The sequence below is a fragment of the Myotis myotis genome, unplaced genomic scaffold (assembly GCF_014108235.1).
Source record: "Myotis myotis isolate mMyoMyo1 unplaced genomic scaffold, mMyoMyo1.p scaffold_m19_p_5, whole genome shotgun sequence".
In the NCBI taxonomy this organism is placed as follows: domain Eukaryota; kingdom Metazoa; phylum Chordata; class Mammalia; order Chiroptera; family Vespertilionidae; genus Myotis; species Myotis myotis.
In genome coordinates, this window is record NW_023416357.1 from 9304008 (window position 1) to 9376096 (window position 72089).

The 72089-nt window shown below is 40.4% G+C and overlaps 2 protein-coding genes across 5 annotated transcripts; both read left to right on the top strand.

Annotated features, from left to right (window-relative positions):
• The first annotated feature begins 8374 nt into the window (after nt 1-8374).
• Nucleotides 8375-24708, top strand: CUNH5orf51 (chromosome unknown C5orf51 homolog). Of its 3 annotated transcripts, XM_036308756.1 has the most exons (8): nt 8375-8529; nt 9729-9835; nt 13038-13181; nt 14233-14364; nt 15473-15587; nt 20781-20967; nt 21871-21982; nt 22106-24708. In XM_036308756.1, exons 1-8 carry the CDS (start codon nt 8430-8432, stop codon nt 22136-22138), a joined length of 930 nt encoding a protein of 309 aa, XP_036164649.1. In that variant the 5' UTR covers nt 8375-8429; the 3' UTR covers nt 22139-24708. The 3 variants fall into 3 exon arrangements, with proteins under 3 accessions (XP_036164649.1, XP_036164648.1, XP_036164650.1); XM_036308755.1 differs by having other exon boundaries at nt 8376-8529; nt 21871-24708; XM_036308757.1 differs by lacking the exons at nt 21871-21982; nt 22106-24708 and having other exon boundaries at nt 8377-8529; nt 20781-21328.
• A 1784-nt stretch (nt 24709-26492) lies between these two features.
• On the top strand, nt 26493-40979 carry FBXO4 (F-box protein 4). 2 transcript variants are annotated; one of them, XM_036308754.1, is made up of 7 exons: nt 26493-26709; nt 28097-28332; nt 29960-30180; nt 35376-35451; nt 35552-35727; nt 39196-39391; nt 40660-40979. In XM_036308754.1, the coding sequence occupies exons 1-7, from the start codon at nt 26521-26523 to the stop codon at nt 40685-40687; spliced, it is 1122 nt and encodes a 373-aa protein (XP_036164647.1). In that variant the 5' UTR covers nt 26493-26520; the 3' UTR covers nt 40688-40979. The 2 variants fall into 2 exon arrangements, with proteins under 2 accessions (XP_036164647.1, XP_036164646.1); XM_036308753.1 differs by having other exon boundaries at nt 39196-39371.
• The last annotated feature ends 31110 nt before the right edge of the window (nt 40980-72089 follow it).

Genomic DNA, 72089 nt, shown 5'->3' on the forward strand with positions numbered 1-72089 from the left:
GGCCTATGTCTTTTCCATGTCTTTCTAAACCAGTCTGGTCTCCTATGTAATACTCAGGCTCCCTTGAGAGTCATGCGGTCCAACTTTCAGAGTAAGTCAGTAAAATTACCTTGATAAGAAACGTTTGGAGCCATTTGTGATAAGGCGAGTCTAATAGTCCAGGTAATTTGTATAAATAAATATTGGTTTAACAATAAAAATGAATTACCTCAGAAATCAGCTAATGACTTTACAACAGAGTGTCCTTAAGAACCTCTGGCACACCTAATTGAAACATAGCAGCATATTGCCTGGCCAGAGTGGCTCAGTTGGTTGAGCGTTTCCTGTGCACCAAAAAGCAAAAAGCTCTCACATCAATGTCAATGTCTCTCCCCCTCTTTCCCTCTCTCCCTCTCTCTCTCTCCGTCTCTCCCTCTCTCCCTCTCTCCCTCTCCCTCCCTTCTTCCCTCTAAGCATGTCCTTGTGTGAGGTCAAGACTTGAGAATGGAACCACTCATGGGTGAGTCTGACTTCCTGACATCTTGGCTGTGTGACTGGATGGACCACCTCCAGACTTCTCGAATCAGAGAGAGAAATGAGCATTTACTGTGTTTAAACCTCATGGTGGTGTTTTTTTTCTATAACTCACAGCTTAATCCGAATTCACTGATCAGTGTTTAATTGAAAGAAACCCTTTTTAAGGTGTGTTTGCCTCTCAAAACACACCTTATGGTCACAATTTCAACATGAGAAAATGCTCTTTGTTATAAATATAAGTCATCAATTTGGGGGTGAACAGTCGAGATATTCCTGTGTCTGATATCTCTGTGTATGGCAAAAACCATGACATCATGTGTAGTAAAAAATGAACATATCCTGTGAAAATAGTGTCACTTCAGTGCTAGGAAACTGCTTACTAAAGGTATCCTATAAAGGGAATGTCGGATTTGCACAATATGATTTGTGCTGGGTAGAAGCTGCAAAGAACTCAAGATACAGCATATGTAAGCACATATATATCGTAGCTTACATATAATTTGGTAAGACTGAGAAAAGCAACAGAGACTGTCCACATGGTATCATTAGTGTTAAAAGTATAAAATGTGTCCAGATTAACTAGGCAAGGGTGTGTTGGCCTTTCGGATAATTGTCTCTGAGGGACTAAAAGAATCTGAAGTTCTGATCCGGACTGGATGGAAGGGACCTGGCGGGGGGGGGGGGGGGGGGGGGGAGACACCCACCTGCTCCAAGAGTGTGGGTGACCTCGGCCTGGCCTGGGAGACAGTGGCGGACTCAGGGATAAGCACGTGATGGAATTCAGATGCGTGAGGGTCAGGCTCTTCCGTTTGGTTCTGATTGTTAGGGAAGAAAAGGCTCTTCCTTTCTGACGATTTCTAAGTGTGAGCTTGGGAGCCCAGCCTGTTTGAGAATGAAGCAGCCCGGAGGCAGGGGAAAGGGAGTTCTGAGGGACCTTGTTCTAATGCAGCGGTTCTCAACCTTGGCTGCACATTAGAATCACCTGGGGATCTTTTTAAAATCCTGATTTCTGGGCCTCATCCTCCGGAAATTCTGTTTCTTTGTGATGCGATGGGGCCACCACATTAGTAACAAAGAAACAGAATTTCCGGAGGATGAGGCCCAGAAATCAGGATTTTAAAAAGATCCCCAGGTGATTCTAATGTGCAGCCAAGGTTGAGAACCACTGTTCTAATGACTTTATTTTGGTCTCAGTTTGACAGTTACATCAGCTAACAGATGATTACACATATATTTTTAGCTTAAGCTATTTTAGGTCTAATTTCCTGTCTGTTACAACAAAAGAGCCCCAGGTGATTGTGGCAGAGATGACCAATATCCATTCTTGTTTCCTCCCACAGTAAGAAAACCAACTGCTTAGCACTGAAATGCTATGTGTTATGAAAGCCCTTAGTTCTGGGAAAAGCAGGACAGCTGGTCACCCTGGGAGGCACATGGCTGCCTGGAGGAAAGCCTGTATTTTCCAGCCTGGAATGGCCGTGTGATTAAGCTCTGACCAGGGGAATGTAAGTGGAAATGGTCACCGCAGGTTCCAGGAAACCTCCATGAAAGGAGAGAACAGGGTCTCCCTCTCTTCCTTCCCATTGGCTGGAACATGAATGTGGTGGCTCCACCAGCCACTTGAGGTCAAGGGCAAGCCTTGGGAATGGAACCACTCATGGGTGAGTCTGACACCCCGACACATTGGCGTGCTGTGTGACTGTGGATGGACCACCTCCAGACTTCTTGACTCAGAGAGAGAAATGAGCATTTACTGTGTTTCAGCCTCAGGCTGGTTGTTTTTTCTATAACTCACAGTTTAGTCTAATCTGAATCCACTGATCAGTGTTTAATTGAAAGAAACCCTTTTTAAGGGGTGTTTGCCTCTCAAAACATCACACCTCCTTTACGTTCACTTTCCAAACTCAGCTCTCTAGTCTGGTCACATATGAGAAGATGCTCTTTGTTATTTGGGGGTGAACAGTAGAGATAACAGAGGTAATGGGGCTCTTTACGACATGTTTGTAGTGGAGGTGTTTGCTTGCCTACTTGGCATCTGCTCCTCTACTTGTTAACAGAACCCCAGTTTTGTACAGATTCCATATCCACCCCTCTTCAGCACACTCTGCACAGATCAGACATGGAACTTGAACTTGTTATATAACATTTTTTATTTTTTTTAAATTTTTTAAAAATATATTTTATTGATTTTTTACGGAGAGGGAGAGAGATAGAGAGTTAGAAACATCCATGAGAGAGAAACATCAATCAGCTGCCTCTTGCACACCCCCTACTGGAGATGTGCCCGCAACCAAGGTACATGCCCTTGACCGGAATCGAACCTGGGGCCCTTCAGTCCGCAGGCCGACGCTCTATCCACTGAGCCAAACTGGTTAGGGCTATAGTTAGTTTTATGTGTCAACTGGGGTAGGCTATAGTATTCAGTCATCTAAACAAGCACTAACCGTGTGTGTGTGTGTGTGTGTGTGTGTGTGTAAAATCACCCCATTGGTTCCCTTTCTCTGGAGAATCCTGCCTGGTACAGATTTGATCAGCATAAGGGCAATTTTGACCCAGGATCAGTAATTGGTTTGGGGCCAGGTGTGCTCAACCAGACTAAACCAACGTTTGATCTGAAATTCAGGACAAGGCCTCCTAATGATTCTATGAGAGCTTCTGGCAGTCGCTGCCCCTCTGCTCCTCTGACATCCTGTCCTCAGCCGGGAGGCCTGGAAAGGCTGCAGTCGCTTCACTGTCAGGCCAAGGACAAAGCCCACGCAGAAGGAACGCAGGCCAGAGACCTCCTGGGAAATGCAGCGGGGCCTCTGGTTCACGTCAGCCCTGAAGCCTGTGCTGCCCCTGGGGTTTGTTTTCCAGAACACGCTCTTCCTCACTGTTTCAATGTAGTTTCCTGACTGCAGCCAAAATTCAAGTTGCAGCCAAATGTATTCCCCCGATACAGAGCTTTTCATTAAGACAGCGAGTATAGCTGATCTGTTGGAATCCAGGTTTTGTGTGGATATGGTTTTAAAATGTTTGCTTATGCATATAAGCCTAACCAATGGACACAGACAACAGGGGGGTGAGGGCATGAGTGGGGGGGTGGGGGGGGCAATGGAGGGGGGTAAGGACACATATGTAATACCTTAATAAAGAAGTTAAAATAAGTAAATAAATAAAATGTTTGCTTATCAGGGATTTAAAATGGAGATATAAATCAAAGTGTAGCTTTTAATGGATTCTTTGCAAGTCAAGTAGCAATTACTTGTAATGTTTTCGAGGTGTTCTGTTAATTTGCACTAGGATTATTAGGATTGGTACGGTTGGAACTTCTAATAATGTACTCTATCTTTAAATGTCATGTCCCCAACAAAGCACACAGCTTGGAAGCTAGCTGGTATTGCAATAGTGCATGCTTATTAGAATTGGTTTATTTGGCAAATACATCTTGCAGGTAATATGGATAGTACTTAAAACACTAAAGGAAACCGTATAAAACAAGGCTGCCCATGGGATAGGGAAAAAGATGAATTACCCTGGGGAGTGGAGCAGGAGAAATAGTTTCTTGTAAGATAAAATGAGACCAGGAAAACCTAAATGGCACAGCTGTCTTTCTGTTCTGTTCCTGGATGAATTTATTCTAGAGCTTAAATGATATAGTTCTTATTATTTAAGACCCCTCTAATTATCAGGCTTTTAATTTTTCAAGCTCTTTTTACACAGATCAGCTCTTAATTACCATCCTGCCGATAGGGCAGTGGTTCTCAACCCTGGCTGCACATTAGAATCACCTGGGGATCTTTTTTAAATCCTGATGTCTGGGCCTCATCCTCCAGAAATTCTGTTTCTTTGTTACTAATGTTGTGGCCTCACCCCATAACAAAGAAACAGAATTTCCGGAGGATGAGGCCCAGACATCAGGATTTTAAAAAAGATTCCCAGGTGATTCTAATGTGCAGCCAAGGTTGAGAACCACTGCTATAGAGGCTCAGACTCCTCTCCCTCCCTCCCTCCCTCTCCCCTCCCCTCCCCTCCCTCCCTCCCTCCCTCCCTCCCCTCCCCTCCCCTCCCCTCCCCTCCCTTCTCCCTCTCTCTTTCCAAACTCAAAAACTGAATTGCCGCTCTAGTCGGTTTGGCTCAGTGGATAGAGCATCGGCCTGCTGACTGAGAGGTCCCAGGTTCAATTCCAGCTAAGGGCTCATGCCTGGGTTGTGGGCTTGATCCCCAGTGGGAGGCGTGCAGGAGGCAGCCAATCAATGATTCTCTCTCATCATTGATATTTCTATCTCTCTCTCCCCCTTCCTCTCTGAAATCAATAAAAGAAGTATATTTTTTTAAAAATGAATTGCCAATTGCTTTTTCAGATGAACGTAAAAAGTCACGTTAGATAAAAGTTTTGTTCAGCTTGGGTTTACACCAGTGAGTTCCTCCTCCAGGGTCCTGAGTCAGTAAATGCCCTGCCATTGGCCAAGTAGCTCCTGACAGAAACCTGGGAGTTATCCTCGCTATCTCTTTCTCCTTCACCTCTCACCTCGAATCCTGTCACCAAGTGCTATTGGCTCTACTCATGTAGTGCATCAGACGGATTCACTTCTCTCCGTTTCCACTGTCCCTATGACCACCTAATTGAATAAATGAATTGTCCATGGCCAGAAGACAGGGTCAATTAATATGAACATGGTCAGGGGGGCTCACTCTGCCCCCACGGGTTCATTTCCATGGTTGTGAGTGAGGCATTCCCCTCAGGAGATAACCTGTGCTCTTCAGCCTCACCGTGCTCTAATTCCCCCCACACCAGCAGCAGCCTTGGGCCTTTTTTCATTCCTGCAAACTACCGAGCTCTCCCCAAACTCAGAGTCTTCGCACATGCTGTTCACGGTGCCTGCTATGCTATTCGCCACTGTGCTGGTTATAGACTTATTGACTCTCAGCTCCCAATTTATTTTTATTTTTTGCTTGTTTTATGAAAAACCTATCTGGTCCTTTAAATGTATTTTTCCTTTGTCAGCAGACACCATGTCAAGCTTTGTCAGTAGAGGGAACTAGAGAGACACCGCAGGAGGCAAAAGGTCTTCCTGGGTCTTGTTTCCCTTCTTGGCGGCTCCTGTATGTGGGCAGCTCCTCTGGCATCAGGCTACTGCATTCATGCCGCTTCCCTGGCACCCCTGGGGCAGTTTTGTAGCAGAGTGCCTCGTCACGTCACCGTGAGCAGCTTTCCCAGCACCCTGCGGATGCAGAGTTCTGGCAAGTTCCAGAAGGTGGAGTTCCAGCAAGTTCCACAGGTGTAGAGTGCATGGACTTCCCTGCCATCCAGCCACCAACAGCCATGAGCTCTCCTCCCATGGGGTCTGGATCTCTAGCTCAAGGGTGTTCCTTACCTTGCTATTCCTCTGTGTTACTTCTTACTAGCCAATCCATTTTGACTCCAGTCCCCCCTTATAGTTAATAATTCTTTATATCAAATTTCCTTGTTCCAATTCCGTGTGGTTTCTCTCTTCTGATTGGATCTCCAGACTGATACACACCCTCGCTCTTCACCTGGCTAATTTTATTCATGCTTTCGATTTTAATATCATTTTCTCATCTCTCAAATCAAATCATATCCCTCTCCTTTTTATTCACAACATCTTCCACAATTCTAAAATTACATATTCATTGTGTGACATTAAGCCTTTGCCTCCCCTGACTTGATAATAAGATCTAGGAGGGTAGTGATCACATTCATTTACTGCTATAATCCCAGTGCCTATCATAGTGCCTGACCCAACAATGGTCATTAAATGAAAAGAGAAGTAAATCTTTAATGAGGTCCTATTATATGCAAGTTGCTGGTGGCAAGTTAAAAAAATAGAACTCAATTCCTGTTCCACAGGAGGGTGACAAATTTATATGAGAAAATAAGACCCATACACACAAAAAGCAGTAAAGGGAAGTTTCCAAAAGAATGACATAAGCTGTAAGTACTAGTGATTCAGAGACAACTGAAAACTTTATTTTTTAAAAGATTTTGTGTCTTATAAACATCCCGAGAAGTCAAGTTCTTCTTAGATAATTGGATTTTACCCATTATACTAGTATATAAGTGGGGAGGAAAGTGGAACAAATGAGATCAGTTATTTTAGAAGATATTTTTGGTAGATTCATAGGGAGTTATTAATTTCTTTCAGAAGTTTTAAAATGTAGCATATTTTATTTTTTCTATTCATGTAGGTTTCCAAAAATAAAAATAACTATAAAATTGGAGAAAACTGCTTGTGTTTCTTCTTTCCTAGGAAGTGCTTTCTCTGGCTTTAAGCACTTTCTTTCATGTGCATTGGTAAGGGCTGGCTGTTATCTGTTTATATCCTTGGGGGGGGGCAGTCTTCTAAAGGTAGGTGATTACTTTGGCATGATCTTGGACCAGTCACAGAATCATGTGTTCTAGGATTGGGAGTGGTTAATAGTTGCACTCTGTCCAGTTTCTTCATCTGGAAATGAGGGCTGCACTGTATTCTCACAGGTCCCTTCCAGCTCTCTCCTAGGACATGCACACATGTGAGCCTTCAGTTGAGCAATAATTCCCAGTGCCAAGTATGTTTCTTGCTGAAAGTTCATCATTGTTTAATGAGTCAGTAGAATTGTAAATTTTATTTAAAATATACAGTGAGGTTTGGCATTTTGAGGTGTTGAATGCTCCTTAGTTTTGACTCCTTAGCCCACATTGTCATATAATGCAACTTTCCTGGCCTCCAGCTTCCTGATTTGAGTAATATATTGACAATATAACGTGGAGTTTTTGTTCAATTAGTAAACATTTTCCTGGTACGCATTCTGTACCAGGCACTCAGGACACAGAATTAATACAGGATTCCTGTTCCCTACGTTTAAGGTGAATCGGAGGAGGAAACCGGTGTTAAAAACATCAGTTAGAAAGGCATTGTGGTGATTCGCTTATAAAACACAATACACCATTTCCCTATATTTAGTGTAAATAAAAACACTGCCTTCCATAAGAAATAAGATAGAATGGAGATTTTTCAAGATGTACGGTGTCAAATTGCAAAACGAAAAAACTGAGTTAAAGATTTGTTTGATCATAGGCTTGAAAACAGGGAATGCAAAATGAAAGTTATACTCGCTAAGGGCTTTGAAACTCACAGTGGAGGATGAACTTTGCGCACAGTGGGCGCTTTAGACGTATACCAATAAATCTAAACGTCAAACAGTAAGAATGTTTGCAAATGCAAAATGTGGGTACTACTGAACGCGAGACGGATAAAGGACTTTGAATGTCAGCTTAGCCAATGCAGATCAGAAATGAAACAAACCCCGCTGCTCAAATGAAGATTTGGAAAATCGACACTCAACTTCCACTAGGGCTTGGAGCTCCGCGCCCAATTACCTCTCGGAGACTAGGATGAGCTGCAAGGGGGCCATCGGGCTTTCCATTTCTGACCAGATTATAGTCAGGCATCCTCCTCACTGCAAGACCAAAATTCCCAGACTTCCCCGCGGGCTCTACCGAGTACGGCCGCAGCTCGGGGTAGGGAGGCGCGAGTCAGGGACCGCGCACCACCTGCCCGCCGCCCACCCGCCAACTGCTGCCAACCTCCTCCCGGCTCCCCGCGGAGAGAGCTGGCTTCCCATTGGGTCAGCCTGGGGGCATGGACGTCTCCGATTGGCTTAGAGGAGGGCGGGGCAGAGGCGTGTCCCGACGGCACACCCTCCCCTAAAGCCTGGCCGCTCAGGATTATGGGAGGGAGGATTTTCCGAGAAGGAGGAAATATCCCCGAACGACCTTCGCCCGCTCGGGTCTGCACAACTCGGGGGCTCGGGGGCCCGAGGCCCCGCCCACCCACCCGGCGGGCTCCGCCCCCACGCCGCGCCGGCGCCCGGGGATCAGGTGACCGCTGGCGGCGCGGTCACGTGCTGGGGCGCGCCCGCGGCTGGTGGCCATGGCGGCCGCAGGCTCCTGTGTGGCCAGGCGAGTGGAGGAGCTGGGGGACCTCGCGCAGGCCCACATCCAGCAACTCAGTGAGGCCGCCGGCGAGGACGGTGAGGGGCGGAGGCGGGGAGGCGGGGAGGCGGGCGGGCGGCGCAGAGCTGGCTGCAGCCGGGGGCGCGGGGGCTGCGGCCTGCGGTCGGCGTGCGCCCGGTGCGCGGTCAGTGTCCGTCCCGCAGGACTCACATCGCCTTAAGCGAAGGCGTTGGCGTCGGGGCTGCGATTTTATCACCCGTGACACCCGCGTGCGTCTCGGTCAGATCAGTGCTGCTTGCCGTGCATTGGCTCGGGAGCCCGGGGACCTGGGCAGAACCCGGGAACAGGGCCCACAAAGGTTGGCAGGTTCGCGCTGGTGACAGCACCCAGGCGGTGGCGGTGCGCGCAGGAAAGAGCTAGGCCGGTGCAGCAGTAACACTTCTGTTGCTTCGTTGTCAGTTTCTGTCTTATCTGGGATTCTCAGCTCAACTGTAAACGGTCTTCTACGGAAGGGCTTTGCATTGGTTCTTGCACACACATCACCTCGGTTCTCCCAGGGCCCCCTCGGGATCAGAACACTTTTAAACAGCAGCGGTTTCCTTAAGAAAAAAAAAAAAAAAGTAGAGAATTGCCTCGACTTCTGAATTTAAGTCCAGTTCTCTTTCATGACTTCTCAGCTACCTGTAGAGTTTATGTTTTTTCTTTTTGAATCTTGAGCCTTTATTACAATGCAGATCGGCTTTTCAGTTCTGGGGACTCGCTGTCATCGCACCCAGGGAATGGTAGTGGGACATTGACCCCAGTGATTGAATAAATAGTTGGGAAGTTGGTTGACTAGGGTCTATGATGAGATAGCTCTAGTTCTAGTCAAGATTATTTGCGGAATTATTTTTTTCCTAGCGGTGTGTTCTTCAAAATCCGTAGAATACCCAGAAGCCAACTTCTTTTTCGGTGTGGTAAGTCAATCCCAGGATGCACATCAATAGTTAGTTGATTGATAGTAGAGGCTATTACCTGCAACTGTATCTAACATACTTCTAAATAAGCTACTTAGGAAGTTTTCAGTCTAGCTTTCCAGAATAAATTTCCATGATAAATCAGTTTAATTAGGATTAGGCGTTATGTTATATTTGTTTTGCATAAACTATTATTGCTGTCATGCTCTTCTCCAGTGCCAAACATAATTTTATTTAACCATTTAAGATCCATAACTTTTTTTGTTTAAATAACAGCCTGAAATTATGTGAAGTAATCAACATGTTTTTCTCTCTTACAGATCACTTTTTAATTCGGGCCTCTGCAGCTCTAGAAAAATTGAAACTCTTGTGTGGAGAAGAAAAAAAGTGTTCAAATCCATCGAATCTACTAGAACTTTACACACAGGTACTAAGACAGATGTGGTTTCTGACATGTTATGGGGCAAATTGCTTAATTAGAGGATCGATTCCAATGTTTAGGTCTAATAAAATCATTTTATTCTCTATTTCAAGTGTTTGATTTTGTTCAAAAACTCTATGTACAAATATACAGACTTGAAACTTTGAGGAAATATGCAAAGAAGTAAAGATTTAGTAGATGTGTATTGATAAGAAAAGTAAGGAATAAAATCTTGCAGATAACAGAATTGCTTCCCTTTATAGGTAAGTAAGCAAAACAGGACTATGTCCAATTTTGAAGGTTTTAAAGGTTATTCAGAAGAAATGGAAGATTCTAAAGAGCCCCAGTTATTTTTCCCCCCTGAAATTCTCCTTTCCTTAGGATTCTGAACATGACTCCCTCTGTTATTATCATGCAATTCTGTAAGATTGTTTTGTTGCCCCTTTTCCCTTTTTTCTTTTGCTTTGTTTCAAATTCAGGCCTCTGTATGGACAAGATCTGTTTTCTTGGTTTTCTCAAACACTACTGAGGCAAGTTGACATTAAACATTATTTCATTACTAGAGGCCTGATGCACGAAATTCGTGCAAGAGTAGGCCTTCCTTCCCTGGCTGCTGGCTTCCCTCTAGCAGGCTTCCCTCGAAGCCCCGGCTTTGTCCGGAAGGTCGTCCGGAAGGACATCTGGTCTAATTAGCATATTACACTTTTATTATTATAGATAGTAACTAACATTCCTACAACATCTTATAGTTAATAGAGTGCTTCATATGCCCTTACTTGATCCTCAGGTATAATACAGATGAGTGCTTATAGAAAGTAGAGTAATTGGTGGCTACAAGAGTAGTGACGGGGAAGTAATTATTACATAGGGAACATAGTCAATAATATTGTGATGAGCCCTGACTGGTTTGGCTCAATGGATAGAGTGTTGGTGAAAGGTCCCAGGTTCAATACCGGTCAAGAGCATATACCTTGGTTGCGGGCACATCCCTAGTAGGAGGTATGCAAGAGGCAGCTGATCGATGTTTCTCTCTCATTGATGCTTCTGACTATCCCTCTCCCTTCCTCTCTGTAAAAAATCAATAAAGTATATTTTAAAAAAATATTGTGATGACTATGTATGGTGCCAGTTAGGGTACTGGAAATATGTAAAGTTTATGATTAACAACTAAGCTGTACACCCCAAACCAATACATAACAAAAAGAAAAGAAACAGAAAGCAGCCCTAACCGGTTTGGCTCAGTGGATAGAGTGTCAGCCTGTGGACTCAAAGGTTCCAGGTTCGATTCCGGTCAAGGGCATGTACCTTGGTTGTGGGCACATCCCCAGTAGGAGGTGTGCAGGAGGCAGCTGATCAATGTTTCTCTCTCATCGATGTTTCTAACTCTCTATCCCTCTTCCTTCCTCTCTGTAAAAAATCAATAAAATATATTTTTTAAAAAAAGAAACAGAAAGCAGAGTAAACTTGGTTAACCTTCAAGTGTACATTTACAGCATTTAGATGCCTGGCACTGTATTTCTGGCACTGTGTTTTCTGATTGGAGGAACATAAGATGGCTTCTGCCTTCAAACGTCATGGTCAAATGAGTCTGTGACAGCTACTCACAAACCCCAAAGAACTGTTGTGATTTGGCAGAACTTGCCCTGGCTTTCTTTCCTTTCAGAAGGCTCCCAGCTTGTGTCATTTCTTTCACATGAGAGAGTTTTAAACATCTTAATTTATTTCTAAGAATACGGCAAAAGGCCCTAGATTTACAGTCCCCAGGCTTCCTTGGATCCCACTTATGGCTCTGAATCAACAGGTCATTTTTCTTAGGATGATCTCCTTCCTGGCTTAACCTGCACACAAGAACGTTTATCACTTAAGTAGTGCTGTGTGCCAAGTAATGTTCTAAGTCAGTGGTTCTCAACCTTCCTAATGCCGTGACCCTTTAATACAGTTCCTCATGTTGTGGTGACCCCCAACCATAAAATTATTTTCGTTGCTACTTCATAACTGTAATTTTGCTACTGTTATGAATCGTAATGTAAATATCTGTTATGCAGGATGTATTTTCATTGTTCACGACCCACAGGTTGAGAACCGCTTTACATATGTCAATTCATTTTATCTTCAAAGCAAAGAACTTTGAAAGTCATTTAGTCCAATTCATTTTACAAATGAAGAAACTGAGGCTTAAAAACATAAATTGACTTGTCCTTTGATTAGGTGATTAGGGGTAGAACTGATACTAGAACACAGTTTTGTTCATCTTAGTCCAATAGGTTAAAAAAAGGATCTTGTATTTAAGAATGCTGGGGTCTTAGTGTTTGAATTGCATAATGTTGGCGATATGCTGCCTTTGGTGGGTTGAATCTGCATTTGGGAAAACAAATCCTTTGAAGATTCAGTTTGCAAAACTAGAGGTAGTGATCTTAACTTGATACAGCAGCCATTTAGAAAATGTCCAGAGTATATATGTATAAATAGCAAAGAATATATAATTATACTTTTCATAATATTGTTTATGATTTACTTACCTGAATTAAAATATAAAACTCCCTTTTATTTTTTGAGGGAAGGAAGGTCAGCATTAATTTAATATTTTAGTAAAATAGCTATGAAGTTTTCCATAAAGTTCATCTTGGATTATGTTTTCAGCTAGACATTTTGCCTATTTTTCAAATTTAAACATTTATTGATTGATTTTAGAGCAAGGGAGGGGAGGAGAGAGAGAAGAAATAGAGACATTGATTTGCTGTTCCACTTGTTTATCCATTCATTCATTCATTGGTTGATTCTTGTATGTGCCCTGACCAGGGATGGAACCCACAACCGTGGCTTATAGGGACTATACCAGAGGTCCTCAAACTTTTTAAACAGGGGGGCCAGTTCACTGTCCCTCAGACCGTTGGAGGGCCAGACTATAGTTTAAAAAAAAACTATGAACAAATTCCTATGCACACTGCACATATCTTATTTTGAAGTGAAAAAACAAAACGGGAACAAATGCAATATTTGTATTTGCATGTGGCCCGCGGGCCATAGTTTGAGGACCCCTGGACTATGCTTTAACCAACTGAGCTATCTGGCCAGGGCCTCAAATTTAAACAGTGCACTAGAAAATTTAAATGTCTAATAAAACATCTGTACATATGTAAAGTTAAACCGTAAGAGTTATTCAGGTAGAAATCATTTACAGCTATTGTTTTCTCTTGTACATCATCAGGCTATTTTGGACATGACATATTTTGAGGAGAACAAGCTAGTAGATGAAGATTTCCCTGAAGACTCTTCCCAGAAAGTGAAAGAGTTGATCACTTTTCTTTCAGAACCAGAAATTTTAGTTAAAGAAAATAATATGTACCCAAAAGTAAGTTTTACACTCGTGAATGATGGTGAAGCTGCTAATTCTTGCTGTATGGACTGCTGTTTAGAGTCTGTGTTTTTTCTTCTTGACTATGTCTGTGTCTGTTTTAAATTAAGATTGAAGGAGGGATTACACTTCAGACCAGTGTCACACCTAAAGTATTATATTTTCTAAATATGTTTCAGAATACTTTCCTGATGTAATTGTATTGTAATTACAGTACCTGATCATTTTCTAAGCAAAGATACTTGCTATTTCTGCTCCCTTTACTTTTGCAGACACTGCATTTTCTTGAGGGTCTGCATTTCCCGAGTAATTTAATGACCACATCCCTTGTCCTTTACAGTCTTTCTCCTTCCTCAACAGCTCCCCTTCCTCCCATCCTGGAGACAGGCACCCAAGGATACCGCCTTAATCCCCTGACCGTCTCTATTCTTGCTTTACAACCTGTTGTACTGCTTGTTACGGCATCCTATTTAGATGATTCCAAGATTTTTATCTCCAGCCATGGCTACTTTTTCAAGGAAATAATTTATCTTTAACTGCTTGCTGCTTATCTCCCCTTAGATATCTTTTGTGCTGTATGTGTTCATGAGGGGATGCTAATTGTAGAAACAAATACTCCCAAATTTTAAATGATACAACACAGTAAAAGTTTGATTAAGGTTGTTTTTGTGTATATCTTTTTATTATTTTATTCTAGCAATGGTAGAAATAGGTAAGATCTTGTTTCAAGTAACATGTAGTTCTAAAAAACTATCTTTTAAGTCAGATTATTGAATGTTTATATTTTATATATATTAGAATTTGCTACTAAAATATTTAAACTGTATTTTCTAAAAGTATTTATAAGTGGAGTAGTTATTTTAATTTTCATGTAGTAATAGATATCTATTTCTAATTGATTCACAGTACAGCATTCCTGTGTAAATAGCTAAACGAAGAGCAAATGTTGTGAAGTAAATGTTTTTAATTTCTCAGTTATTTTGAAATTTAACTTTATTTTTACAGACATCAAATTTCTCTTCTTAGCTCTGTCTCTGTTGTGTTTCAGCACTGTGATTTACTTGGGGACGAACTCTTGGAATGTCTCTCTTGGCGACGAGGAGCTCTACTTTATATGTATTGTCATTCTCTGACCAAAAGGAGAGAGTGGCTCACGAGGAAATCTGGTTTGCTTAAAGAGGTAAGAAGGCATTCCTCAGTCTTTTTTGATTGTTAAGTTTATAGGTTCCTAAAAGCTGTCTTTGGTGTGGTGTAAAGACTATTGGAACCCAGGGGTCTTCATTCCACGTCTTTTGCTTACTAGCTGTGTAATCGTAAACAAATTGGACTTACTGTGAAAATTAAGTAAGATAACAGGTGAAAGCTCTTTGCTTACTGGAAAGTTCTATAAGTTCATGATTTTTTTTTTAAAATATAAGGTAGACAACACATATTATTTTTTAAGCATAGTTTTTGGCCTGAAGAAAACAAACGTGTTGTGAGCCTCTCTGTCAGCAGATCACGCCTGAAGAACCCACGTGACTCTGCTGCTAGAAAACTGGCTCTGATTTGGTTTGACTCTGACCAAATCAATAAATCTCAAGACGGTCTTAGTATTGTGTCACTAGGGAGTCTAACTGGGGTTGATTATACCTATGGTTCATGGGGCCCTGTAAATGAGAGGTCACCCTTTTAGGTGTAAAAATTTGAGAATATCATTTCTAAATTAGAGTAAGTACATACGTATTTTTAATAAATTGTTGAATACATCCTTTTTTAAAAATATGTATATATTTTTATTGATTTCAGAGAGGACGGGAGAGAGAGAGAGATAGAAACATCAATGATGAGAGAGAATCCATTGGCTGCCTTCTGCACGCTCCCTACTGGGGATTGAGCCCGCAACCCAGGCATGTGCCCATGACTGGAATCGAACCTTAGACCCTTCAGTCCGCAGGCCGACACTCTATTCACTGAGCCAAACCAGCTAGGTCTGTTGAACACATTTTTATCCTTTTCTTCCTCTGAGAACATTTTTGACAAGTATATTACTGAATCGTGTGTTCTTGGTTAATGATTTTTTTTCTTCCATACTCATAACTGGAGCATTTTGAAGATGACACTTTAGAATATGTATTATAAAAGTTTTGAGGTAATGGATCCTTAGACTATTGAAATGTCATAGCAATAAGACCTAGCTATATATTAGCCCATTTTTCTTGAGTAAAGAATGGGAAAAAGTTAATATTTGAAGTTCCTATAGCTTTGCATGTAATACTTTCAATTCTTTGGCTTTGACTTTCATTTAGTACCTTGTTGATGGAATCAGTTACTTGCTACAGATGCTAAATTATCGGTGTCCTACCCAATTAGATGAAGGAGTTTCTTTCCAAGACCTAGACACAGCTAAGTTACTGAGTGAAGGTAATGTGATCTCTTTTTGAAGTTTTTGTTTTTAAAGTTTTTTAAAAATTTAAGAAGTTTATCATATTTTACTCTGATTTAAGTAAATTTCAAATTACATCATAGACAAAAATAAAATGACTTCTAAAAATTCAGAGATCTTCTCATGTAATATAGAAAAATACTGCTAACTTCTCTGTTTTGTAATTTTGGGAGCGTTATATATCCTGTTACATTTTACATCCCTGCGTAGCCCTGGTCAGCAACTTGGTTTTACTGCTTGTAACAGAAATTGGAAGTGAATTTGAAACAAGATAGACCTGTACTTCTCTTGCACATAAAAAGGACCCAGAGCTGGTTATGTTGGCTTCCTGGTGTCATCAGGTTCCTATGTTTTTCCTTCATCATCTTTAGAATCAGAGTTCTTCAGCTTGAGAGGAAGGCACTGTATAGAGAATACAATGTGAGCAGTGCTTCCCAGTGCTGTGCAGCATGCGTCCCTGTGAGGATCTGCTGGCGTTCTCAGTATCCCAGCATGCTCCTGGAGCGCCTCCCTCTCACCTCTGTTTCAGGCTACAGGGATGGCAAAAGATGCCTCTTTCACCCAAGTCCACTCACTCCTTTGGAGCATCACTTCACCTGCATTTCACTGGCTACATGGAGTCATGTAACTACAAGGGAACCTGGAAAGTACAGTCCTTTTCTGGTGCATTGCCATCCCAAATAAAATTAAGTCTCTTTACCAAGAAAGAAAGGGAGAATGAATGAATATTGGGTGGCGACTGTTAGTGTCTGCCATGAACATCTGTGCACTTAAAAATGTTAGGAATTGGATGTAGAGGATCATCTGGGTTTTAGACTGAGGTGCAGGAGGAAGACCACTTATTTTTACCATCTCTTTTACAAATGGAGGAACTGAGGCCCTGATAAACCAGATAATCCCTGTTCATAGTCATGTAGCTGGCAAGTGATGTACATGATCCGTGTGCAAACTTTCTTTTATACTTGATCTGAAATTTTGATGGGGGAAAATCAAATATGGGGAAAAGAAAACTTCTTAGAGAATATTCTATATTTTCATTTTATAGATATAGTTTAATTCTCCTTTGTTAGTTTCTGTAGGCTTTTTCTATTTAAAAAATTGGATAGAAAAAAACATGATATAAGTGTCACTAATATACGACTGGCTGGTGATATCCAAAAACTTTTAATTTCAGTTTATTCAGGCAAATAGCCTGTCCTAAAGAAGCGTTATTGTGAATACAAAGTGTTCCTTCAGTAGACATTTTGACAGACATGGGGTGTTTTGATTTACTTATGGGAAGTACTTATTCCAGACAGCTAGTGAACTGATTAGCTGCATTCAAAATGGCTTTTTAAAAATCTCCGTATGCACTCGCATGGATTAACTTAAAAGAAAAAGTAGGGGTGGGCACTAAAGCCTATTTAGAACCAAAAAAAGTCGCACAAGCCATCTATTTCCCTACTCCCATTTGTAGCCACAAGGTAAGATACTCTCATGGCCTGAAACTTTTTCTTCAACAGGCATGTGATACTGGTGTCTGCTCTTCTTTTTTTAAATTTAATTTATAGGGGTGACACTGGTTAAAAAGATTATATGGGTTTCAGGTGCACAATTCTACAACACGTCATCTGTAACCCTGTGTTGTGTGGTCACCACCTCAAGTCAAGTACTGGTGTCTTCTCTTAGATCATCATTTGCTCTTGCCTCTAGCTTCTATTTCATCTATAACAGGAATCAAGAGATAGAGAAGTCACTTTTTTTCCAGAAACAAAGAAAACGATATTATGGCCATATTGGATTTGTCACAGTGCTTGGTTCTCTCTTGCTGTTGGCTTCTTGTTCTCAACTAAAGCTGTTTGCTCCTCTGTAATTCCTCTCTCAAGATAACTAGAAACCAGTAAGCCTACTTTTCATAGGCTAAATTACTCCAGAGACCCCATCAGAGACATTTAACTATTTTTTCATTTTTTTGTTAGCCAGTATAAAACATAATTCTGAAAATCCCCAATTCTCATTAGGGAGAAGTTCTATGAGTCATCAGAATATTTTTATGGACAGATCTTAATGAAAATTTACGTAATTTTAGATAAAACAGTTTATACTTAGTAATATTTTTTTCTTTTTCCAAAGGTAATCATAGAGTGCTTTGAACATTACCTATATGTCATTAAGTTTTCAGCTTTTAAAAATGACCAAGTGATATATTCAGTAAACATCATTACCCCATCTCTGAGCCTCATCCCTCTCGAATGTCCTTATAAAAATAGCCTTGTCAGAATAACCCTGGAGTTAACTAGATTAAATCAAATACTGTTGAGCTTTGCACACCCTTGGTTTATGCTGTTATGCCACTGAGGACCACCCGCTTCCGGCCACCCTTTGGCCCATTGCTTAACCAAGAAACTGGACTTCAGATCCCCTGAAGGAGTGGCTCTGAACTGGCATTGCTGATTGCCAGGGCAGCTTGCTAAAAATACAGGCTTCTGTGTGCCACCTGCAGGTTCTGATTCAGTATATGGGTCCAGGAATCTTGAGTAAGCTCACATAATTATGAGCAGTCAGATTGAGGCCTCACTGCTAGGGATACCAATCTGCCATCTTTTTAATGTGGCAGTCTCCTTTCTGCCCTCATTCACTTACTCTTCCTCTCCCGCTCTGTATTCCCCATTATCATGTGTGTCCTAGACTGTGCAGGCAAGTGAAGTAGTTTATCTAAAAACAAAAGACTATAGTTACAGAGTAGTAGATTCCTTGGGGCAGTAGAGAGGTAGAAAGTGCCTAATTTTTACATTGTTCATCCTTTTAATGCAGGATATTTTAATGCAGTAAGTAGTTTAGCATAGTCCACAGCATCATCATCACCCCAGGTCCTAGGGGTTTGTTAAAAATGCAAATTCACAGACCCAACTCCATGCCTGAATCTGATACTGTGGAGGTGGGCGCCCCGCAGTCAGCATTTTAGCACATCCCCCTGTAATTCTAAAGCAGGCTAAAGTTCAAGGACCTCTTTGTCGTATAGCCATTCATTCGGTCCCTGGAAAAACTTCCTGCAGGAGATCTGTGTCCCTTGTTCAGCAGTCACCCCTTCTTAATATAAAGAATGAGGTTCACTTGGAGTTGGGCACAAAATAAGATCCCAGTTCTCACCCTACCCAAGTGGCTTCCCTTTCTGGGATATACTTCAGCTCTTCCTCCCCAGGCTGCAGCCTGCTTTACGTTCAACCTTCCCTCCATTTCGGCTTCTACCTCCTTCCTTTCCTCCACCAAGTTTTTTATGCCTTTTTTACACCACTGAGGACCACCCCGTTAATTTTAGGAATAACTAAGCAAGGTGTAGGATTACAGAAATAAAAAGGCTATGCATTCAATGAAATGCTGAATCTAATACAAAATATAATTCTGAATAGCATCTAATGCTGCTTCAGCTTTTTCTCTGAGGTTTATGATATTTCAAGTGTGAAGGAATAAAGTAAAAAGCAATGATTATGTGTAATATGTACTGTACTTATTAAGTGAATGCTGTTTTATACACAGAAAGTATAATTAACATGCCAGTGTTGTCTATCATATTTTCATGAATGCAAGCCTCAGATTCTGCTCTTAAATGATCATTTTTTTAAATTGATATAACAGTTTGATGAGTCATCTCTTCAGCTAAACCTATTTCTTCTCTTGCTGCTGTTTATAAGCAGGATTTGAGGGAAAGTGAAGGAGATAGCTCTAGGGACAAATGCTAAGACTATGAAAAGCTTGCAGTAGAGTCAAGATGATAGAAACTGTAACGGTTTTGAAAGTTGAATTTTTCTTCTATTTTTGTGTCTTTAGTACCATCATAATCCTTTCTGATGAGTCATATTAGGTGAGCAACTGAGATTATGATGCTCATTTGAGGTAGACTTTTCTAATCATACAAGTACCTGAACATTAGAATAAAAAAAACTATTTTTAGTGCCTTTAAGAAGTTTACTAGTCATATAGTTTATACCATAGTAAATTATTTATATATTTTTATTCCAAGTCTGTTCCTCTTTCTACCAAATTAATATACTTTGTGTGCCACAAATGTTTAATTATATAATTGCCTTATTTCATAATAAGATTGCTTTAACTTTTGATGAAAATCCTGCATGTATTCCCTTTTCCTGGGAACATAAAGCGTCTTAGATATAATTTAACATCTTTCATAATTTAGAATTATATGGTCTCTCAGGGTGATGTTTCTTTAAAATACATTTTTATTTTATTTTATTTCTATATTCTTAGTGATTTTAGAGTGAGAGGGAGAAGGCGAGAGAGAGAGATAGAAACATCAGTGATGAGAGAGAATCGCTGATCGGCTGCTTCCTGCATATCCCCTACTGGGGATCGAGCCCGCCACCTGGCCATGTGCCCTTGACCAGAATCGAACCTGGGACCTTGCAGTCTGCAGGCCGACGTTCTATCCACTGAGCCAGACCAGCTAGGGCTAAAATACATTTTTATTGATTTCAGAGAGGAAAGGAGAGGGATAGAGAGATAGAAACATCGATGAGAGTAAATCATTGATCAGCTGCCTTCTGCACGCCCACCCACTAGGGATTGAGCCCACAACCCAGACATGTACCCCAACTGGGAATCGAATCGTTGACCTCCTGGTTCATAGGTCGACACTCAACCACTGAACCACGCTGGCTGGGCTCAGGGTCATGTTTATGCATGATAACTTCTGTAGACTCTTGTGGAAATGTAGGAGGTGAAGTATACTTGACTGTAACTGTCATATTGATTCTAGAGTACATCCTAAATTAAAAGTTGTCTTCATGGTGGCCTTCAGGGAGACTCTGAGTACTCTGAAATTATGTGTAGAATTTTGGGCATATGTCCCAGGAGAGGTTCCTCTGATTAGGTTCTCAAAGAGGCCTTAAAGAGGATTCCAAAAAGATTAAGAACACATTGACCTAAATGATCTGTTTTACAAAAGTCTCTGACTGTACTCTTTTTTGTGGGGGTGGGGGGAGGGTTCTATTTATAGATAAAATAAAAATAGAGTGTCAATTCAGAGAGGATTCATTAGTGAAATTTGGCTTTTCTAAGTGTAACTATTAAATGAGAAGGAAAAATGACATAAAAGGAATTTATTAGAGTTTTATGAATCAGTTTCTTTTTTAACGTTTTAAATTCTAATCTCTCAACCTAAATGACTTCCCTAGGAATATTCAGTGACATTCACTTGCTGGCTATGATGTACAGTGGAGAAATGTGTTACTGGGGATTGAAGCATTGTGCCGATCAGCAGCTAGAAAACCAGGGCGTGGACGCAGGTGTTTCTGGAGCAAGCTGCACTACACACAGAGAGCCCTTGGATTTCCGAGAAGTAGGAGAGAAAATTTTGAAAAAGTATGTATCTGTGTGTGAAGGACCCCTGAAAGAACAAGAATGGAACACAACAAATGCAAAACAAATTTTAAACTTTTTTCAGCATCGCTCTAACTCGTAAGTTTAGTCCTTTTCAAACAGAAAAGCAGAATGACCTATGAAATGGAAACGTTCCAGAAAAGAAGACATATTGACACTAAGAATGTCACACTACATAAAGATGCCCAGCGTGGTTCCCTTTTAAAAATGCTATCACCGTAGTTCATTATATATTCTTAACTCTGTGAAGGAACAATTCTCTCATTTCTAAAACAGCATGTATGTTATTCTAACTCAGCCTGAACTACAGTTATCCTGTAACTAATATTAAGGAAGAATCCAATTTAGCTGTACAAAGATTTTTTTCTGTTACTTCAGATTATTATTATTACTTTAGAGCGAGGAAGAGAGAGAGAGAGGGAGAGAGAGAGAAAAGTCGATGTGAGAGAAAATCTATTGGTTGCCCCTGACGGGAGAGCAAGCCTGAACCTGGGTTTGTGCCCTGACCGGGAATTGAACCCTCCACCTTTAGGTGTACAGGATGACGCGCCAACCAACTGAGCTTCAGATTATTTTTTTTTTATTGTGGTAAATTGTAACATAAAATTGACCATTTTAACTATTTTTAGTTCTGTTTATCTTGAAATTTGCTGTGCTTCAAAAGTTAAAGTCAAGTCACCTCATTGTTTGGATATATGCTACGCATGTAGAAATTGGCAAAATTATGATGAATATTCAGATTCCTTTGCCAGAATAAGATAAATAATGAAAGACTTCACAAAAGAACTGTTATAAAAACCAATTTAGGTTGCTGTTAGCTCATATGTCTGCAAGGCACATCTTTTCCTATGTATTGACATTTTTATATGTTTTTGTCTTTAATAGTAGAGTGAGTGATCAAGGCAGAGAGCCTAACTGCTGTCTTGCATACAGTCTGTCTACCTCTACGCCAGGACTTCGTCACATTCCCCAACCTACTCCATGGCCACACCTGAAGGTCACCATCCTGAGTTTCTCTTTCTGCAATCTTAAATTTTAGTGATTGATGATAATGCTCATCTGCCTAGCTTTTCTGCCTCTTCATGTTTATTCATTCTTCTCTCCTTTACTTACTTCACAGCCTCCTCCTCTTGACTGCCGCCTCTTCTCCTAAACTATCATATCAGCCCCTTTCAGATGTTCCCCCTGCCTTATCCAGCCTCCGCCTTGGGGGAACCGACCCTGCGAATCTGTCTTCCCCTGGGCCTTTACCCTCATCATTCTGTGAGCCCTCAACATTGAATCAGTTCTGTCGTTCACCTTTTCTGGATGCTGCGTTCCATGCAAAGTACATGCAGCCCTTCAAACTGGAACTACTTTAAGTGTCTCGGCCTCAGCTTCAGAGGAGCCCTCAGTGTGAGCCTGTGTCTGTGACCAGTGTGGCCCCTCTCCCTGTCCCACTGAGGATGGTCCAGACCACGTTTCCTCTGTCCCCTCCCCTCACACATGGTTAGGTCCCGTCTTACAGGAAACCGAGACTACGAGGTCCGGATCTATTGACCAGCTTTGCCCGACTCATTTAGAGGAAAAGAGGAGCCTCCTCCCTCTTGAAGACCAATCTCCACCTGTCCTGTCTGCCATCTTCCTCGTTTCCCCTGCGGCTGCTCTCTGGGCCTACCTCTGCCGTGTTGATCTTCCCTAGAGCCCACCCTCTTTCTCTCCCCCTTCGCTCCCCTCTTCCTTCCGTCGTCCTCTTCTTTTTACTGATTCTCCACACTCTTCTTATGTGACACCCTTCAGAGCCATGGCTCCTGTTGCTCCTGGAATCTCGCCATCCCCTGTGGTGACGGATCCACTGCTTGACTGTTGTTTTCCTTCTGATTGGTAAACTTCGTATTTTAAACATTTCTCTTTATACATAATACTTAACACATCTTAGGCCATTGGTAAAGTGTTTTGAATTAATAAGAGGCATGATTCTAAGTGCCGAGCTCTGCACAAAAGGGTGGCTGCTAGGATTCCACACTGCCATGCCCTCTACCTACACCAGTGTTGACAAGGCAAATCGCACCTCAGGAGTAAAGTGTTATGAGAGTTAGAGCCTGAGAAAACAAGAGAACTTTCTTTAAAAGCTGGGAGCTTCCGTTTTGCCTTCATGACCTTGTGAACCACGTGGGTCTCACTGCTGGTGCAGTTAGGAGGGTGCTGTAAGGTGCTTTTTACTGAGTCTACCCCACACACAATTGGAGGATAATTTTCCATCCCCCCACACAACTGGAGGATAATTTGTATGCCATGACCGTTACAATACTTTTTACTCTAGTGTATTATAAAACAATGATCACATTTTTGTATGTTAAAGCCTGCTAAGTAAATTCTGTTTCATTTAGAATGAAGTCACTTCAAGATACCAAATATTCCACATTAGGAAGGTACTGTAATTCACTTATCAACAACTTTTATGTGCCTTCTACATGCCGGGTTTTGTCCTGGCACTGAGGAGATAGAGCTTCGTAAAACACCCTCTTTCCAAGTTTGTATTCCTGTGAAGGAAGCTGACACATTTTAAGAAATAAATGGGTAGCATGTTAAGTGATGAGTGCTGTGCAGAGGAAAGCAGGGTCAGGGGCTAGTGTGACTGGAGAGGAGTGCTATTTGTAGGGTGGGTGGGAAGGCACCGCCAAGCACCTATCTACTTTAGCATTTGTGTCTTCAATTTCCACCCCTTTGGTTAAATGCCTTGAACATTCAGTCCGTTTATAAAGCTCTTCTTTCTGACGGAAGTTCTGATACTGCATTGAGAAGGGAGTCACTGCATGTGACCATGTCATTTTATTACATCTATAGGCTGCTCTCCAGTGTGGGCTTGACCGATGGGTGAGCAATGACCTGAAGGCCTGGTGCACTTTTTTACACTTGGGTTTCTCCTTTGGGTTCTCTGATATTTACTAGATCTTAAACTCTGTTAATGGTTTTTCATAATCTTTATATTTGTGTAGTTCTTTCCCTATATGAATTTTCATATGTCAACTAGGCTTTGAGATTTAAAAGCCTGTCCACCTGGCTGCATTTGTAGGGTTTCTGGCTACTGTGAATTGTATCATGCTGATTAAGGTGCAAATCATGACTAAAGACTTTCCCTTATTCCTTTGCATACCATAGAGTGCGGTGGACTCATGGCTAAAACCCGACAATATAATTACATTCCTTCCTTTACCATCCACTGTGAATCCTGTGGTGTTCATTAAAGTGGGAGATGTGTCTGAAGCATGCTCAGATTAATTTTAGTGGCATTTTAAAAACCCACAGCTGGTTGACATGTGAGTTTTAGTTTGCTTATCACTCCTCTCTCTACCTTTCAGGGTTCCTTTTTCTGGCTCACATAAGGATACCCCATCTGCCATAGAATCCAGGATTCTGTAGTTCTCTAGTATCACTTGTACTATTATTTTTGAAGATCTAATTGACTTTATTAACAGATTCATGAACTGGGGAATATTCCATCTAGGAACTAGAAGGTGCTCCCTTTTTTTTGGTATTATATTTTAGCACAATATGAGATATATTATGAAAGTATTACATTAGAATAATTTTAATGTATCCACAATTAAAGTATGTATTGTATATTCATGCTGGTGTTCTCTGTTGTTATTGTTTGTTTTCCTACTTCTAGTGAAAACTTCCAAGTAAAATGTTTTAGGGCATATGAATTTTTAAGAAAAAATTAAACCATGTTCCCACATTTGTATCTTGTTCTTTGTTTTCTTCTATATCTGGGTGTTATCATCTCAGTTTACTATTGAGGTCTGAATATTATTTCTTCTGGTCCTAATAACATTCAGACAGGAATATAAGTTCTGTGCCAGAGGCCTGAGGTTGAATCCCAGCCCTGTCATTTCTTAGCTGTGTGACTACATAAATTACTTAGCCTTTCTATGCCTTAATATCTCATTTAACACAGGAAAAATAATAGAACCTCACAGGTTACTGAAAATTAACGATCAGTGTCTAGCACATGGCAAGAGTTCAAAAGTTAGTTATTACTACTACTGTTTTCTGTCATGTCTGGTTCTGTGTATCGGCATACCTCTTCATTGTGCTGAAAACTATAGTACTCATCAGCCCGAATAATTGAGTGACAAACTCTCTGGCCAGGGAGCACTCATTGCCATGTTCCCAGTTTGAATGGTGCCAGCCATTCCAAATGGGATGTTGTAAGCAATTATTGGTTGATAGTGAGTTGAAACTAGATCATATAGAGCTCAATGTAACTATTATATCCATTCTTAATGGAACTTTAAAACTATTGAACTATTGCCCAGCTGGTGTGCCTTTGTGATTGAGCATTGACCTATGAACCAGGAGGTCATGGTTTGATTCCTGTTCAGGGCACATGCCCGGGTTACGGGCTTGATCCCCAGTGTGGGGCATGCAGGAGGCAGCCAATCAATGTTGATGTTGATGTTTCTTTCTCCTCCTTCCTCTCTCTAAAATCAATAAAAATGAAAAAAAAATAAAACGATTTGGCTATTTGGGGGGGAGACGTACTTTTCTTATTGGATGGTATAAAAGATAATGCCATCTTGCTCTCTTTTGAATAATCCTAAAGATTTTAACTTATATGTTAATGATAACATTAGATTGACATGTTTCTTTAAGAACTTTTGAGCAGAGAACTTTGGAACAGATTAAGTGAAGTAATCTATTTGAAATAGACTGATACATAGTACCAAGTATTTGTGCGCTTCTTACCAATAGAGACCATACCCATTTCAGCATAATCGATTATCTTGTAATGTGGGCAGTGGTAACTATAAAGCTCTCTTTAAGGTAAGGCTGCACAAAGGGAATGATATGGACACGTTTTGAGAGAGAAAAAACTCACTCGTGGGATTTCAACCCTACCGTATCTGGTTTATTCCAGCTGCATTTTGCTGCCCTTCACTGAGGTACGTTGAGCAGTTTTTAAAATGCATTTATATTTCCATATAGTGGACCTAGCCGCCTCATTTTGGCATAAGGTCCTTGGTGACTGGGGTCCTGACTGCCTCTCTCGTATCAATTCATGTTAATCCCTCCAAAAAGCAAATGATAAGCTGGGGGCTGAAAAACAACCAGCCAAAAAGCCCACTAGGTACTAAGAAGGAAGCAATCGGTTAGAAAGCCCCGGGGAGGGGACGAGGGCCACCTAGGGAACAAGAAGGAGTCAGGGCCCAGGTAGTGGAAACAGGCCACATCCTGCAGGTAAGGACGTTATAGAGGGGGCAAGAGGTTTGGGGGCCGGGGAGCGGGTAGCAGAGTGCTCTTTGGAACGATTAAGCGATGTGATCTACGTGACATAGACTTACACACAGTTCTAAACACGTATTGTGTGCCGAGGCTGGGGCCTGGCGCGGAGGGGCAGTGACTGTCCAGGAGCTTTCAGCTCTTCCCCCCTTGGTTTCCTTCTGGGCTGGGGGTGAGCTGGCTCCAGGCGGCTGGGTGGGGGGCGGGGTCAGGGGCGGGGCGTCGCGTGACCCTGAGTCGGTCTGGATCAGCGGATCGGCGCCGGCGGCCATGGCGGGAAGCGAGCCCCGCAGCCGGTGCGACTCCCCGCCGCCGCCCCACAGCGACTGGGGCCGCTTGGAGGCGGCCATCCTCAGCGGCTGGAGGAGCTTCTGGCAGTCGGTGGGCAAGGACCGGGCGGCGCCCCGCGCCCCCCGCGAGGAGGCGGAGGAGGGGCCCAGCACCCTGACGCGGCTGCCGGTGAGCGTGGGGCGGGCCGCGGAGACCCCGGGGCGGGAGGGCGCCCCGTCCAGGCCACCCGGGCGCCTGGTCCCCCCGCGCCCCGCTGTCTGCCCGGTCCCCGCAGCCCCGGGAGCCACCGTGGGCCCGACACGCCCAGGCGGGGACCCGGCTCCGCGGCGGGGCCGAAGGTCCCGGGACACACCCTCGGGGGCGCCCCGTCACCTGCCCGGCCGCCCGCGCGCAGCGTGTCTCCCAGACGGGCGGGGGGCGACGGCGATGAGGGACCAGCCGGGGAGCATCCCGCCTGTGTGCTCAGCATCCCCTCCCGGCTCCGGGCTCCGGGCTCCGGGCCCAGACACACGGGGTCCCCCCCCCCCTCCCCCCCGGAGGCCGGGCTGCTGCCTCGCACACACTCCCCGCGGCTACACTCCCACCAGCCGCAGCCGCAGCCTCCCCACGGCCTTCAGCGGGCCATTTGTCGGGGAGATGGGGACATTCTTGGGCATTACTAAACCCCTTCTCCTTGATCCCACTCATTTATGCATAATAAAGAGCATTACAGACTGTTGGACAGAAACAGGCAAAGAAGCATCGGGCAGACTGTCCGACTACAGCGGGAGGCTGGGGAGGGCTGGGGGGTAAGATGCCAACCGAAGGCCTTGTGTGCATGCATTTAAGCACAACCAACGGGTGCAAGACCCTGGGCGCGGGGGGGGGGGGGGGGGGGGGAAGAGACATATGTACTATACCATTTGTAATACCTTAAACAATAAAATTAAAAAATTTTAAAATAAAAAAAAATCCCTTCTCCTATGGGCTGTTGACACCTCCCTCCGCCGCCCATCAGGAACTGAAAACAGGGGCTCCGAATGCCGCCCGGTTCTCCCAAGGGCGCAGGTCCTTCGAAACAATTAATGGATTTGACAGAGGAACTCGGATGACAGGTTTACCCTTGGATGTGATCTGGTGATAAAATCAGAAGTTGGCTTGCGAAAGGTTTATTCTGAAGAATAAATTATTTCCCTAAGTAATACACCCAAATGGTCTGGCAAAATACCCCTGGAAAGAAATGAAAGAAACCGGTTATTTTGCTTGAAAAATGGTTGGTTTCCGTGTATCAGAAATTAAGTGTTCAGTTAGGATTCTCTCCTGACGTCAGGAAAGCAACTTCAGAATGATAGCGTTAGGGGAAAATAGTGGCTGTTCAGTTGATCTTTGGTTAATTGGTATAGCAAGCCTTTGTTGCTATTGTCATTTATCCTGATAGATTTAATTAAGACACTGTTCAGTTGATGTTCGCTTTCCTAGTATGATGATAATAACTTTTCTCATTTATTATCGGAAAATAATTTTCCAAGATAAATCATTCCCCCTTTCACCTGCGTGCCGCTTTCCTCTGTTTCAGATCGACGTACAGCTCTATATTTTGTCATTCCTCTCCCCTCACGATCTGTGTCAGTTGGGAAGTACAAGTCATTACTGGAACGAAACTGTTCGAGATCCCATTCTGTGGAGGTACTTTCTGCTGCGGGACCTTCCTTCGTGGTCTTCCGTTGACTGGAAGTCTCTTCCAGATCTGGACATCTTAAAAAAGCCTATGTCTGAAGTCACTGATGGTGCATTTTTTGACTACATGGCGGTGTAAGTATCTAGTTTTATGCATTAAAGAGAAGATATTAAATTTGACTGTATTACAAGTCAATAGTCCCACGACTAATTTTTTCTCATAGATTTTTGGGTCTTAGTGTCTGTACTTTTGTGAAAATTGGGGTTAAGTTAAATGACTTTCTTCATTTTGTTGCTTCCCTGTGATGCCTGACCAGAGTATTTGGGTAAATATACATAGTTCACATGGCAGGAAGTGAACCTCTTCTTTAAATTTTCATTATCTTTAGAACACTTGTCATTTTGTTCAATAGTGAATGCTTTCCATATACAGAAAAGGAATGGCCAGAGGTCAGAGAGCAGTTCGTTGGCAAGGAGAAAGCCATTCTCAGGGTTCTGGGAAATACAGTTTTCTCACTAACCCAAAGCATTGACATTTTGGAATATAATGTAGATGAGAGAATTAATGTTATTGAGCAACTGGTCCCGCAGCCAACCTAGCATCAAGTGTATCTGATGCTGTGAGACCAAACTTCCCCCAGGGATAGTAATAATCATAGTAACTATCTTTTGTGAGCAAATAAAATGATTTCTGACTCTTACAACCCCCGGTTGATTATTGTTCACATACTGCAGTTGGAAAAATTGAAGTTCAGACTATCAGTGGCTTATATAACTAATTAGTAGTGAGGCTTGGCCTGACCTGTCTAGCTTCAAATTTGATTTATTTTCGTTTTTGAATTACAAGTTCCTAAATAAACACGATTATCTTATTAGGTTAGTAATTGTCTTAACAAGCTTGATTTAGTTAAAGGGCTTTAGGTTTTATTTTGATTGGGTAACTTTATTTTCATTTTCAATAGCATGTGGAATTGCTAGTTTAGACATTTATAGCTATTAAAATAAACTGAGTTGTTTTTATTTTTATGTGATTCTTAGTTTCCTAGGTTAGCTGTAAGGAATATTTGAGCCTCCCTTTATGTTTAACACGAATTGAACTGTTACATTTGAGGCTGTTAATAAGAGTATGTAAGAAACTTGGTTATATATTTTTTAATCTATAGGAACATTTATGCTGACTGTCTGTGTAGTTTATCTTCAGTGCAGTGTTTCTCAGTCTTGGTACACATTTTGGACCAGATGGTCTGGGAACTGTCAATGTTTTGAGGCACCCCTGGCTTCCGCCCACTAGATGTCAGTAGTACCATCTCACTAACCCCCTGCCGTGATAACAGAAGTGTCTCCAGATGTTGCCAAATGTTCCCTGGACCTGGGGGCGCGAAGAGAGGAGGGTGAGGAGCAAAATCTCCCCCATTTGATCACTGCTCTATGTAGTGAATGTTAACCATTGAAACAAGTGTTAGACCAAATGTTCCATGAGGGAATCTAAATGAAAGATTAGAAAGTAAGTAATGACTTCCTGCGGAAGACTTTCTCAGTTTCTGGATCAGTAGTGCTCCCATAGCACCTCATGCTTTGTCCTGTCATGGCACTTGGCATACATATAATGGTGTCTGTCCCCCACTGTCCTCCATGAGAATTGGAACTATATAGTCATTGTATCCTTGTATCTAGCAAATTCTCAATAAATTATACATTGTTGAGCAAATAACTGGCTAACTTTTTTCTGTATTAATTTTCTAATTGTGACAATTTTATACAGTTATAAAATGTGCTGTCCATACACAAGAAGATCCTCGAAAGCTAGCCGTCCTATGTATGGAGCAGTGACCTCATTTTTACACTCACTGATCATTCAGAATGAACCCCGATTTGCTATGTTTGGACCAGGTTTGGAAGAACTGAATACATCTTTGGTGTTGAGCTTGATGTCTTCTGAGGAACTTTGCCCAACAGCTGGTTTGCCTCAGAGGCAAATTGATGGTAATTTTCCTGTTAATCTACAGTATATAATAAGTTAACACTTGGAGCTTGACACTAATGTTAAATAGAAAGAAATTCATTTTTTTTTAAAATATATTTTATTGATTTTTTACAGAGAGGAAAGGAGAGAGATAGTCAGAAACATCGATGACAGAGAAACATCAATCAGCTGCCTCCTGCACATCTCCCACTGGGGATATGCCCGCAACCAAGGCACATGCCCTTGACCGGAATCGAACCTGGGACCCTTCAGTCCGCAGACCGACGCTCTATCCACTGAGCCAAACCAGTTTTGGCAAGAAATTCATTTTTTAATTATTTGATGTGATGAAATATAGCAGTGATTTTTAACTGGTGTGATGTGAGAGTCACACTGGTGTGTCACAAGAATTTTTAAAGCATGCAATATCTGACTCTGTAGTCTGGGACAGATATTGGACCTCTTTTCCCTTAGATTATCAAATAAAATAATGACAGCCGTCAACATAACAATAGCCATCTGGTGTGAATGAATCAAAATTATACCTATTTTTTGTCAGATCAGCAAAAATATATTTTTGATTGCTGCAGAATTTTAATAATTACTTTATATGTGCCATGACATAAAAAAGATTGAAAATCACTGAAATATAGTAATTTGGTTAATGAGAGCCCTCCAGATGCCAAAGGACTGAGAGAATTAATGTACTTTTTAAAAGAGGTAAGCTTCCTCTTATTTCCTAAAGTTTATGCAATCCAGAATATAGGATTATGTGAAAGTAAATTATGTAGCCAAGATGTTGTATTTTATATTTTAAAAGAATGTTAACAGCAAAAACCATTTGACACCTATCTACTATGTGCAAAATACTTTCACATAACTGTATATTGAAATTTCAAAAATACTTAATTTTCACCTTCCCCTTCTTTCTATGAAAAAATAAAAAATAAAAAACAGAACCCAACAGCAGCCATGTAGTTAGTTGGTAAACAGGATATATAATAAATATAAATGATAATATAATGTAGCTTTACTTATTCATTTATTGAGAGCACTTACTAGATTCTAAAGATGCAGAGATTTAAAACCATATCAAAAACCTTTGTCCTGAAATCACTTGGTCTAGGATGGACAGAGACAAGTGCACAGGTAATTTGAATATGATGCAATTAGTTCCTGGGTAGAAAATTTAGGGTCAGAGAAGGCACCACATTGAATAAGATGCCTCACATGGTCATTAAGATGAGTAGGAGTAGGCAATAAAAAAGACAGGGTAAAATATTCTAAGCAGTGAGAACTACATTTCTGAAAGGACAACACCCTGGTTGTGCATGGCACATTTGAAGTAGCTCTGTGTGTGTAGAGTGTACAGGTGAGAAGACACTTGTGTGCCATGCTTAAGCATTTGGAAGATCTTAAAGGCTTTTAAGCAGAGGAATAAGGTGGTCGAGATTGCATTTAGAAAGCTCGATCTGGCTTCCTTAAGTGGGAAATTGATTAGGAGGCATCATAAAGACATGGAGATGCATTAAGAAACCATTAATCTATACTAATAAAAGGGTAATATGCTAATTAGACCGAACATCTTCCAGACGACCTTTCAGACGTCCTTCTGGACAAAGCCACAGTGGCAGGGCCAAGGCAGAGGTGGTTAGGGGCAATCAGGCCGGCAAGGGAGAGCAGTTAGGGGGATCAGGTCAGCAAGGGAGAGCAGTTAGGGGGATCAGGCTGGCAGGGGAGAGCAGTTAGGGGCATCAGACAGGCAGGCAGAGGCAATTAGGTGTGATCAGGCCAGCAGGGAGAGCAGTTAGGGGCATCAGGCAGGCAGGCAGGCAGGCAGGCAGGTGAGCGGTTAGGAGCCAGCAATCCTGGATTGCAAGATGGATGTCCAACTGCTGGTTGTGGGATCGGGCCTAAACTGGCAGTCGGACATCCCCTGAGTGGTCCCAGATTGAAGAGGGCGCAGGCCGGGCTGAGAGACCCCCTCCCCACACTCCCACCCCCTCCCCACCATGCATGAATTTCGTGCCCTAGGCCTCTAGTCCTATATAATAAAAGGCTAATATGAAAATTGTCTCCTTGACCGGGAGTTCAACTGGGAGTTCGACCAGGAGGTGAGGCCATTCGGCCAACCGCCCATGACCCCTCACCCCGGCTGGCCCAGCCCAATCACCCCAACTGGGGTGGGCCAGACCCCACCCATGCACGAATGCATGCACCGGGCCTCTAGTATTGTGATAAAATTGACTGATATAGAATTGACTGAATGTGTAGAGATAGATGCCTGCTATAAGCAATCCACTTGTAGCTCCATTAGGGCAGGAATCTTGTCAGCTTTATTCTTAGCTTGATCTGAGGTATCAGGCACATAATAGGCACTCTATATATATTTGACGCATGAATGAACAAGTGACTTTGTGGATTACTTTATGCATCCAGATCTCAAGAGCAAATTCTGGGCTAGAAATCAAGATTTGACAATCATGGAGTCCATGTGGACTTTGAAGTTTCTGAGGATGGAGAGGAAGATTGTGAACCAGGTGCTGAAATCTTCAGTGAATGTTTGGAGGAAGGGATTATCAAAAGGAAATTTATAAATTACAAGGTCAAGGAAGGAGAGATGGGACTATAGCTGAATGCTGTGTGTGTCTCAAAGAGATGGAGTTTTTCAAGAGGGTTGGTGAGTAATGGTTATGACATGGCACTGGGGAGTAAAGAGAACATTGACCTTGCCGAAACTGGTTTGGCTCAGTGGATGGAGCGTCGGCCTGCGGACTGAGGGGTCCCGGGTTCGATTCCGGTCAAGGGCATGTGCCTGGGTTGCGGGTACATCCCCAGTAGGAGATGTGCAGGAGGCAGCTGATCGATGTTTCTCTCTCATCGATGTTTCTGGCTCTCTGTCTCTCTCCCTTCCTCTCTGTAAAAAATCAATAAAATATATTTAAAAAAAAAAAAAAAAGAGAGAACATTGACCCTACCTCTTTACCCTGAGATGTGAGAGAATAAGCAAGCCTGTTACATGAGAGTCCACAGTGAGAGAAGCGGCACCTGGGGCAGGCTCATTTCAGGTAAAGCCATGAGATAGAAGGGACAGCTCAAGAAGAGGTTGGGGACATGGAGAAGTTTGTTGATTATGAAATGGCAATTTCATTCTCAAGACAGCAGCTGGAGTGATTGTTTGGAAATGCCAATTTAATTATGCCTCAAACCCTGCAAGATCAGGGAAGAATGGAAGGAGGGGTCATTGGCAAGGTGGTGCGTTCAGAACAGCCTAGAGATCATATTAGGCTGAGGATAGATGTGTTGAGAGGGAAATCTCGAAGTTTCTGATGAAAACAAAGATCATGGTGGAATTTACTTCTGTGATCTCTGAGGTCACTTGGCCTGGGATGCTTGCAGTGCCAGCCACCAAGATCTCTGTATATGTGGTGACATAAAAAGGTGTGGCATGGCTCAGCTTATTTGGACAACTATATTGGTTATAATGCAGGGGTAAGTAGAGACCAGATTATATTAACGTTTTCTTTGCCTGAAGGGAAGTGGCTTTGAAGGGAAGAGGTATAATTATTTAGGCTTTTTTTTTAATTTTTAGAGGGAGAGGAAGAGAGAAGAAGAGAGAGAGAAACATTGTTGATAGAGACGCATTGACTGTCTGCCTCCTGCATGCCCCCAGTATAGAGCCCACAACCCCAGTATGTGCCCTCACCGGGAATCGAACCCTGACCTCCTGGTTCATAGGTCGACACTCAACCACTGAGCCTCACTGGCTAGATAGGCATTTTTAAGCAGTCTCTCCACATGCTGTCGGAAGAACGATAGTAGAGGGCAAAAGTGGATGTAGGACGCTGTTTAGAAGTGATTGCAGAAGTCCAAGTGTGAGATGATGGCAACTTAATCTAAAGGGTGGGAGTGAGGATGGAGAGGGGTGGACAAAATCTAAGAGGACATTTTTATAGCAAAAAGAAGTAGAGCCATGGGAGAAGAGAATGCCCTTTCTAAGAGGCAAGAGGGAAAATGAGTCCCTGTGTGTTAACAGCCAAAAGAAGGAAGAGGTTTAGAAAGAAGGACAAGTAACAAAGTTGATGATTCAGGTATAAAGTTGAAAGAAGCTAGTACTATTTGGCACCTGCTATTTGCCAGTCACTAATAGTTTTACATATGTAATCTTGTTTAATGCTTACAATAATCCTAAAATGTATTATTACTATACTTCTATGACAGAACTGAGGCTCACAAAAACATGGCTATATATAGCAAAGTTAAGATTCTAAATCAAGTCTAATTCCAAATTATGCCATATTTTTTTCAATTTTCTAAGTTGGCATTGATGACTCCTCATAAATTTAAAAACAGCTTTTTGGGTAGAGAGGGGAGCCTTCACTGAATGTATACATGGAGTATAAGATAAATGAGAAACATAAAAATATGAAAATGAGTCTTAGTCTTGAGGATAAATAGTAGAGCTATTATGATGCAACTGCTGCTGATATGATGATAAAGTTAATGAAGGTAGTGATGATATGAAAAGGAATGTTATGCCGAAACCGGTTTGGCTCAGTGGATAGAGCGTCGGTCTGCGGACTGAGAGGTCCCAGGTTCGATTCCGGTCAAGGGCATGTACCTGGGTTGCGGGCATATCCCCAGTAGGAGATGTGCAGGAGGCAGCTGATCGATGATTCTCTCTCATCGATGTTTCTAACTCTCTATCTCTCTCCCTTCCTCTCTGTAAAAAATCAATAAAGTATATTTAAAAAAAAAAAAGAAAAAGAAAAGGAATGTTATAAGCCTAGCAGTTCTTTTTTTAAAATATATTTTTATTGATTTCAGAGAGGAAGGGAGAAGGAGAGAGAGATAGAAACATCAATGATGAGAGAGAATCATGGATCAGCTGCCTTCTGCATGCCCCACACTGGGAATCAAGCCCGCAACCCCAGGCATGTGCCCTGGCGGGAATCGAACCATGACTTCCAGGTTCATAGGTCGACGCTCAACCACTGAGCCACGCCAGCTGGGCAAGCCTAGCAGTTCTTTGTCTATGTTTTTATTAAGTGAATGAAAATTGCAAGCAGCATCTTTTCCAACATGAACATTCCATTTTAATTCAAAGCTATATATAAGTTGTAGAATTTTTTAAATTCTGGGTAATGTTTTTCAATCTGATCTTTTGCTATCTTTATTAATGACTTTTTTTGATAACTGTAATTTTTTTCTTTAGGTATTGGATCAGGGGTCAATTTTCAGTTGAGCAACCAACATAAGTTCAACATCCTGATATTATATTCAACTACCAGGTAGTGCTTCCTACTTGGTGACTTAAGGACTGGAATATTTTAAGGGGATGCAGCCTGTTTAGTGTCTGATTATGTTTTATATTTACATATTTTCTTATAGAAAGGAAAGAGATAGAGCAAGAGAAGAGCATACAAGTGCAGTTAACAAGATGTTCAGTTTACAGAATGAAGGGGATGATCAACAAGGAAGCCGGTACAGTGTAATTCCACAAATTCAGAAGGTGTGTGAAGTTGTTGATGGGTTCATCTATGTAGCAAATGCTGAAGCTCAGAAAAGTAAGCATTATCGTATTTTCATTTTAAAAGCACTTGTTTTTCAAAGCAAATAAAAAATATTTTTTAGGCTTTACTGTGGTTTCTTAAGAATATGAAGGTTAATTTTATCAATGTGACCCTTTGACCATTCGTTAACAGTGGACTGTCAAACCTTGATGTGTATTAGGATCACTTGGAGAGCTTGTTAAAAACAACTGCCTGGTTCCTACCATGGTGGATTATGATTCATAGATTTGATTGTGTCCTGGGATCTCTTTTGTTTGTTTGTTTGTTTGCTTGCTTGCTTGTTTTTAACAAGCACTTACAGAATTTTGATGCATACCAAAATTTAAAACTGTAACTATATGATACTATTTATTGTATGCTTCTGCACTTTTTGTTATTACTGTGTGTTTTTTACTTCTGGTCCTATTCAAATAATTTATGCAGATAACTGAAAATTTTTACCTTTGTTTTAATTACCCAGATACAGAAATGTGTGGTGTGGAATGTTTACTTTAATTAGGTAGATTAGTTGAGAACACTCTCTCTATATTCTGAATAATTGCCATTCACAGTGATATATTGGTATGAAATCAAAATATTTTTGGGCCAAAGTCATTGTTGTAATTTCTCCCTCAAACCCCTGTGAACACGGAAAGATATAAATAATATAATATATTGTTCTCACTCAGAACACGGTAGCAGCAGCCCATTCCTTAAAGAATTTAAAGTTTATGGTGCACTAAAGTTAATCATAACAATAAAAGCCAAATCCATCTTAACTACTGACTAGTTGGACTTGACCTACTGCATTAATGGCCTAACAAAAAGATCACGTCTATTTTCAGTAGTAAATCCTCTTTTTTAGGTTGTACCTCAGTCTTTACAGTCTCTACTGGCTCTATATAAAACATCTAGCAGTAAATTAAAATTTTATAAGTCACGCACAAAAAATAAAAGTGAAATTACCCATTATCAAGAGATAAAGTAATCAGTAGATTGCTTGGATGTTGTCACTCTCAGAAAGGGACATGATTAATATGTTAAAGGATTTAGTGGAAAAGGTAGACAATATGTGTGAACAGATAGGGATTTTCAGCAGAGAGTAAGAAGCTATTAAAGAGTAAAATGGGAACGCTAAGTATAGAAAATATGATAACAGGTGAATAGTTTCTTCAACGGACTTATTGGCAAATGAAACCTTCAAAAAACTGAAAGATAGCTCAGTTGAAATTACCCAAATTAAAACACAAAGAGGAAAAAGAGAAGGAGTGGGGAACGGAGCATCCAAGAGCTGGGGGAACCTATCAAAGGAGAGTTAACTTTTTCTTAAAAGGCTAGATATTAAATATTTTAGTTACAAGAGCCATATGATCTCTCATAGTTACTCAGTGCTACTGTTACAGTGCAAAAGCAGCCACAGACAATTTGTAAATTAGTGGACATGGCTGTTTTCCAAACTAATTTTATTTATAAAGACAGATTGACAGGAATGTAATATGCCAATCCCTGGTCTAACATATATTTGTGTAATTGGAGTACGAAAACATGAAGGGAGTAAGAACAGGGAAAAAGAAAATTTTGAACAGATAATGGCCTATATTTCAACATTACTGAAAGACAACAAGCCATAGATCCAAGATGCCCAGAGAACTGTAAACCTAATAAATGAAAAATACATCTAGATATATCATAGCCAAATTGATGAAAACCAAAGGTAAACAGAATATCTTGAAGGCAGCCAGAGCAGAAGATACTTACAAAGGGCCACAGGTAAGGACAAAGACTCCCTGACAGAATTGCTGCAAGCTAGAAGGCAGTGAAGGGAAATCTGTACAGCAAGCATGTCAAATTCGCAGCCCTCAGGCCACATGCCTCACCTATTTGGCCTGTGTTAGCCTTTGAGTCTGACATGCTTGCTGTAGAGTATTGCAAAGGGGAGGAAACCTTATGTCCAGCAAAGAAATGTTTTAAAAATGAAGGCAAGATCAAGACTTTTCAGACAAACAAAATCTGTGAAAATTCATTATTAGCAGATTTCCCCTAGAGGAACTATTAAAGGAATCTCTTTAGGCAGAAGAATATACCAGATGGAAAATTACATCTACAAAAAGAAATCAAGCCGAAACCAGTTTGGCTCAGTGGATAGAGCGTCGGCCTGCGGACTGAAGGGTCCCAGGTTCGATTCCGGTCAAGGGCATGTGCCTGGGTTGCGGGCACATCCCCAGTGGGAGATGTGCAGGAGGCAGCTGATCGATGTCTCTCTCTCATCGATGTTTCTAACTCTCTATCTCTCTCCCTTCCTCTCTGTAAAAAATCAATAAAATATATTAAAAAAAAAAAAGAAATCAAGAACCCTGGGATGAAAACAATAAAACTATATAAAAAGTTTTTTCTAATTTTAAATTCCTTATAATTATGTAAAGGAAAATAGTAACAATGTATTGTGTGCATATGATATTTTTAAGTGAAATATATACTAACAGTACAACAGCACGAAAGGGAGGAAATGGAAATATATTGTAATATTCTTCTATAAGTGAAATTGTATAATACTATTTAAAGGTAGACAGTTATAAGTTAAGAATTACATTGTAAATCTTTGAGCAACCTCTAAAAAAAGTGTAACAGAGGTATAATTAAATAAGCCAGTAGTGAAGATAAAATGGAGTCATTTAAAAACTCAATTCAAAGGAAAGAAGAACAAGAGAGACAAAGGAACAAAGAACAGGTGGAACAAGTCAAAATCCAAGAGGTATATGATAGATTTAAATGTCCCATGTTTGTTAATTCATTACATGTTTGTTTTCTATCGGTATGTAACAAATCACCTCCAACCTACTGATTCAAAAGAACACCTGTTTATCAGCTCACCGTTCTCTTGTTAGAAGAATCTCATCCCTTTTAAAGACTCACCTGCTGAGGTCAGGCTCACTGAGGACCGTGTCCCTAATAGGACAATACACCCCAGTGATGACAGTGATATCCCATTATATTTGTAGGTTCCTCCCAGCAAAGGGAAAGGGTTTAGACAGGGCGCGAGTCATTGGGGATCGCTTTAAAATTCTGCCTACCACAAAATGTCAGTGATTTGTATGCATCAGTGAAAGGCAGAGACTGTTAGTTTGCATAGATAAGCTAGACCCAACCATATGTTTAAATTTTTGAAATTAAGGACTTTAAAAGAAAGGGTAGTGATAGCTACAGAATTTGTGAGAGGAAAATATCTATATTAAGGTATTTTTCCTTTAAACTATAGAGACATCTGAATGGTACTATGATTCCCCTCCCCTCTGATTTCACCTAAATACCTGTCCTTGCAAGGCTACTTAATGACATATTAATAAATGAACAAAGCAATAGAGGCAGTTTGTTATGTTTGGGTCCTGGTAATTTTTTTGTTTCCTTGTTCTGTTAGTTTTTAATCTAATTATTTTAGAAATCATTGCAAGTAACGCAAATTAAGAGTTTGACTTCATTCCTTAGGGCATGAATGGCAAGATGAATTTTCTCGTATTACGGCGATGACAGACCCAGCCTTTGGATCTGCGGGAAGGCCAATGCTGGTTTTATCTTGTGTTTCTCAGGCAAATGTGAAAAGAATGCCCTGTTTTTATGTGGCACATGAGCTGGGCCTGAATCATCTGAACCACCCGTGGATGGTAAGATCCTATCTTCTCTGGTGAGAAAATCTTACTTTATTTTTCAGGTTTTTTTTTTTTTTTTTTTTTAAATTTTACTCTTTCCTACTCATTCTCTTTAATGAAACAGAACAGTATTCTAAAGTCAGTTTTAATAGCTTAATTGATGGGAGTTATTTTGGTTGGTGACAATAGTCTCAGCTGATCATTTGTTCCTACTTGTCTCTCCTGTCATGGGTACAATGAATAATAATTGGGGATTTTTTTTTTTTTTTTTAGATACCAGTATCATGGTTTTTTCCAGCATTAGTGTATTATGCTTTAAGGGCCATCAGAAGTACAGATTCCATCTTAGAGTTCCTAGCTCTCCAAACTTTATTTTAATCATGGAATCTTTTCATCAAATGAAATCTTACATGAAAGCCCCTAAGTCAAGCACGTCAAACTCGCGGCCAGCGGCTGCATGTCTCCTTTATTTAAATGAAGCATGCGGCCTGCCAGCCTTGAGTTTGACATGCTTGCCCTAAGTACAATAAAGGAAAATTAATATTGGAAATGCTTTTGCTGAAGAACTTAGAGGATTTTCTTCCTTCTTTTCTCCCCTTACCCTTCCAAGGAGCTCTGGAAACTGGAACACAATTTGAAAGCTACTAATAAAAGTGTACCTTCCTGAGTTTGACTTACCACTAGGAGAAGTGGCAGTCTTAAAGGCATTTTTTTGCAACAAGACGTCACATTTATCAGCTGACAAGCTGGGTTCATTCAAAAATCTTTTCGTTTTCAAAGGGGATCTTTTGGGGGAATTATTTTTCTAATACATACAAACAAGTCATGGAAATGGTAGATCTTCCTATCCCCAAGGATAAATAATAAGCCTTATATTGGTAATAATTAAAAGATATAAGAGATCATATTTTTATCTAAGCTGTCTAGGAGACAATACTTGAGTGACTCATCCAAAGTTTATTGGGATATTTTTAGTCCTTTTTTTGGTGTCTAGAAAAATGTCCGGCCCTAGCTGGTTTGGCTCAGTGGATAGAGCATTGGCCTGTGGACTGAAGGGTCCCAAGTTCGATTTCGGTCAAGGGCACATGCCCGGGTTGCCGGCTTATCCCCAGTATGGGCCATGCAGAAAGCAGCCAATCAATGATTCTCTCTTATCATTGATGTTTCTCTCTCTCTCTCTCCCTCTCCCTCTCCCTTCCTCTCTGAAATCAATAAAAGCATATTTTTAAAAAAATGTCCATCATCATCATAAAATGTTGAACTCAGTTTCTTACTGATAATGGTCTCTCTTCTTTGCTCCTAGGTCCAGGATACAGAGGCTGAAACTCTAAAGGGTTTTTTGAATGGAATTCAGTGGATTCTTGAAGAAGTAGAATCTAAACATGCAAGATGATCCTTGTTTTAGACCTTGGGAACTGGAACCATTTGAAACTTGCTGCTGACGTCATGATGTGAATATTTTCCCAATCAGCTCATTTTGTCCTATCTTTCTGCAGATGGACTTTATATTGGACAGCTGTAGCTGCTGTGTTTTTAATATAATTTTTGCCTTTTACCTTAAATCAATTATAAGAAAAAGTTTCAGTGCAAGCATTTAGCCCCAAAATAAACTTTTTAAGATTTTTTTTTGATAATTTTTATACTTTCCGTCTTTTTAAAAATATTAAATTCTGGAAAAAACAAGTTTATGCATTTATCATTCCTTGTGGTTTCTGCTCTTTTTGGTTCAAAGATTTCCCTAGTGGGGAATAGCGGATTTGCTAAGCTTTCTATAAGCTTGCTGTATAGGTCCTTTTCAAGGGTTCTTAATGGGTTATCAGAAAGTGAGTTTTTGTCTGTTTTTAATGAATATACTGCTTAAAGACTGGACTATTCTGGAATTGCATTTAATATTATAGCTATATAACATGTATTCTTTTCTGAAACAGTGGAAATTAACTTTACGATATTTAATATTAATTCAGTGAAAATAACTTTTTCTGGAAGTTCTTGATATTTTCAAATAACTGAAAGCTCAGTTCATCTCTAGATGTAATGCCAGAAAGGTTCTAAAACATAAGTGCTGGACAAAACAATGAGACATTTTTCTGCTTTTTAGGTCCGTCTTCTGTCTTTTACCAAATTTCCTCTGGGGGAGAATTGTTGAATGCAATTTATTTTCACATCTGGAGTTCTTCTATTTACAATTGATTATACAGTCATATTGTCATTAAAAGCTTCAGGGTATTTTTCTCATCCCACCAAAATCTGTCTTCCTATGCCAAGCATGCTCTTCCACCCACAGATTCCCAGGATAGGTGATTGGTCCCATAAAAACGGTATATATAGTTCTTTTATAGCTTCTCATTGGAATTTGGTTTAGTTAGACTTCTTTGTATCTACTGAGCAAGCATGTCAAACTCAAAGGCTAACATGGGCCAAATAAATGAGGCATGCGGCCCATGGGCCAAGAGTGACATGCTTGGCCTAGGCCGTGGTCGGCAAACTGCGGCTCGCGAGCCACATGCGGCTTTTTGGCCCCTTGAGTGTGGCTCCTCCTAAGCCTTAGGAGTACCCTATTAAGTTAATAACAATATACCTACCTATATAGTTGAAGTTTAAAAAATTTGGCTCTCAAAAGAAATTTCAATCGTACTGTTGATATTTGGCTCTGTTGACTAATGAGTTTGCCAACCACTGGTAGAGTGTAACCATTGTATCTTGTGTTCTCCTGTTGTAGTAATAATCCTTTATGACCTTCTATGTTCTATCTGAGAGTAAAACTCTCAGTAGTTTTTACAATGTCTTAAACACAGAATCTCCTAGATCACAATGTTTATTAAAACATTTGCAGCATTATGTCTACACACAGTAGCTGAATCATTTACTTATCGATGATCATTATATATTGTGAAGAGTTTTTATTTTCCCCATGATTTTCATCATTATTTCATTCTTACTATATATTTTGATGGCTTTTTACTGCCTTTTTTTTGATAGGTTATATGTAATAAGTCCTAAAACAAATTTGTATAACATACGAAGTCTGATCCTTGCTACAGTCTCAACAGATTAAATTTTCTATATTTCAGATTTTCTGGGCTTTTCCTTCCTGAACATCTGTATAAGAAACTGTTGGAGGCAACATAGCTGAGACATTAAGTGCATGGACCCTAAAACTAGATTGGTCTGGGTTCAAACTCTAACTTTATCATTGTGTGATCTTGGACAATTTCCCTAATTGTAAAATGAAGATATATAATAAATAATATCTATCTCATAGGATTCTTAAACTCTTTAAGTAAATTAATATTTTAAAGCACTTAGGACAATGATTGGTACCAAAAAGTTCTCTAAAAGAGTTTAAAAAGTTGTGATGCACAGAACAACGCCATTACCAAAATGAGTTTTTATTTTTAGTCTCATAAGAAAAGCTTGATATAAAAAGCCTTATCTACTTAAGGAGGCATAAAAAGGCCTAGCTAGATCTGACAAAATAATTTAGGGGATTATAAGGCCCTTAATTTTTCACAGAAATTTTAATTAAAGGAGACATTTGGCAAAGGAGCATTTAATTTTTCTGTTTGTCCTGAGTAGTGTTAGCTCTTTTCTACCAGAGTACATTGAAGGGCATTTTTTATTTTTTACTTTCTTCTTACTGCTTTTCTGCATCTTAATGAAAATGCAAGATTTATAGGTAAAACAATTTGTCTCTCATTTAAGGCACTTAAGGTCAGCCCCATTTTATTTTCTGACATATTTTTAATAGGAAAAAATACCATATCAACATATCTGTTAATGGTTATTTAATTCTTATTTAGTTCTAGAAACTTTTCATGATGGCATGAGAACAAGATTTTTTATTTTGTGTTTTGTTTTAAAAGGAATGTATAAGTACAAAGTAGTATTCATTTGACAAACTAACAGAAGACTTTTTAAATTCTGAAAAATATGACAGTGCTATCCCTAGATTTCCAGAGATGGTATATTGCTACATATAGAAAGACAATTTGTGAACCTCCCCCCGTCCCGTCCCCCCCCCCCCCCCCCCAAAAAAAAGCTATTTCAACTCAAAGCCTCCAAAGACTACCTCTGGCTGCAGACTGATAGGATTCCTCTTCAAAGGCCCTCAGGCAATCATCGACAGGTGTGGCAAGAGTTTTTGTCAGCAGGATGGGGTAATTGTTTCTGCCTGGAGGTTAATTGTTATTCTCAGTCACTTAAGGGGCAAGGTGTTTTTTCAATAGGGTGGGTCAGCTGTCTTCCCCCCAGGCAATACCACCTGTATATTAATTGTCTGCTGGAGAAAGATTACCTGCAGCGTGAGGGACTGGCTCAGCACAGGAAACCGGGGTGTCTGCCTTTTGAGCTCTAACCCCAGAGCCCTCGATCCTGGCTTCTGCTCACACAGCTCCAGTCCACTCCGCTGATCCTCTGTCATAGCACAAGATGGGTGGCTCCACAGGGGATTTTATGCATTGGCCCTGTAAGAGGGTGCCTGAATTTCCAGCCGTCTCTCCCTGGCAGACAGCTAACCCTCTGCTTTTCACAGCCAGATATTATGCGGGTACCCTTCTGAGTTCTGGTGCTCTCTGCTCGGGGGGTCCTGCTCGGGAATTAGAACTAGAATTCTCCGTGGCAAGTCCCCAGCCAAGATATCTCTTTGGAACTTCAGCTGCCGTCTGTGGGTGCCCGGCCAGCCCTTCGCACCTCCGCCCCTCCTACCAGCCTCTGTCTCCACTTTTGGTCCTCCATTATCAAGATTCTCTCCAGCGAGTCTTCGTTGATCATTCAGTAAGTTTTTCTGTATTTTAGTTGTAATTCCAGTTTCGACCTGGGATTATGTCTGGGCAGCACCAACTTACTCTACCGGCGTACTTAGTCCCTCTGAAAACCTTTAAAGTGCTGATGTAATGTGAATGAAAGAAGACCATTTACTGTGGGACATGTCTCACTTACTTTATTTAATGTTTCTGTCTCCATTTTTATGGTCCCTACTTTTTTTTTTTTTATCAAAGTCCTCACTGATTTCATTGAGCATCCTTATAACCAGTGTTTTGAACTCTGCGTTTGGTAATTGTCGCCATTTTGTGTATTTCTTTTTCTGGAGTTTTGTTCTGTTCTTTTATTTGGGACATGTTTCTTTGTCTCCTCATTTTGGCTGCCTCTCTGTGTTTGTTTCCGTGAATTGGGTAGAGCTGCTACGTCTCCCAGTCTCTGGCTTTATGTAGTAAATGGCCAGTGGGGCCCAGTGACCCAGCCTCCCTGATCACCTGAGCTGGGTGCTTCAGGTGCACCCCGAAGGTGGACTGTGTGCACCCTCCTGTTGTAGTTGAGCCTCGATTGCTGTCAGTGGAAGGGATTTACCCCCAGGCCAATTGGCTGTGAAGACTGGTAGTGATTACAGCAGAGGATCAGCTGCGCAGGGGCCAACGCCACGCACCTGCACTAAGATGGTGCTTCGGAGCAGTCTGAAGCTGTCCACCAGGTATGCTGGCTCTGGGACCTCCCAGGAGGTGCAAGCCACGGTCAGCTGCCACCTGTCCCCTGCCAAGGGCCACCCAAATATGAGCTCCAGTGATCTGCAGATGGCTGTACTTTTGTTGGGCTTGGAGGTGCCCACAAGAGGCCAAGCTGTGAATCAAAGCCGGCTGCTGCTCTTGCTGGGCCGGGGGGCACTTAGCAAGAGGTAGGGGGCATGCCGAGGCCAGATGCTGCTGCTTGTTTGTGGTTTGTGAACTTTGAGAGATTGTAGGAAGGCCTGTAGCAAGAGTCAAGACAGGCTGTTTGCATGGAAAAGCCACAGGTAATGGGTGGGGCCAGGTGATTTTTAACCACCACCTGTGTGGGGCCAATTGGTTCTGCGTCTCCACTCCTCTGGCCAGTCTCCTTGTGGCTTCTTCAATTCCCTAGTTCTAGGACTTCTCTTCAGCTAGATTTCAGGTGGTTCTGAGTAACGGTTGTTTTGTAGCTTAGTTGTAATTTTGATGTGTTTGTGGGAGGAGGCCAAATATCGCATTTACCTACACTGCCCTCTTGACAGGAACCCCCTTTGTTCTATTTTATTTAGGTTTATTGTACTTTTTCTAATTTTCTTGGTTGGGGATTTAATTGTTGTTCTTCCAGTTTATTAATAAAAGTACTTAAGCTATGAATTTTCTTCATAGCTTTTTTTTCACTGCTTTTATTATATTTTACAGATTCTTTTTTTTTCAGATTCTTTAATATAGTGTGTTTATCAGCATATTTCATTAGAAATTCTGAAGTTATTATTTCTTCTTTTCCAAAGGATTGTTTCAAAGAAAGTTTTTACATTTTTTTATTGAAGGGTCTTTTTGTTTTCCATTTTAAATTTGTTTTTAGTGAAAAAATATAAAATGAATTTTTAGTTATTCTGTTTATAATCAGAAAATGTGGTGCTAATTTTACTTTATGAAACTTACAGTGATTTTGTGGTGACTTCATAAATAATCAAATTTACTGAATGTTTCAAGTACCCTTGAGAGAATGGTATGTCCTTTAAGACATGTGTCAATATCTACCTTATTGATTACGTTATTTAGGTGGTATATATCTATATTTATTTATTTATTTTTTAATCTGTTTTTGAGTGAGAGTAAAGTATTAAATTCTGTTATTACTGTATTTTTGTTTATTTCTCCCTCTATTTTTTGTAATTTATGCTTTATAAAGGAAGTTACTGTATTATCTGATGTATATATATTCATAGCCATTACTTCTTCACTGTGAATTTGGATCCTTTAGCATTATGAAGTAAACTCTTTGTCTTATATAATGTTTTTAAGCCTAAAGTCTCCCTTTTGGAATATCAGGACTTTATTTACTTGCATTTACCTGATCTAGCTTTTCTGAATCAGTTAAAGTGGCTCTGTTTATTTACCAGTTGGGTTTAGTTAGCAGTTGGGTTTTGCTACATGAGCCAATATGAAATTGTTTCTTTATTTAATAGGTTTTAGTTAAGTTCATTTTTTTAAAAAAAATATATTTTATTGATTTTTTACAGAGAGGAAGGGAAAGAGATAGAGAGTTAGAAACATCAATGAGAGAGAAACATCGATCAGCTGCCTCCTGCACATCTCCTACTGGGGATATGCCCGCAACCCAGGTACATGCCCTTGACCGGAATCGAACCTGGGACCTGTCAGTCCGCAGGCCGACGCTCTATCCACTGACCCAAACCGGTTTCGGCTTAAGTTCATTTTTTGATATGATTTTTGCATATTAAGATTTACTGTGTATTTTTTTTGCATTTTTATGTTGTCTGTTTATATTTGTATGTTTTCTATCTTAATATTTTAATATTACATATGAAATATTTAATATATTTAAAATATGTTTATATTTTTGTTTATATTGTTATCTGTGTACTAATATCTTTGTTGATGCCCATCTTTAAGTAAAAGATGTTTTCCCTTCTCTATCACCTTCTTGCTGATTCTTTTTACTGCTCTATTTCATCTTCATTATTTTGTCTGTTTTAACTTTAGTATATGTCCCTTATTATATTCTCAGTCTAAACTGTTATTCCTTAGTTGTCATCCAATTTTGTCTTTATTTCATAGATGGTTTTTTTCTTTTTCTTTTTTTTAATACATTTTATTGACTTTTTACAGAGAGGAAGGGAGAGGGATAGAGAGTTAGAAACATTGATCAGCTGCCTCCTGCACACCCCCTATTGGGGATGTGCCTGCAACCCAGATACATGCCCTTGACCTGAATCGAACCTGGGACCCTTCAGTCCACAGGCCGACACTCTATCCACTGAGCCAAACCGGCTAGGGCGATGGTTTTTTTCTTTACCTTCAATTTTGTTTCTGAATTCAGTTAACTCTCATTTTACATCTTTCTATTTTATGGTCATTTTTATTTTAAACGTTTGAATCTATTCTTCAAGATTTTTTTTCCACACCTGCAAATGCTTGTTTAAGGATATTTAATTTAGATTGGCATTTTTTGTTAGTTTTTCTCTGCTTTGTGGTAGTTTGGGGGGGGAATAATTTTCATCTGAAATATTTTGCTTTTCACTTTCTGTTTCTACTATAGTACCTTTAGTATGAATGTTGAATTTTGTTTTCTGTTAATTGTGGGATATCTTATATTTTCCTAGGCCAGCAATAACAGTTATATGTAGGAAAAGATTGATGGTTTATTAGCTTTCTTAGCTCCCGAGTGCCCTCTTCTGTTGGAATGGTAGAGTACAGGTTCTTTAAGGAATGTCTACATTCTTTGGGGCACAGGAGGATAACAATGTCTTATGAGGTTTCAATGTAGAACCTTCTGCCACTTATTTCCTTCTTTTCCCTCACCCCCCCAAATCCATGGGAACCCTTCTTCAAAGTCATTCCCCTTCCAAGTCTTTCCCATTCTTCCAGAGCAGGGGCACACCTCCAACTGATCGCCTGCCCTTTCAGGGCCCTTCCTCTCAGTTCCCCACAGACAGGACTCTGAACACCCAGATATGAGATTTATTCTCAGTGTCTCTGCCCTCAGGGCGGGACTCCATCTTTGGGAAAATGACTCTATTTGTATTCCACACCTCAAGTGTCTGCTGGCTGTTCTGGTTTCTGAGTGTTTACTTTCCTAGTTACATGGAAACTGAAGCATTATCCTGTTTTAGTCATGCTGTAGGCAGGAATTACTAGTGGTTTTATTCAGTGTCTCTGATCTGTATAGAATTCAGAAGACATGGAGATTCTAATTTAGGTGGCCCCATTATTCTGTGGGATTCCAAAATCAGATAATTTTATTATTTATTTATTTATTTTTAAATATCTTTTTATTAATTTCAGAGAGGAAGGGACAGGGAGATAGAAACATCAATGATGAGAGAGAATCATTAATTGGCTGCCTCCTTAAAGCCCCCTACTGGGAATCGAGCTCACAACTCAGCCATGTGCCCTTCACTGGAATCAAACCAGGGACCTTGCAGGCTGACATTTTATCCCCTGAGCCAAACCAGCTAGGGCAGATAATTTTATTTTTGTAAAAAATATAATTGTTAAACTGATCTTCCTTTTTTGAGCTGCAATTTTCTTCCTTATAATATCTACACATCCATCCTAACTGTGCCTTCTGAGACAACTGGGAATAAATAAAGTTTCTCATTTATGTTCTAACAAAAGCTGTTTCCCAGCACATATAACCTTCCTTTCTCTGGAATAGCCATTTATCTACCCTTCAGCCATTACTCAGGTAGTGGAGCTCCAAGTCACCCCTCCCTCCATCGGATCCCTCTTTATCAAAGATGCCAACTGAGCAGGGTCATAGTATTCTATACTGGAGTGACCAATATAACTGGACCTTGTTACCATTGGCAGAAGCTAACCATAGCAATTCAGAAGTTTACAGAGGTTACTTTCCTGTCTCCAAACTCAATGACTTATGTAAACAAATAAAAGAAAATTGAAAATGGGAACAAAACATGCTTTTGTATTTTGCTTTCAACAAAGGACAGTCATCAGTTGGCTTATCCACAAACATAGCAAGTATTGTTCTGACTGGAACAGTCACACAATAATGCATCTAAATGTCTCTAACCAAGTTTCTAGCAAATAAACTGTAGAATGGCCTGAATAAATATGATTACTTATGAATCTCTTAATTAGGAGTCTAGTGCTACAAAGTGGCTGCTAGTGAATTAAGAATACTGCTATGGCCCAGCCAGCGTGGCTCAGTGGTTGAGCATCGACCTATGAACCAGGAGGTCACGGTTCAATTCCTGGTCTGGGCACATGCCCAGGTTGCTGGCTTGATCCCTGGTGGGGTGCAATCATGAGGTAGCTGATCAATGATTCTCTCTCATTAGTGATGTTTCCATCTGTCTTTCCCTCTCTCTTCTCTGAAATCAATGAAAAAAAAATATTTAAAAAGTACTGCTTTGTTCTCATTTATGAGGTGCTGCCAGGGTTATGCCTTTTTATATAATGACACAAGCAAGACCTAGTGTTGCTAGAAAATTTCAATATGGAGCATGATGTACCTAGAGGATTTGAATGGGGCAGCGGTTCTCAACCTGTGGGTCGCGACCCCTTTGGGGGTTGAACGACCCTTTCACAGGGGTTGTCTAAATACATCCTGCATATCAGATATTTACATTACGATTCATAACTGTAGCAAAATTACAGTTGTGAAGTAGCAACGAAAATAACTGTATGGTTGGGGGTCACCACAACATGAGGAACTGTATTAAAACACATTTCGTACGGCTCAGGAGTTTTCTCATGTTTCGCGCGCCATCTGTTAAGGACCGCTCATGAGTGTTCTCGTTTTTCACGCCCATGGAAAAAGGAGCGAATCTAGATACTTATGTAAATTTTGTTTGGCCCCTCCTCATAGAGGAAAATGTTTCACACAGTACCATACGTTAAAAAAATACTAGGAACTTTAATTGTTTTTTTTTTTTTAATATATTTTTATTGATTTTAGAGAGGAACGGAGAGGGATAGAGAGATAGAAACATCAATGATGAGAGAGAACCACTGATCGGCTGCCTCCTGCACGCCCCCCACTGGGGATGGAGCCTGCAACCCAGGCATGTGCCCTTGGCTGGAATCGAACCTGGGACCCTTCAGTCTGCAGGCCGACGCTCTATCCACTGAGCCAAACCAGCCAGGGCTAATTGTTTGTTTTTGTAAATAAAAATGTTATAATTATTGAAAAACAACACCTAAAGTGCATTATGATGATTTAAATAGCGTGCAGTTTGCCCCAAAACGTGCGGTCCCTGGCGTATGTCTTAGAGATTTCTATGCGGTACCAACATGTTAAAGGGTCGCGGCGTTAGGAAGGCTGAGAACCACTGGAACAGGGTGACGGTAGAAGAAGGTGGGAAACTCCATGGAGCAGTGGAAGGTGGGACAGTAGGGTGAGCATAGGATTGGGAAGGATTTTCTTACCATCTTTGGGGGTAGCTATTGGGGAAAAATAATAATAATAATAATAATTATATATATATATATATATTAAATATATTTTATTGATTTTTTTACAGAGAGGAAGGGAGAGAGACAGAGAGTTAGAAACATCGATGAGCGAGAAACATCTATCAGCTGCCTCCTGCACACCTCCCGCTGGGGATGTGCCCGCAACCCAGACACATGCCCCTGACCAGAATCGAACTTGGGACCCTTCAGTCCACAGGCCGACACTCTATCCACTGAGCCAAACCAGTCAGGGCAATAATAATATATTTTAAAAGGTTATTACCTGGGAGATAGGGGGGGAGGGGGAATGGGAGATATCTGTAATACTTCAATAATAAAAATATACTTAAAAAGTTATTTCCTCCTGGATGATGATTTACTTTAAAATAAGTTTGATAAAATTAAAATTCAATCCCATAGTAAAGTTACTTTATTTCACTGGCCTCACAATAGACCCTTAAAGGAGAGAGAAGTGGAATTACAGAGGGCAAGTGGAGCTGATGCGAATGCCTCGTGGAATGCCTGGGGGCACCTCCTCCCCAAGTTAAAGCTGAACAAGAGCTGAAAACCTCTGAGCTAGAAACTAGAGTTCCAGGCACAGGGATCCTAAATCCGTCTGACCCTGCCAGCGGCCAAGCCGTCCTCCCAGATGCGGAGGTCAGCCACAGAGCGCTGCCGAAAAGAGAATGAAGTGGGAGTCCCAGAGTTGCAGCGTGCAAGCAAGTTCCTTAACAGAGAAGCCAACAAATATTTAATTCCTACATTTTTTTTCAAATGCTCCAAAGGACAGGGTCGTGTGACTTATCCAAATCTCATTTTTATACTTTATTTTGCTTTAATAGATTCAAAATAGTTGAGGGAGGCAAAATTAACCTGCTTGACTTTTAAATGTATTTCAAAGAGTATTGAAAATGTGCTGTTACTCTTACTTCAATATGGTAAATTTAAAAATATTTTGGAGAGTAAAAACTTCAAGAGATGCTGTTCATAATGTTTTTTAATGAGAGATGGAAGCGATAGAAAAATATTCCATTATGGATACCATGCAACCCCCCTTTTCTTTCTATGTTATTGGCTTGCAACATGCAATAGGAATTTAAAATGAAGACGCTTAGTCCTTGGAGCTGCGTAACCCCTCTCCTCACAGCAACAACCCCTGCGCATAGCACCGAATCCCATCATCAAGGCCCCATCCACATCTAGGCAACCCCTCCTCTCTGAACCCCAGGAGAGGATTCCTTATTTGAACACCAGCTGGTGGCCTATCCTCAATACTGCAAATAGTGGAAACCTTTGTAAACTCCTCCTGTTGCCTTCTTGGAAGAATGTACTTAAGAAGACAGTATGTTACTTTTTATTTGAATCACTTCACAATCATTTACTGTGACGAATATGCTAGTCTGAAGTGAAGGAGGGATGTCCAACAGAGAGATATCAGAGATTAACTTCAGCGAATTAAATTCTTAAATGACATTTCCAGCTGAAAACTAACACATAGACACTAACAGTATGAAAGTGATAGATGTGTGTGTGTGTGTGTGTGTGTGTGTGTGTGTGTGTGTGTGAGTAGTGTTTGTTTGTGTTTCTTCATTTCTGGAGAAATTCTAGAGAAAACGGGCAAAGCTGCATCGCTTAGACAAAACAGTGTGTGCAAATTGGTGAAATGTTTGGTAGCTAAAAGGTTGTTTGGACATCCCATGCTTCTCCGCCCAGAGTAGAAAGCGCTGGATGCAGCAGCAGCATCTGGCTAAAGGCAAGTATCGCCGGAGAAGCATTTAAACAGGGAGAAGGAAGTAGGTGAACGGTGGGTAGCATCGGGCCAATGTCCCGCCACAGAGCCTTTTCTTTGTGTGTGCGCGGCTGCTTGGGGATCATTTTGCTGCCTCAGGAGTCCATCCTATGATTGATTTTGTATTCTGAATTGGATATCAGTCTGGACATCAAAGGATCCCTACTTGAATGGGTCTGAAAGGAAAAGCCAGCATTTCAGTCGTAATGCACAGACCACATAGATGGAGATTATTTAGAAAAATACTTGATGCAAAGATTTATGTTTCTAGCTAAGGTGGAGGGTAAACTCAGAGGGACAAGATTTATTTCCTGCCTAAACAACAAAAAACTCAATAAAATACATGAAACAACAACTTCCAAGACTTGGCATATGAGGCAGTGGAGGGCAGTGATTCCCTTCACTATGAACAAATGAATGAAACCTACAATTGCCCCAGTTTATTGCCTGCAGAGTTCCCAGGCCACCAGGGGGAGAGAACCCAGACACAGCCTGGTGGTCTCCCCGAGTTGAGAAGATCAATCTGGAACTCTGGGGGAAGCCAAGGGACCAGAGTTCAGAGGGCAGAGTATCATGGAGGAGAGAACTGTGCAGAGAGAGGGCGGGAGGAGTGGGGTGAGGTTGGGGGCTCTGGAGAATTGGGTGTCCTCTGCGAGTCTTCAGGGAGTGCTGGTCAGTGCATGTGGCTGGAGGAGGGACATGGCTTACAGAAGGCACCAACTAAAGGGGGAACCCTCCTACTTTGTGGAGTGTTGGGTAGAGTGCTCACCAGTAGCAAAATCTAACCTAAACTAAATGCTGCTCTGGTTCCTCCTAACAGCACTTGTAAGCAAGCCCGGGAAGGCTCAAATGATTTTTAAGTAACTTACCAGCATCTCAGAGTAAAGCTCAAGATATTTACAGGAATGCAAAACTATACAGCTTCCAACAGGAAAAAATTCATAACATCTAGCATCCAGTCAAAAATTATCAGCATGAAGAGAAGCAAGGTCCGATGATCCATAAGGAGGAAAAAAACAATCAAAAGGAATCCAGATGTTATATAGGAAATAGTAAACCAGGACAATAAACAATTCCTATAACTATATTCCCTGTGTTCCAGAAGCTGGAGTAAATGCCGTGCACATTAAATAAAGACAGAAGATGTCTAAAAAACATCCAGGGAAAGTCTAATTTGAGAACTATGTGTGAAATGAAAAATATACTGGGTGGGATTAATGATAGATTAGGCAATGAAGATGAAATGATTATTGGACTCAAAGACATAGCATTCAAAACTGTACAACTGAAACAGAGAGAGAAAAATGACTGAAAAAAACACACACAACAAAACCAAACCCAATCAGTATTAGTATTTAATATTTCCTTATACTTCAGGTCTACTGGAGATGAGATGAATCCTTTCAGTTTTTGCCTGCTTCCAAATGTCTTTATTTTGACTTTATTTCTAAAGGTTATTTTTACTGGATATAGAATTCTAGATTAATAGTTTTTCTTTAAGTACGTTAAAGATGCCATCCAATCATTTATCCCTTTCATTTGTTTTTCTGATAAGAAGCCAGCCATTATTCTCATCATTGTACATTGTACATTGTTTGTAATATTTCTTTTTTTCCTTGGTTTCAAGATTTTATCTGTACTCTTTATTTTTTTTTAAATATATTTTATTGATCTTTTACAGAGAGGAAGGGAGAGAGATAGAGAGTTAGAAACATCGATGAGAGAGGAACATCGATCAGCTGCCTCCTGCACATCTCCTACGGGGGATATGCCCGCAACCCAGGTACACGCTCCATCCACCGAGCCAAACCGGTTTTGGCTATATGTACTCTTTAGATTTCGGCAGCATTATATGGCATGCATAAGTGCGGTTTTCTTTGTATTTATTCTCCTTGGGTTTCATCAAAATTTTTTGGTCTGGGTTGCTATCCTTCATCAATTTTGGAAAATTGTCAGTTATTATCTCTTCCAATATTTCTTCTGCTCTGTACTTTTTTCTTGTTCTGGGGCTCCAGCTATACACATGAAAGCCTATTTGATATTATTTCACAGGTATTGAATGTTCTGATCCCCTCCTCTTTAAAATTGTTTTTTTCTTTGTGTTTTAATTTTAATACTTTTTATTGTCTTTAAGTTCACTGAGTCTTTCATCTGATAAATTCATCAAAATAATTCTTTATCTTTTAATTTTCATAAGATTGCCATCTGGCTCCTGTTTATAGTTTCATCTTTATGCTAAAATTTCCTATCTGTTCACACATGCCATCCACTTTTCCATGAGATTCCTTCATATATTTACTATTGTTATTATTAAGTCCTCTTTGATAATTCTAAAACTTGGATCATTTTTGGATCAAACTGTTTCCTCTCCCGAGAGTAAGTCGTGCTTTTTTCTTTTCTTCGATGTCTCATATTTTTTATTGGTGGTTTGATACTAATAATAGAACAATAGAAATGGAGGCAAATAATATTTACACCCAGAAACAGGCCCATCCCTCCCTCAGGCCACTAATGTGAAGAGATGAGACCATCCAGTTCACAGTTGAGGGGATCTGGACAGTTGTTTCTTAGGTTAGATGAATTTCACCACAGGCTTCCAATAGTTTTTGCAAGGGACCAGAACTCTCTTTTTAGCCAGGTGTGTGTCCCTGGAGTATTGGTTTTCTTTCTTTTTCTTTTAATGTTTTTATCATTTTTTTTTAGACAGAGAAAGGAAGGGAGAGGGAGAGGGAGAGAGAGAGAGACAGACAGACAGACAGAGAGAGAGACAGAGACATGGATTGGCTGCTTCCTGCATGCCCCCCTACTGGGGATTGAGCCCACAGCCCAGCATGTACCCTGACTGGGAATCAAACCAGCAACCTTTTGGTGCATGGGATGCTGCCCCATCAACTGATCCACACTGGCCAGGGCGGGAGTATTGGTTTTCATTCTCCTGTTTTGCCATCAGCCCTCCCAGATCTGCTTGTCTATATCTCAGAGGGATATTTCTCGCTCTCTTGCCTCTGCCCCAGCCACATCAGCCATTGCTTCTTAACCCACTAAGGGCCCCCGTGACTGAAGAATTCAGTTTCATTCCGTGCTGCCTCCAGACTGCCAGCAGCTCTGTGCTTAAACTCAGGGAGCGTCTCTCTCCGCGCCCTGCCCGCTCCCAGTCAGGCTGTCACTGCTCATGTCACTTCTGGCTGGAGAGCCTCCAGAACTTGTCTCAGTTTTCTTTCCCTGCCCTCATGGTTCATAAGGTTCTGCACAGTGTGCCGCGGTGGGGCAGGATTCTCTCAGCATCCTGCCCCTCTTCTATGAAGGTAGGTGCCTGCTGCTTCGTCAAAAGCCCGAGGGCTTACGTGTCTTTCAGCCTTCTGACCTGGCCCCGCCTCTCGGGACACCCTGGGAGGGCCTGCGGGAAAGTGCTGGCAGGCAGCGCTCCATGTTCAAGGGTTTTAAACCATCACGCCAGAACATCTTCCAAAAATCATATCTGGCTTTGAAATAAGAATGACATTTAATATTAAGTTTGTAAATAATGCTGATGATGCACTTTAGTCATGTTTTTAGCAAAAAAAAATATTATAAAATAACTAGACTGCTTTTTAATGCTTCTTTTAAACATATTTCAAAAGCCATTTTACACAAACAGTTCAAAACTGGTTTCAAGTAATGGCAGCCTCATTAAAATAAGAAAAATATTTCTTATTATGGCTGCTCAACTATACAATAGTTAGCTAAACCAAATATATAGGAACATGTAATTTTAAATCCATTTTCATTACTTGCATATTTAGCCTTGAACACCTGGTTCTAAAATTACTTGAAAATATTTCAGGTTTTAATACTTGTAGATAATGTAATGTAATACAATTGCTAATATGTACTCTACCATACCATGGTGGTTGCTGTTTTTTGTAAATGTAGAAATAGATTGATTTTTTTATTTCTTAGCATACTTGAAAACATATAGCCATTTCCATCTTGTTTGAAATGGACAGTAATTTCAAATAAAGGGTCTTAGGGGAAAGATAGGTACATTTTGTTCATGAAAATGAAAGTGGAAATTTTTGCAAAGCTCGAATACCACAGAAAAGTGGAATTTATGGAATGGGGTGTGGCACAGCTCTCCCAGCAGAGGGCAGCACTCGGAGGGAAATCAGAAGTCAGACACTTCTGAACTTCTGCCTCCTGTGCCGGACGGAGCCTGGCTCAAGGGTGGAGAAACATTTATTTTTCACTGATTTTTAAACAGTTGTGAAATGATGAAATACTTTCTTTTGAGGCTGAGTATTTTGACGAAGTGTTTGATTTTTTCCTGTCACCTACCAAAATTGGAGGATATAGAATAATAATAACGTTGACTGCAAAAGTTCGGCCTTCTGTGGAAGATACAATTAATTGTTGAAGATGACTTCCTTTGAATGTCTTCAAAGCATTCTCATGTTTTGAAAATTTCAGGTTTATTGCACGGTCCATGCTTCAGTATGCTTACATCTTAGGATTTGATGGATGCCTAGTATGCCCCCATTGAGGCGTTCAGTTTTATCTTTCTAGACTGTTTTTTAAGCTTTCTACTCATTCATCAAAATTGAATCCAACAGATGTGTTATTTTTGAGCATTTTCTATGTGCAGTCTCCTTTGCAAAAGCTTCTGTTTAGTTGTCCTTCTCGCTTAGATTAGTTGTCCTTTTATCTTCTGCAGTTCAGTTCTGTACGCGTCGTCACCTGGGCAGGTCTAGCAAGCGAGGGTGGTGCCTGTCAGCAGCATCCTGTCATCATATCTATTACATTAATGCCTCACCTTTTCTGTTTGATTTATTTTTTTCTTATTATGAAACACACTAGAGGCCCGATGCACAGAAATTCATGCAAGAGTAGGCCTTCCTTCCCTCTTCCTTCTCGCCAGCACCGGCTTCCCTCCGGCACCCGGGACCTGGGCTTCCCTCCTTCAGCCACTGCGGCAGGCACCCAGCCCCGGCTTCGTCAGGAAGGACGTGCGGAAGACGTCCAGTCTAATTAGCATATTACCCTTTTATTATTATTTATAGATACTTACAGAAGTGTTCATAAAATCTACCTGTACTGTTTAATGAATAGTTATAAAACAAACACTTGTGTAACACAGTTCAAAAAATAGAACTTTGGCAGCGTCCAAGACACTTGCCGAGTTCGTGGCTTCCTCCCCAGTGGCAGTCCTTCACAGTTGCTATCCCTTCACTTCGAGGTGTCTGCTGGTCTAGCATTATGCTAATTTTGAGCATTTTCTAAGTGCAAGCTCCTTTACAAATGCTTTTGTCAAAATGATAACTATACCTCTGTTTTTTATGCGTTTATAGCCTGTCTCTGCAGCCCTAAATAGTGCTCTGGTCTGCCTGCTTTGGACTTAATCTGAATGGAACTACTAGACCAGGGATGGCGAACCTTTTGAGCTCGGCGTGCCAGCATTTTGAAAAACCCTAACTGAACTCTGGTGCCGTGTCACATATAGAAATTTTTTGATATTTGCAACCATAGTAAAACAAAGACTTATATTTTTGATATTTGTTTTATATATTTAAATGCCATTTAACAAAGAAAAATCAACCAAAGAAATGAGTTTGCGTGTCACTCCTGACACGTGTGTCATAGGTTCGCCATCACTGCTGTAGGAATTATTTCTATCTGCCTTTTTTTGTTCAATGTTGTGCTTGCAATGTCATCTCTATGCTGTCGCATTTGGCTGCACTGTATCATTTTAGTAGTGATATACTATTCATTGTATAAATATTTCACAGCTCAGACACGCTCCTGTCAGTGGACATTCAGGCTGTTTGCAGTTTTGGTTGCTATAAATAATGCTGCTGCAGATATTCTTACACATGGAAGCTGGTGCATATGTTCTTTTTTTTTATTGTTTAAGATATTACAAATAATAGTACTTATGTCTCCTATTTTTTCCCCCATAGACCTCCTCCCCGCCTCCCCTACCCCCTGGCACTTGTCCTCACCCCCCCTCACCCCCACCCACCACCACAATGTCTTGCGTCTGTTGGTTGTGATTATATGCATGCATACAAGTCCTTCGGTTGATCTCTTACCGCCCCCCCCCACACCCCTCCCTACCTTCCCCCCTGTAGTTTGACAGTCTGTTCGATGCTTCTTTACCTCTATTTTTGTTCAACAGTTTATAATGTTCGTTATATTCCACAAATGAGTGAGATCACGTGGTATTTATCTTTCACTAACTGGCTTATTTCACTTAGCATAATGCTCTCCAGGTCCATTCATGCTGTTGCAAATGGTAAGAATTCCTTCTTTTTTTTTTTTTTTTTTTTTTTTTTTTTTTTACAGCAGCATAGTATTCCATTGTGTAGATGTAACACAGTTTTCTAATCCATTCATCTGTTGATGGGCATTTAGGCTGTTTCCAAATCTTAGCTATTGTAAATTGTGCTGCTATGAACGTAGGGGTGCATATCCTTTCTGATTGGTGTTTCTGTTTTCTTGGGATATATTCCTAGAAGTGGTATTACTGGGTCAAATGGCAGTTCCATTTTTAATTTTTTGAGGAAACGCCATACTGTTTTCCACAGTGGCTGCACCAGTCTGCATTTCCACCAGCAGTGCACGAGTGTTCCCTTTTCTCCGCATCCTCTCCAACACTTGTCGTTTGTTGATTTGTTCATGATAGCCATTCTGACAGGTGTGAGATGATACCTCATTGTTGTTTTGATTTGCATCTCTTAGATGATTAGTGACTTTGAGCATGCTTTCATATGTCTCTTGGCTTTCTGAATGTCCTCTTTCAAAAAGTGTCTATTTAAGTCCTTTGCCCATTTTTTGATTGGATTGTTTAATCTTCCTTTTGTTAAGTTGTATGAGTTCCCTGTAAATGTTGGAGATTAAACCCTTATCGGAGGTAACATTGGCAAATATCTTCTCCCATGCAGTGGGCTTTCTTGTTGTTTTGTTGATGGTTTCTTTTGCTGTGCAGAAGCTTTTTATTTTGATGTAGTCCCATTTGCTTATTTTCTCTTTAGTTTCCATTGCCCTAGGAGCTGTATCAGTAAAGATATTGCTATGACAAATGTCTGCTATTTTGCTGCCTATGGCTTCTTCTAAGATTTTTATGGTTTCCCATTTTATGTTTAAGTCCTTTATCCATTTTGAGTTTTTGTGGATGGTATATGTTTGTGGTCTAGTTTCATTTTTTTGCAAGTATCTGTCCTGTTTTCCAGCACCATTTATTGAAGAGACTGTCTTGTCTCCATTGTATGTTCTTGCCTCCTTTGTCAAATATTAATTGAGCATCCTAGCTTGTATCGATTTCTGGGTTCTCTGTTCTGTTCCATTGGTCTATATGTCTGTTTTTGTGCCAGTACCGGGCAGTATTGAGAACAGTGGCTTTGTAGTATAGCTTGATATCTGGTATTGTGTTCCCTCCAGCATTGTTCTTCTTTCTCCAGATTGTTGTGCTATTCGCGGTCTTTTTTATTCCAGATGAATTTTTGGAGAGTTTGTCCTTGGTCTTTGAAGTATGCCGTTGGTATTTTAATGGGGATTGCGTTGAATTTATAGATTGCTTTGGGTAGAATGAACATTTTAATGATGTTGATTCTACCAATCCATGAACATGGTATATTCTTCCATTTGTTCATGTCTTCCTCTATTGGTGCGTATGTTCTTATGTATGGAAGCTGATACATATGTTCTTATGCATGGAAGCCGGCGCACACATTTACATGTTTTAGGGTAGGTACTGGCATACCTTGACATTTCCTTAGTGAAACACCTCTTGAATTTTGACATCCAAAGGTTAGAATGTAGGTGTCTTTGAAATGCACTTATCAGCTGATGTTTTATATTTAAAAAATTGTATTTATGTCGCCAACCTCAATACTAGATTTTAAACTAAACAGTTTATATGGGGAGCAGGCTGAGGGGAAGTCTTGAATTATATTCCAAGTAGAATTGTTAAACGCTAATGTTTTGAACGGTGCAGCCAGAATTAACAAGGGGCATGTGTGATGGTTAATAATATGTATCAACTTGACTGAGGGGGTGTCCAAATATTTGGTTAAACGTTGTCCTGGGTTTGTCTGTGAGGCTGGTTCTGGGTGAGATGAACGTGAATAGATAGACTGAGTTAACAGATCGCTCTCTCCAATGTGCGTTAGCCTCATCCAGTTCACTGAAGGCCCGCACAGCGCACAAGGCTGCGTGAAGGAGAATTAGCTCTCTCTGCCTTTCTTCTAGCTGGAACCTCGGGCTTCTCCAGCTCCGGACATGGACTTGGGCTGGACTGTACCGTGCCTTCCCTAGGTCCTCAGCAGAGTCCTGGGGCTTGACTGCACATCTTCAGACTTCTCAGTCTCCATAATCACGTGAGTCAATTCCATATAATAAAGCCTGTGTGTTACAGGGCCTAGTATAATCGTTGGGTATTTCATACACTTCACATATCTACTTGGTTCTGATTCTCTGGAGAAGCCAGACTAATACAGCATGTTTGTGCATACAAAGCAACTGTTTGAAAGCATTAATCATTTAATGAACATGTTAGTCATTTCACATCTTAACACACAGCCTGTTACTTGTATATGTAGTCATTTTACTGTGAATTAGTTATGTTTCAGGAAGTTGGTTGAGGTTTTGAGTTTATATACAAAACATTGTACTTTTTCCATATTTAAGATATTAAGAAATATACTCTAAATTAGCATTTATTTTTTATTTATTTTTAATTTTTTTTCATTTTTTTTATTGCTTACAGTATTACAAAGGGTAGTACATATGTGTCCCTTCCCCCCCCCCCCCCCCCGCCCTTGACAATCCCCTGGCCTCCCCTACCCCCCAGTGTCTTATGTCCATTGGTTATGCTTATATGCATGCATACAAGTCCTTTGGTTGATCTCTTACCCGCCCCCTCCTGCCCCACAACCCATCCCCGGCCTTCCCGCTGCAGTTTGACAATCTGTTTGAGGCTGCTCTGCCTCTGTTATCCATTATTGTTTAAAAGTTTATAATGGTCTCTATTATCCATGAATGAGTGAGATCATGTGGTATTTTTCCTTCATTGACTGGCTTATTTCACTTAGCATAATGCTCTCCAGTTCCATCCATGCCGTTGCAAATGGTAAGAGTTCCTTCTTTTTTTACAGCAGCATAGTATTCCATCGTGTAGATGTACCACAGTTTTCTAATCCATTCATCTACTGATGGGCACTTAGGCTGTTTCCAGGTCCTAGCTATGGTGAATTGTGCTGCTATGAACATATGGGTGCATATATCCTTTCTGATTGGTGTTTCTGGTTTCTTGGGATATATTCCGCATTTATTTTTTAAATGTTTAATTTCAAAAATAGATTTCTGTTTTTAAGTGCAGAATACCTAAAGTGGAAAATGATACACCTACAGTGGAAAGCAGGGTCATAGATTGTGTGAATCTTAAATAATTTAGCTAGATAATGCCAAATTATTAACAAAGGTGTGGTACAAATCTTCCCACCAGGGGTCTGTGGGAATTCTGTTGCTAACCTCCTCAGTGGCAGGCTAACCAAATATCTCAATTTTTGAGGAAAAGTGTTCTTTTACAGAAAAGTGCCAGCTATAAAAATAAAAGGATTGTAAGAGAGATTGTAGAATTAGAAAAAATAACTTCACAGACCCAAGTGATATTAATAGATTAAGGGAAGGATTATTAATTGGTGTCAAAATCACTAAGTAAATGGTTGATGAGAAACTGCCCATTGGTTAATTGCTAAAAGGAAACCTTACACATTATGTTTTAATTACAGGGGGAAAAACTTACCTGTATCCTTGAGAGGAAAAGAAAATAACTTAGTATGAGAACCAATCAACTGTAGCATCATTAATGGCTGTTAATCATATATTGTGTGCCTTTTGGTATTTAATGCAGCATGAAATACACACCATTGCTCATGAATTATTCTAGGCAAAAATATTTAAATTAGATTTATAAAGGCTATACAATAATGTGCAATTTATAAGAAATGCAGGATATAGACTAAGAAATTCAATGAAAGCATGGCAAAGAAACCAGCCAAGTCCAGGCTTATTCTGCAGGCGATAAATGGACTGGGTTTTTGTTTGTTTGTTTTTTTAAGTCATTATTGTAAAAAAGAGGTTGTGATTGATTACAAGAAACTGAGGGCCATAAAATCCAGATGAAAGTTTGATCCAATGTTTACTATTTGAATGGACAAGCCAGCGGTGATACTTTTTGGATTAAGTGGGAGTTTTGAGTATAGTCTTAGCATTAAGATCTGGAAATACAGGTATCAGGCTAGTAGTCTTGGTGGCTCTGGTGACAAAAGACTGATTTAATTATGTGCTTCTAATCTTCAATGCACATGTGCTGGTTTTGTAATTCCTTTTAAAGATCACACACTAGATAAAAAGTTAATTTAATGGATCCATTTTTTATTAATTTTGAATGGAGTATATTCCCTGGTAAAAATTAAGATATAAAAGATAATTATTTATGCTAAATAATAATTTTATGCAATACTAGCATATTCTATGCTAGATAAACTTCCTGCAAATAATTATTACCTTGATTGTTATTAAAAAGGCCATTTCATCTGTAGGATCAGAGTTCATCTAGAGCAGTGGTTCTCAACCTTCTGGCCCTTTAAACACAGTTCCTCATGTTGTGACCCAACCATAAAATTATTTTCGTTGCTACTTCATAACTGTAATGTTGCTACTGTTATGAATCATAATGTAAATATCTGATATGCAGGATGGTTTTAGGTAACCTCCGTGAAAGGGTCGTTTGACCGCCAAAGGGGTCGCGACCCACAGGTTGAGAACCGCTGATCTAGAGTCTTCTTCCCTCTTACATATGTGCATTTTAACATGGATCATAAAATAGGTAGAAAATATTTTTCTCTATTCTTCTAGCATTTTATAGTTTTGGCCCTATAGTTTTTATTTCTGTTATACTATATTCCGTTTATTAAGGCATAATTAGGTTGATTAAAATAAATTATAAAGAGTTTATGTGTAGATGGCAATCTATAATTATGAATAGTTTTTATGCTCCATTGACTTCATTTTATGGAACTGTCTTTAAAAACATGCACCTCTTCTTTCTCATATTATATCTTGAAAGCATGGATTCAAACATTCAGTTTTATTGCATGCTTGCATTAGAAATTCTTTTGTTGATTGATTTAATCATAAAACAAGGATCGGACAATTTTGGTACATGAGTCAACGGACAGCAGCACTATTGACAGTTTTGACCTAGCAGCTCTGTGTTCGCAGGGCTGGCCTATGCATTGTAGCAGTGTCCTTGGCCTCTTGAGGTACCAGTAGCACACACACGTCAGTCGTGATAATCAGAGAAGTCTCCGGACATTGCCAGCTGTCCTCTGCGGGGCACCACTGAATTAATGCTATTAATCATGCTGACTGTTCTTGGCCTGTGTTGTTTACTAGCCCTTCTTAGACCATTCAATAGTGCTGCTGTTGAGAAACCTTACATTAATCACCAAATGCTTTGGGTTTATCTAAGGGGGGTGTCTAACCCAGGAAAGGTGAGTAGGGGCGGGGAGTCATGGAATGCTTGCGTGGAACCAGGAGCTGGAATTTGAAGGACAATGGAATATCTGGGAGGAGGACACCGGATGTGACAGGTACGTGCTATGGGAATGTGGAGGAAGGGAAGTCTACTTTGGGGGCATAATGAGGAGCGGGCAGGCTTGTCCAGGAAAGATTCTCAGGGAAGTGTGAGCTGTGTCGCAGTGATGGCTAGGAGGTTGTCCTGTGAGCAAAGGTATGTGAGGGATGATGCTGGAAAAGTTCTTGAATTTTATTTTCAAATTGAGTTCAGTAACTCTGCCAAGAGTCATTGTTAGACATGGTATAATTAGTCCTACAAAATAATAACAGCAACAACAAAGACTGCATATGGCAATAATAATTTCTTTGTACTGCAGGGGGGGTCATCATATTTTTTAAAGTCACATATTTAAGAAAACTACAGAATTCAGTTGAAATGATGAGGATATTCATTATAGCTATAATTTGTATATTTGGGGAATTTTCCAGATATATTTCTTTTATTGACTTCTAGTTTAATTTTACTATAGTCAGAAGGAATCCTTTGTATAGTTTCTATTCTTTCAAACTTGACAGTTTGTTTTATGGCCCAGAGTATAGTCTATCTTGTTGAATGTTCCATTTATACTTGAAAGAAATGCTTATACATGTGTTGGATGGAGTGGTCCATAAATGCCAATAATATGACATTGTATTGACGGATTGGTTGATAGTGTGGCTTATGACTCCTATATCTTGACTGATTTCCTGTCCACTTATTCCAGCAGTTACTGGGAGGGCGTCAAGCTATCATTGTGGGTTTATCTCCTTCTCCGTTCAGGACTGGCAGTTTCGCTCTTATGTATGTTGAGGTTGTATGGTTAGGGGCGTGCACATTTAGAATTGTTAGGTCTTCTTGGAGAATTGACCCATTTATTATTATCTGATGTCCTCTTAAACATTGATACTATTCTTGTTCGGAAGTAACTCTGTAATATTATTATAGCCACTTCGATTTTTGTTGATGTTTGCATGGTATCTTTTCTCATCATTTTACTTTTAACCTATCTATGCTTTTATATAAAGGGGGTTTCTTATAAGTAGCAGATACTTTTTAAAAATTCAATCTGACAATTTCTGTTTGGATCATTCACATTTTGCTATGATTGATATGGTTGGACTGAAATCCACACTCTTCCTCTCTATTTGTTCCATCCCTTCATTTCTTTTATCCTCCTTTTCTGTCTTCTCTTTGGTAACTTGCACATTTTTTTTTAATGCTTGCATTTTATACCTACTATTGACTTATTATTTATATTAAACATGGCTTAGTAGTGCTCTAAGGTTTACAATATATATCTTCAATGAATCAGAGTATGCCTCCAAATAATATCCTGCCTCATGTGCAGTGTTTATCTTGTCATTGTACAGCACCGACTTTAAAAGAGTGTACAATCACACCTACCACTAATTATGTTACTAAAATTCGGAACCCTCTACACCTTAGACTGTGTCTAGCAAATGTTTAACAACTGCCTCCGGGGGAAAAAAAAGCCCTGATTTGTAGTGTTTGATGGTTTCAGTGGTTTAACCACTCCAACCATGGCCAAGTTTAGGCTCCCACAGTGCCATCACTGAGTGTGCAGTCAGGAAGAAATGGGCACAGTCATGTCGTTGAGCCAGTGCAAGCAGGTTCCAGGACAGACTGCTTAGCCCAGAATGCCGCCTGGTGTTGCTAAGACATGGCTTTGGTTCTTGGTTACTATTTATATTTCTAGGACCTACAACTTTACATTCTCAGGCTTTTCAATATCCAAGGAATCTGCAACTACAACATATTTCACCTGTTGACAAGTTTATCTTCTCTTACTGATAATGACTTCAAGGTCATTAAAATGATTATGTCCCTTTCATAGGATTTCTTTCTACCTTTAAGAATACCGCCCTAGACAGTTTGTCTCAGTGGATAGAGAGTTGGCCTATGGACTGAAGGGTCCTGGGTTTGATTCTGGTCAAGGGCCCATGCCCAGGTTGTGGGCTCTATCCCCAACAGGAGTAGTGCAGGAGGCAGCCAATCAATGATTCTCTCTCTCTCTTTTTCTCTCCTCCCCGCTTTCTCTCTGAAATCAATAAAACAAAACAAAACAAAAACACAGTTGTCACCAGAGCCTCCCATATACCAGTTTGTATTAACTGAATCAATCTAAAGACAAAAGAAAACAAGGAGTTGCATCAAGCCGTTTGGCAATTAGAAGTTGTTGGTGACAGCTAGCCAGGAGTTGGCTGTCCTACCCTTGGAGCTTAGAGCAGATTTAGTTTGGGGAAAGAATCTGGGAGGATTAGAGAGCAGCTTTTGCGTGTTTCCTTACCATGAGAATGTGAATCACTGGATTGATATAGGTTAGCCAGAGGTCTGTGCTTTAAGAATCTAAAAATAGCTGCCCTGGTGCTCACTTCTAACCAGGCACCAACTCTTAGCTATGGCCTAATAAGATGAGATCATCAGTTGTTATTTACAACAGGATTGGGAAACGGAACAAATACTGAACACTTGGTACCTTCTGGAAGCATCTGTTTGGAGACAGTCTTAAGAGTCTTTTGATTCCAATGTCTCTCTATAGCAGCGGTTCTCAACCTGTGGGTCGAGAACCCTTTGGCGGTCGAACGACCCTTTCACAGGGGTCGCCTAAGATCATCCTGCATATCAGATATTTACATTACGATTCATAATAGTAGCAACATTACAGTTATGAAGTAGGAACGAAAATCATTTTATGGTTGGGTCACAGCATGAACTGTATTTAAAGGGCCAGAAGGTTGAGAACCACTGCTCTATAGAATGGAGATTCCAAATCACTCATGGTAACTTCTCTGTGACTTCAAAAGAAACTTTCTGCGGAGAATATGGTGAATAGAAACATCACAGGAGCCAATGCTCCATACTTTAGACCGAGGACTCAAATGCTAAGAGACTAGGAAGGGTCATAAAGAGGGTCGCAGTATATATTCCAGATAACATTTGAGTAATGGTGTACTTTACTGAGCAGACACGTGGGTTAGTACTTCTTTGTGTTATCTTTTCTCCACATTCCAGGATAAAAATAGTAAAAAGGAAATTGAAAGATCTTAAAGCTAATTTCTCATTCCTTCCTCCCTTTTCTTTGATCTCTATATAGTACATCACCAATTTGTCAGCCTTCTTCTAGAAGAGGAAATTAAAGCATAAAACACATCTTTATGATAAATAAAAGCATATAGGTAGGGATTATAAGTCACTTAAATGACCTTAGGGGTAGCGATTCCAAAACAGTCCTTAGTGAACTACTGTTGCTATTCATCACCTTAGTGGCTAAGAAATTCAGACCTTTCTTTTTCTGTGAGTTAAGGAATACTTAGTTAAAGCATACTTACTTAGATTTATAACAACACCTTAAATACAAAGAGAATCATTTTAAGTTACACTATAGTTACTTTTTATTTTATTTTTTTTAAACCATGTATTTTTTCAGAGATAAAATACTTGTTTTAAAAGTTAGAAAAATATAGTTAAAACATAAATAAAACAGAAAAACTAATCATAACCCCAACACTCAGAGAGAAATACTGTTAACATTCATAGTATTTTATCTGCATCTTTTTATGCACGTAATATTTTTAAAAATTGGAATTATACTGCATATACAGTTTCAAATACTAACATTCCCACGATGTATATAAAAGAGTCTTTTCCTGCCCTATAAAACATTTTGACTCTCTAATTATTATTTGCTGAGTCATATCCTAACGTGGATGCTTCAAGAATTTCATCACTACTGTTCCCTTTTCTATAACTTCAAAATCCCTTATCTATCGTCCTTTACTACAATTTCAAAATCCACACAGCTGTGGAAAAAAATATGTTTGGAAACTCACTGAGGGCACCTGAGCTGGCCTTATCTAATTTGGTGGCAAGACTCACCCAGACTGATATGAGGCTCTTACTATATACTTATCCCACGTCAAATAATTCTGGCTTTTCTACTTATTGATTTGGGAGTTACCTGACTTCTCTGAAATTTGGTTTCTTTGGCCAAATGAATAGCTTGTTGAGAGAACTCAAGTAAAGAGCTTGACAAAGCTAAGCATTCAATAAAACTTAGCTGTTATTCTTACTATTATTAACCTTATTTATCCCAAAGAGAAAACAGCCTTTTCCTAACTTGATATCAGAGAATTAGATGATACAAGCCATCAACTGCTCCTACTTTATCAGAAAAGTCCAACTTTTAAATACAAATAAGAAAAAATGATGTTGCCACCTGACTCTTAGTTTAAAAGGTAGAACTATCCCTATTCCCTCCATCCCACACTCCATTATTTCAAATGTTCTACTTAAAATTTATTTTTTATATTTTCATTTTTATTTTTAAGTAATTTTTCTTTAATGTTGAAAGTATTGCAGATACTTTGCCCCTGCCCCCACTGACCACCTCCTTCCCCTCCCTCAGGCCTTTCCTGCACTATTGTCTGTCCAGGGCTATGCATATATGCATTTGACTCTTATTGTTTGTCCTTTAAGAGTAAATGGCTACAGCCCTAGCTGGTTTGGCTCAGTGGGTAGAGTGTCAGCCTATAGACTGAAAGGTTCCATGTTCAATTTTGGTCAAGGGCCCATGCCTGGGTTGCGGGCTTAATCCCATGTGGGGTGTTCAGGAGGCAGTCAATCAATGATTCTCTCTCATCATTGATGTTTCTATCTCTCTCCCTCTTCCTTCCTCTCTGAAATCAATAAAAATATATTTTTAAAAAGAGAGTAAAAGGCTACACATTTGACTGATAACATACATTCCATTTTCAGCATTCGGTTATAACAGTAATAACCCCTGAAACTGCAACCTTTTTTTGTAAATGTTGAAAGCATTGCCCGAGGCTGGATGAGAGCAGTCCCCAGTCCTTGAGATATTTAGAGAGGATTTCAGAACATGTACAGGTTAAACTGCGCTATCAAAGCCCTCGTGCAACTTGAATGATTTTCTTGTCCTACTTTCTATTTCTCTTGCATCTTGACTTCATTGTTTGGCAGAACAATCCAAAGCAAGGTTTACTCTGTTTTTGACTAAGAGCAAAAACATGCTATTGCCTGTAAGATTACGCTCCTTTGAGGGGATGTGCGTGGTACGGGGGCGAGGGGAAGGAAGATATAAAAACAAGGAAGGACTGAGTCCTTTTACAGAGAATTTACTTGAGTTATCTAAGGACAAATGCAGCCTACTATTTTTTTGGATTTTGATGAGCTTAGATCCAGGGAACAAATTGTGATGTTACCGTTTGTATTTGTGTCTTAAACTGGTAGGGTGCTGCAATGGAATGATCCCCTTCTCAGAACTGGGATTTGGGGGGGGGGGGATGGTTGTATGAACTTTTGAACTTTACTCTTTTATTCAAGTGTTACCCCTAGGCAAGCTAGCCCACAGACCCCAAAGTATAATGTTATTATTAGCTTCCAGGAAGCAACAGGCCACAAAAATGCAAACATGTTCTAAGTAGACAGCAGAAGTTTGTGAATTTTGTTGTTGATAATACAGCCTTTGAATAGACAAAATAACAAAATTCTAATGTTTATGTAAATTGTTGGGACTTGTTTTGTATCCTCACTGCTCCTTGCCTTAATACGGAGATGCTACAGTCGTCCCGCTGTGTACAGAGAACAGAATGTCCCCTCCTCCGTCCCCCCTCCCACCCCTGGTGCAATTCCGCTTCGCTTTAATGCTGGGCTTCAGTTTCATGCACGTGGACCTACATCCTCGCTGACTAGAAAAAATGAAACAAATAACCCACTGGAGTTTGTGTACGAACACACAGTAAGCTAAGAATGAGCAGTGTTTTTACAGAAAAACCGACCTTTATATTGCATTCTAAATGGGAGGCAATTAGCTTTGATTTTATTAGATACTAGTACATGATGCTCGCTTAGAAAGCTTTTTTTAAATAAAAAAATGTAAATCATAAATATTAGCTCCTTTTAAAAATAACAGCAACAGTCGCTGCTGTCAACCTCACTTCCCTGTGTGTCAGCGCAGCACAGATTGTTTCAATGACCAATGCTGACCCGGCCTCTCCCCACCTGGGGAGTGGGATCGCTTTTTCAAAGGATTTTGTAACATAACTGTCTATGCAAGTTTACACACAGGGCTGGACAAAAGGAGGTTTGCAGTTGTGTGTGTATGTGAAACAGCTTATTCTTGTATTATTACTTATTGTATTTTCTGTACAAATAACTGTAAACCTACTTCTGCCTGCCCCTGTACATTCATTTTGTCGGTGGTGTTAGAGGGGCCTCAAATTGCTGAGTTTTGTGTAACCCTGTAATACTGTAGAAATGCCAAACGAGGCAGGGTGTGAACTAGCTCCTCCTGTGCGTCAGTACTGTAGAGAAATGACACAGAGTCTTTCTGACATTTCCAGGCCCGAGTGACATTTCATTCCAATGCACGTGCGGATTGAAAGTTTGGTACATGCTAAGGCTATGCGATGTGCACATGAATGAATGAAATACTTGCTACGCGACATTTTACCATCTCCATGTAATAAAACGGATCACGTTTTGTCAGGATTTTCATGAGTCTTTGTTCAGTGGCCTCTCACCTCTCCTGGTGCAACAGAAGACCAGCCCTTCCACAGGCAGCATCCTGGGAAAACTTAGCAAGGAGGGGAGAAGGGAAGTGAAGGAACTTTCTGTGTGTTGGATTATCACATAATACAGCTGAATACAATCTCTGCATGTTCATTTGGCATCACGTCCTTCAGGGTGTGAGGAGGGGGACAGAGGAAGAGACCATGGTCACAGAGATGGAGGAGGATGGAAGTCACATGAGGTAAATCGTTTTCCTTTCTTTCTTCTCCATCACTTCATTAGCACGTATCCTTCCCATTGCTCGGCCCAAACATCCTGGAGACAACCTTGAATACTCTCCTTTCACACTCTGCTACTGATTTCTTGGAAATCAGTTGGCTCTAGTTTTAAAATATATTTATCCAGCAGGCTAATAAGATATAGAAGACCTGAACAATGACATTAACAACTTGACATAACCAAGCTGTGGGGAGTCACCAATGACAGAATTTATCCTTCTTCTAAGGCACATGAATATTTAACACAATAGACCATAGGAAGGGTCATAAAGTAAGTTGAACAAATTTCAAAGAATTGAAATCTCTCAGTGTGTACTCTTGGCCACAGTGGAATTAATTTAATGACTTAAGAAAAAAAATGAAGTTGCCTATGATGCCAACATTGAGCATGATACCAGTAAACCTGATGAATTTCATTCATGCTAAAGAAGTCTCCGTTTTCATTAGCAGGGCTCCTTGTAACTTAATTAGATGTTATCATTGACTATACTTAGTAAGAAATGCTCATGAGAAAGCAGATTCAAATGTCAGCAGTCAAGAAATAGGTCAAGAGGCCAACTGATTTCTGTGTAAATAAACACATTAGATAGGATTAATATAATTAAATTTGGAGTGGCATTTTAAAGCCAAAATAACTCTCAATTCAGAACTTAGCTCAGAACTCAGCTGTCAAAATTCCCTTAAGATCTTAGCGAGTTGTTTAGAGACAAGTGGAAAGACATTAGGTCGCTAAGTGATTACTGTAATTTAGATAATTTTCTTTAAAGCAACCTTTGCATACATTAAAATATATTTACCTTGGGGTCTTATTACAACCTGACCCAGTTAAACAAGTTGAAGATCAGAGTGCACACCCAATTCAAACAGCAGCAGGAATCAGTTGCTCTATGTGCCCCGTGTTATTTCTTTATATTTGTTGAATTGCTTGACTCAGCGATGCCTACTCAGTGATGATTTAATCCAAGAAGCCTGTCTCCAGAGTACCTCCCCACTGCCTCCTGTGTCAGCATCTTCTCTCCATTCATCCTAGCTTTAACATTCCACCTTCCATTCAGACCGAAGATTACTATTAAAATGCTCCCCCCCAGCAACATATCCGTTAGCCATGTGACTCCTTGGTCTTGGCAATCTAGGCTTTAGCACTGGTTTCTCCAAGACTTGGGAGGGGACGTATAGCAGGACAGGTTGTATCTGCCTGGCGGACACATGCTGGCTGCAGGGGGACCCCGGTAGGTTATAGTAGTTATGCCTAATGTGGGACTTAGATCTGGGTTAGCATCTGAATTCCTCCTTTTCCTTGGGGTAATAATGCCATCAACATAAAAGTGCATTTATACTTTTTATGATACTACTAAATAGATTTTAAAAATACATTTTTATTGATTTCAGAGAAGAAGGGAGAGGGAAAGAGAGACAGAAACATCAATGATGAGAGAGAACCACTAATCGGCTGAATCAAACCTGGGACCCTTTAGTCCGCAGGCCAACACTCTATCCACTGAGCCAAATCAGCCAGGGCACTAAATAGTCTTAAATACTATACAGTTAGTGGCTAATTTCAATGATTCTCCATCGATCTTTCTACTTCTATAATTG

Excerpts from the sequence above, each read along its gene's own strand:
- CUNH5orf51 (XM_036308755.1), top strand. The coding sequence starts at position 8,430 with ATGGCGGCCGCAGGCTCCTGTGTGGCCAGGCGAGTGGAGGAGCTGGGG. Across the intron at positions 9,836-13,037 it reads TACTAGAACTTTACACACAG|GCTATTTTGGACATGACATA; the intron begins GTACTAAGACAG and ends GTACATCATCAG. Across the intron at positions 13,182-14,232 it reads AAAATAATATGTACCCAAAA|CACTGTGATTTACTTGGGGA; the intron begins GTAAGTTTTACA and ends GTTGTGTTTCAG.
- FBXO4 (XM_036308753.1), top strand. The coding sequence starts at position 26,521 with ATGGCGGGAAGCGAGCCCCGCAGCCGGTGCGACTCCCCGCCGCCGCCC. Across the intron at positions 26,710-28,096 it reads GCACCCTGACGCGGCTGCCG|ATCGACGTACAGCTCTATAT; the intron begins GTGAGCGTGGGG and ends CCTCTGTTTCAG. Across the intron at positions 35,728-39,195 it reads AAATGCTGAAGCTCAGAAAA|GGCATGAATGGCAAGATGAA; the intron begins GTAAGCATTATC and ends TTCATTCCTTAG.